The 72,089-nt window shown below is 51.7% G+C and overlaps 1 protein-coding gene across 1 annotated transcript; it reads left to right on the top strand.

Annotated features, from left to right (window-relative positions):
* Positions 1-28,459: 28,459 nt before the first annotated feature.
* On the top strand, positions 28,460-57,729 carry LOC136620067 (riboflavin-binding protein-like). Its single transcript, XM_066594795.1, has 7 exons — positions 28,460-28,628; positions 29,754-29,905; positions 33,060-33,159; positions 35,183-35,311; positions 35,589-35,697; positions 50,531-50,764; positions 57,032-57,729. The coding sequence occupies exons 2-6, from the start codon at positions 29,767-29,769 to the stop codon at positions 50,756-50,758; spliced, it is 705 nt and encodes a 234-aa protein (XP_066450892.1). The 5' UTR covers positions 28,460-28,628; positions 29,754-29,766; the 3' UTR covers positions 50,759-50,764; positions 57,032-57,729.
* Positions 57,730-72,089: the final 14,360 nt, after the last annotated feature.

The following is a 72,089-nucleotide window of genomic DNA, read 5'->3' as shown; positions in this document are numbered from 1 at the left end:
TTATGAGGGGCATATTGTATCCATCACTATTATGGGGGGCACATTGTATCGGTCACTATTATGGGGGGCACATTGTATCGGTGACTATTATGGGGGCACACTGTATCAGTCACTATTATGGGGGAACATTGTATCAGTCACTATTATGGGGTCACATTGTATCCATCACTATTATGGGGGGCACATTGCATATATCACTATTATGGGGGTGCATTATATCCATCACTATTACGGGGGGCACATTGTATCCATCACTATTATTGGGGGCACATTGTATCCTTCACTATTATCGAGGGCACATTGTATCCGACACTATTATGGGTGGCACATTGTATCCATCACTATTATGGGGGGCACATTGTATCCGACAGTATTATGGGGGGCACATTGTATCAGTCACTATTATGGGGGGCACATTGCATCCCTCACTATTATGGGGGGCACAATGTATCCATCACTATTATGGGGGGCACATTGTATCAGTCACTATTATGGGGGGCACATTGTATCCATCACTATTATGGGGGGCACAATGTATCAGTCACTATTATGGGGGGCACATTTTATCCGTCACTATTATGGGGGCACATTGTATTGGTCACTATTATGGGGGGCACACTGTATCTGTCACTATTATGGGGGGACATTGCATCCATCACTCTTATGGGGGGGACACATTGTATCCGTCACTATTATGGGGGAACATTGTATCAGTCACTATTATGGGGGTCACATTGTATCCCTCACTATTATGGGGGACACATTGTATCCATCACTATTATGGTAACACATTGTATCAGTCACTATTATGGGGGGCACATTGTATCAGTAACTATTATGGAGGGCACATTGTATCCATCACTATTATGGGGGTCACATTGTATCCATCACTATTATGGGTGGCACATTGTATCCATCACTATTATGGGGGGCACATTGTATCCGACAATATTATGGGGGGCACATTTTATCCGTCACCATTATTTGGGGGCATATTGTATCCAACACTATTATGGAGGTCACATTATATCCGTCACTATTATGGGGGGCGCTTTGTATCAGTCACTATTATGGGGGTCACATTGTATCCATCACTATTATGGGGGGCACATTGTTTCCGTCAATATTATGGGGGGCACATTGTATCCGACACTATTATGGGGGGAACATTGTATCAGTCACTATTATGGGGGGAACATTGTATCCGACACTATTATGGGGGGAACATTGTATCCGACACTATTATGGGGGGAACATTGTATCGGTCACTATTATGGGGAGAACATTGTATTTGTCACTATTATGGGGGGCACACTGTATCCGTCACTATTATGGGGGGCACATTGTATCAGTCACTATTATAGGGGGCACATTGTATACGACACTATTATGGGGGGAACATTGTATCAGTCACTATTATATGGGGCACATTGTATCAGTCACTATTATGGGGGGCACTTTGTATTCATCACTATTATGGGGGTGCACACTGTATCCGTCACTATTATGGGGGTACATTACATCCATCACTATTATGGGGGGGCACATTGTATCCATCACTATTATGGGGGCACACTGTATCCGTCACCATTATGGGGGCACATTGCATCCCTCACTATTATGGGGGGCACAGTGTATCTGTCACTATTATGGGGGGCACATTGTATCGGTCACTACTATGGGGGGCACATTGTATCCGTCACTATTATGGGGGGGCACATTATATCCGTCACTTTTATGGGGGCACATTGTATCCGTCACTATTATGGGGGGCACATTGTATCAGTCACTATTATTGGGGGGGCACATTGTATCTGTCATTTTTATGGGGGGCACATTGTATCCGTCACTATTATGGGGGAACATTGTATCAGGCACTATTATGGGGGGCATATTGCATCCCTCACTATTATGGGGGGCACATTGTATGGGACACTATTATGGGGGAAACATTTTATGAGTCATTATTATGGGGGCACATTGTATCAGTCACTATTATGGGGGACACATTGTATCGGTCACTATTATGGGGGGCACATTGTATCCGTCACTATTATGGGGGGCTCATTATATCCATCACTATTATGGGGGACACATTGTATCAGTCACTATTATGGGGGTCACATTGTATCCATCACTATTATGGGGGCACATTGTATCCATCACTATTATGGGGGGCATATTGTATCCATCACTATTATAGGGGGCATATTGTATCCGATACTATTATGGGGGGCACATTGTGTCAGTCACTATTATGGAGGGCACATTGTATCCGTCACTATTATGGGGGGCACACTGTATCCGTCACTATTATATGGGGCACATTTTATCCGTCACTATTATGGGGGGCACATTTTATCCATCACTATTATGGGGGGCACATTGTATCCGTCACTATTATTGGGGGCACATTGTATCCATCACTATTATGGGGGGCACATTGTATCCGTCAATATTATGGTGGGCACATTGTATCCGTCACTATTATGGGGCGCACATTGTATCCAACACTATTATTGGGGGCACATTGCATCCATCACTATTATGGGGGGCACATTGTATCAGTCACTATAATGGGGGAACATTGTATCCTTCACCATTATGGAGGGCACATTGTATCCGACACTATTATGGGTGGCACAATGTATCCTACACTATTATGGGGGGCACACTGTATCTGTCACTATTATGGGGGCACATTGTATCCATCACTATTATGGGGGGCACATTGTATCGGTCACTATTATGGGGGACACATTGTATCAGTCAGTATTATGGGGGTCACATTTTATCCATCACTATTATGGGGGACACATTGTATCCATCACTATTATGGGGGGCACATTGTATCCATCACTATTATGGGGGATACATTGTATCCATCACTATTATGGGGGTCATATTGTATCCATCACTATTATGGGGGACACATTGTATCCATCACTATTATGGGGGGCACATTGCATCCATCACTATTATGGGGGTACATTATATCCATCAATATTATGGGGGGGACATTGTATCCATCACTATAATGGAGGGCACATTGTATCGGTCACTATTATGCGGGACACATTGTATCAGTCAGTATTATGGGGGTCACATTGTATCCATCACTATTATGGGGGGCACATTGTATCCATCACTATTATGGGGGACACATTGTATCCATCACTATTATGGGGGACACATTGTATCCATCACTATTATGGGGAGCACATTGTATCCGTCAGTATTATGGGGGGCGCATTGTATCCATTACTATTATGGAGGGCACATTGTATCCATCACTATTATGGGGGGGGGGGGGGCACATTGTATCCATCACTATTATGGGGGGCACATTGTATCCGTCAGTATTATGGGGGGCGCATTTTATCCGTCACTATTATGGGGGCACATTGTATCCATCACTATTATGGGGGGCACATTGTATCCATCACTATTATGGGGGGCACATTGTATCCGTCAGTATTATGGGGGGCGCATTTTATCCGTCACTATTATGGGGGGCACATTGTATCCATCACTATTATGGGGGGCACATTGTATCCATCACTATTATGGGGGACACATTGTATCCATCACTATTATGGGGAGCACATTGTATCCGTCAGTATTATGGGGGGCGCATTGTATCCATCACTATTATGGAGGGCACATTGTATCCATCACTATTATGGGGGGGGGGGGCACATTGTATCCATCACTATTATGGGGGGCACATTGTATCCGTCAGTATTATGGGGGGCGCATTTTATCCGTCACTATTATGGTATATATGGTATATGGTATATATTGTATCCAACACTATTATAGGGGTCACATTATATCCGTCACTATTATGGGGGACACATTGTATCCATCACTATTATGGGGAGCACATTGTATCAGTCACTATTATGGGGGTCACATTGTATCCATCACTATTATGGGGGCACATTGTATACGTCAATATTATGGGGGGCACATTGTATCCGTCACTATTATGGGTGGCACATTGTATCCGTCACTATTATGGGGGGAATTGTATCCATCACTATTATGGGGGGCACATTGTATCCGACAGTATTATGGGGGGCACAATGTATCCATCACTATTATGGGGGGCACATTGTATCAGTCACTATTATGGGGGGCACATTGTATCAGTCACTATTATGGGGGGCACATTTTATCCGTCACTATTATGGGGGCACATTGTATCCATCACTATTATGGGGGGCACATTGTATCTGTCACTGTTATGGGGGGCACATTGCATCCATCACTATTATGGGGGGCACATTGTATCGGTGACTATTATGTGGGGCACACTGTATCCGTCACTATTACGGGGGGCACATTGCATCTATCACTATTATGGGGGGGACACATTGTATCCGTCACTATTATGGGGGAACATTTTATCAGTCACTATTATGGGGGTCACATTGTATCCCTCACTATTATGGGGGACACATTGAATCCATCACTATTATGGTAACACATTGTATCCGTCACTATTATAGGGGGCACATTGTATCCGTCACTATTATGGGGGACACGTTATCGGTCACTATTACGGGGGGCACATTGCATCCATCACTATTATGGGGGGGACACATTGTATCCATCACTATTATAGGGAGCACATTGTATCCGTCACTATTATAGGGGGCACATTGTATCCGTCACTATTATAGGGGGCGCAATGTATCAGTCACTATTATGGAGGGCACATTGTATCCGTCAATATTATGGGGGGCACATTGTATCCGTCACTATTATGGGGGGCACATCGTATCCATCACTATTATGGGGGGCACATTGTATCCGTCACTATTATGGGGGGCACATTGTATCCGTCAATATTATGGTGGGCACATTGTATCCGTCACTATTATGGGGGGCACATTGTATCCAACACTATTGTGGGGGGCACATTGTATTCATCACTTTTATGGGGGGCACATTGTATCGGTCACTATTATGGGGGACACATTGTATCAGTCAGTATTATGGGGGTCACATTGTATTCATCACTTTTATGGGGGGCATATTGCATCCATCACTATTATGGGGGTACATTACATCCATCAATATTATGGGGGGCACATTGTATCGGTCACTATTATGGGGAGCACATTGTATCAGTCACTATTATGGGGGCACATTGTATCCATCACTATTATGGGGGTCACATTGTATCCCTCACTATTATGGGGGTCACATTGTATCTGTCATTTTTATAGGGGGCACTTTGTATCAGTCACTATTATGGGGGCACATTGTATCCATTACTATTATGGTGGCACATTGTATCCATCACTATTATGGGGGTCACATTGTATCCATCACTATTATGGGGGTCACATTGTATCCCTCACTATTATGGGGGGCACATTTTATCCGTCACTATTATGGGGGCACATTGTATCCATCACTATTATGGGGGGCACATTGTATCGGTCACTATTATGGGGGTCACATTGTATCCATCACTATTATGGGGGACACATTGTATCCATCACTATTATGGGGGACACATGTTATCAGTCACTATTATGGGGGTCACATTGTATCCCTCACTATTATTGGGGACACATTGTATCCATCACTATTATAGGGGGCACAATGTATCAGTCACTATTATGGAGGGCACATTGTATCCGATACTATTATGGGGGGCACATTGTATCAGTCACTATTATGGGGAGCACATTTTATCCGTCACTATTATGGGTGGCACACTGTATCCATCACTATTTTGGGGGGCACATTGTATCCATCACTATTTTGGGGGGCACATTGTATGGGTCACTATTATGGGGGGCACATTGTATCCGTCACTATTATGGGTGGCACACTGTATCCATCACTATTATGGGGGTCACATTGTATCCATCACTATTTTGGGGGGCACATTGTATCCATCACTATTATGGGGGGCACATTGTATCGGTCACTATTATGGGGGGCACATTGTATCAGTCACTATTATGGAGGGCACATTGTATCCATCACTATTATGGGGAGCACATTTTATCCGTCACTATTATGGGTGGCACATTGTATCAGTCACTATTATGGGTGGCACATTGTATCCATCACTATTATGGGGAGCACATTGTATCCATCACTATTATGGGGGGCACATTGTATCCATCACTATTATTGGGGCGCATTGTATCGGTCACTATTAAGGGGGTCACATTGTATCCCTCACTATTATGGGGGACACATTGTATCCATCACTATTATGGGGGACACATTGTATCCATCACTATTATTGGGGCGCATTGTTTCCATCACTATTATTGGGGCGCATTGTATCGGTCACTATTAAGGGGGGGCACATTGTATCCGTCACTATTATGGAGGGCACATTGTATCCATCACTATTATGGGGGGCACATTGTACCCATCACTATTATGGGGGACACATGTTATCAGTCACTATTATGGGGGTCACATTGTATCCCTCACTATTATGGGGGACACATTGTATTAGTCACTATTATTGGGGTCACATTGTATCCATCACTATTATGGGGGACACATATTATCAGTCACTATTATGGGGGTCACATTGTATCCCTCACTATTATGGGGGACACATTGTATCCATCACTATTATAGGGGGCACATTGTATCCAACACTATTATTGGGGTGACATTATATCCGTCACTATTATGGGGGGCACATTGTATCCGAAACTATTATGGGGGGCACATTGTATCAGTCACTATTATGGGGAGCACATTTTATCCGTCACTATTATGGGGGACACATTGTATCAGTCACTATTATGGGGGGCACATTGTATCCATCACTATTATGGGGGTCACATTGTATCCATCACTATTATGGGGGACACGTTATCGGTCACTATTACAGGGGGCACATTGCATCCATCACTATTATGGGGGGCACATTGTATCAGTCACTATTATGGGGTCACATTGTATCCATCACTATTATGGGGGACACGTTATCGGTCACTATTATGGGGGTCACATTGTATCCATCACTATTATGGTAACACATTGTATCAGTCACTATTATAGGGGGCACATTGTATCCGTCACTATTATAGGGGGCACATTGTATCCATCACTATTATGGTAACACATTGTATCAGTCACTATTATGGGGGGCACATTGTATCCGTCACTATTATAGGGGGCACATTGTATCCATCACTATTATGGGGGCATATTGTATCAGTCACTATTATGGGGGGGATTGTATCAGTCACTATTATGGGGGGAACATTGTATCAGTCACTATTATGGAGGGCACATTGTATCCGTCACTATTATGGGGGGGATTGTATCAGTCACTATTATAGGGGGCACATTGTATCAGTCACTATTATGGGGGGGATTGTATCAGTCACTATTACAGGGAGCACATTGTATCCATCACTATTATGGGGGGAACATTGTATCCGACACTATTATGGGGGGCACATTGTATCAGTCAGTATTATGGGGGCACATTGTATCCTTCACTATTATAGGCGGCACATTGTATCAGTCACTATTATGGGGGCACATTGTATCGGTCACTATTATGGGGGGCACATTGTATCAGTCAGTATTATGGGGGCACATTGTATCCTTCACTATTATGGGGGGCACATTGTATCAGTCAGTATTATGGGGGCACATTGTATCCTTCACTATTATGGGGGGCACATTGTATCCGACACTATTATGGGGGCACATTGTATCCTTCACTATTATAGGGGGCACATTGTATCAGTCACTATTATGGGGGCACATTGTATCCTTCACTATTATGGGGGGCATATTGTATCCATCACTATTATGGGGGACACATTGTATCCATCACCATTATGGGGGGAACATTGTATCGGTCACTATTATGGGGGGAACATTGTATCAGTCACTATTATGGAGGGCACATTGTATCGGTCACTATTATGGAGGGCACATTGTATCCGGCACTATTATGGGGGGAACATTGTATCGGTCACTATTATGGGGGGAACATTGTATCAGTCACTATTATGGAGGGCACATTGTATCGGTCACTATTATGGAGGGCACATTGTATCCGGCACTATTATGGGGGGAACATTGTATCGGTCACTATTATGGAGGGAACATTGTATCAGTCACTATTATAGGGGGCACATTGTATCCATCACTATTATGGGGGGAACATTGTATCCGGCACTATTATGGGGGGAACATTGTATCCGACACTATTATGGGGGGAACATTGTATCAGTCACTATTATAGGGGGCACATTGTATCCATCACTATTATGGGGGCACATTGTATACGACACTATTATGGGGGGAACATTGTATCAGTCACTATTATAGGGGGCACATTGTATACGACGCTATTATAGGGGGCACATTGTATACGACACTATTATGGGGGGCACTTTGGATTCATCACTATTATGGGGGTGCACACTGTATCCGTCACTATTATGGGGGCACATTGTATCCCTCACTATTATGGGGGCACATTGCATCCCTCACTATTATGGGGGGCACATTGTATCCATCACTATTATGGAGGGCACAATGTATCCGTCACTATTATGGGGGCACATTGCATTCCTCACTATTATGGGGGCACATTGCATCCCTCACTATTATGGGGGGCACATTGTATCGGTCACTACTATGGGGGGCACATTGTATCCGTCACTATTATGGGGGGGCACATTATATCCGTCACTTTTATGGGGGCACATTTTATCCATCACTATTATGGGGGGCATATTGTATCCATCACTATTATGGGGGGCACATTGTATCCATCACTAATATGGGGGCACATTGTATCCGTCACTATTATGGGGGAACATTGTATCAGGCACTATTATGGGGGGCATATTGCATCCCTCACTATTATGGGGGGCACATTGTATGGGTCACTATTATGGGGGACACATTGTATGAGTCATTATTATGGGGGTACATTGTATCAGTCACTATTATGGGGGACACAATGTATCGGTCACTATTATGGGGGGCACATTGTATCAGTCACTATTATGGGGGGCACATTGTATCCGTTACTATTATGGGGGGCACATTGTATCCGTCACTATTATGGGGGGCACATTGTATCAGTCACTATTATGGGGGGCACATTATATCCATCACTATTATGGGGGACACATTGTATCAGTCACTATTATGGGGGTCACATTGTATCCATCACTATTATGGGGGACACATTGTATCCATCACTATTATGGGGGCACATTGTATCAGTCACTATTATGGGGGGCCCATTATATCCATCACTATTATGGGGGACACATTGTATCAGTCACTATTATGGGGGTCACATTGTATCCATCACTATTATGGGGGACACATTGTATCCATCACTATTATGGGGGCACATTGTATCCGTCACTATTATGGGGGGCATATTGTATCCATCACTATTATAGGGGGCACACTGTATCCGTCACTATTATGGGGGGCACACTGTATCCGTCACTATTATGGGGGGCACATTTTATCCGTCACTATTTTGGGGGGCACATTGTATCCGTCACTATTATGGGGGGCACATTTTATCCGTCACTATTATGGGGGGCACATTTTATCCGTCAATATTATGGTGGGCACATTGTATCCGTCAATATTATGGGGGGCACATTGTATCCGTCACTATTATGGGGGGCACATTGTATCTGTAATTTTTATAGGGGGCGCTTTGTATCAGTCACTATTATGGGGGTCACATTGTATCCATCACTATTATGGGGGGCACATTGTATCCATCACTATTATGGGGGGCACATTGTATCCATCACTATTATGGGGAGCACCTTGTATCAGTCACTATTATGGAGGGCACATTGTATCCATCACTATTAAGGGGGGCACATTGTATCCATTACTATTATTGGGGCGCATTGTATCGGTCACTATTAAGGGGGTCACATTGTATCCCTCACTATTATGGGGGGCACATTGTATCCATCACTATTATGGGGGACACATGTTATCAGTCACTATTATGGGGGTCACATTGTATCCCTCACTATTATGGGGGACACATTGTATTAGTCACTATTATGGGGGACACATTGTATCCATCACTATTGTGGAGGGCACATTGTATCCGATACTATTATGGGGGGAACATTGTATTCATCACTATTATGGGGGGCACATTGTATCCGTCACTATTATGGGGGACACATTGTATCCCTCACTATTATGGGGGACACATTGTATCCATCACTATTATGGGGGACACATTGTATCCATCACTATTATGGGGGACACATGTTATCACTCACTATTATGGGGGTCACATTGTATCCCTCACTATTATGGGGGTCACATTGTATTCATTACTATTTTGGGGGACACATTGTATCCATCACTATTATAGGGGGCACAATGTATCAGTCACTATTATGGGGGACACATTGTATCCATCACTATTATGGAGGGCACATTGTATCCGATACTATTATGGGGGGAACATTGTATTCATCACTATTATGGGGGGCACATTGTATCCGTCAATATTATGGGGGGCACATTGTATCCGTCACTATTATGGGGGGCACATTGTATCCGTCACTATTATGGGGGGCACATTGTATCCGTCAATATTATGGTGGGCACATTGTATCAGTCACTATTATGGGGGGCACATTGTATCCGATACTATTATGGGGGGCACATTGTATCCATCAATATTATTGGGGCGCATTGCATCGGTCACTATTATAGGGGCACATTGTATCCGACACTATTATGGGGGGAACATTGTATCCATCACTATTATGGGTGGCACATTGTATCAGTCACTATTATGGGGGCACATTGTATCAGTCACTATTATGGGTGGCACATTGTATCCGTCACTATTATGGGGGCACATTGTATCCATCACTATTATGGGGGCACATTGCATCCGTCACTATTATGGGGGGCACATTGTATCCATCACTATTATGGGGGTCACATTGTATCCATCACTATTATGGGGGGCACATTGTATCAGTCACTATTATGGGGCCACATTGTATCAGTCACTATTATGGGGGGCACATTGTATCCATCACTATTATGGGGGGCACATTGTATCGGTCACTATTATGGGGGACACATTGTATCCATCACTATTATGGGGGACACATGTTATCAGTCACTATTATGGGGGGCACATTGTATCGGTCACTATTATGGGGGACACATTGTATCCATCACTATTATGGGGGGCACATTGTATTCATCACTTTTATGGGGGACACATTGTATCCATCACTATTATGGGGGGGACATTGTATCCATCACTATAATGGGGGCACATTGTATCAGTCAATATTATGGGGGGCACATTGTATCCATCACTATTATGGGGGTCACATTGTATCAGTCACTATTATGGGTGTCACATTGTATCTGTCATTTTTATGGAGGGCACATTGTATCCATCACTATTATGGGGGGCACTTTGTATCCATCACTATTATGGAGGGCACATTGTATCAGTCACTATTATGGGGGTCACATTGTATCCGATACTATTATGGGTGGCACATTGTATTCATCACTTTTATGGGGGGCACATTGTATCAGTCACTATTATGGGGGGCACATTGTATCCATCACTATAATGGGGGCACATTGTATCAGTCACTATTATGGGGGACACATTGTATTAGTCACTATTATGGGGGGCACATTGTATCCGACACTATTATGGGTGGCACATTGTATCAGTCACTATTATGGGGGGCACATTGTATCCGACACTATTATGGGGGGCACATTGTATCAGTCACTATTATGGGGGGCACATTGTATCCATCACTATTATGGGTGGCACATTGTATCCATCACTATTATGGGGGGCACATTGTATCAGTCACTATTATGGGGGGCACATTGTATCGGTCACTATTATGGGGGACACATTGTATCAGTCACTATTATGGAGGGCACATTGTATCCATCACTATTATGGGGAGCACATTGTATCAGTCACTATTATGGAGGGCACATTGTATCCATCACTATTATGGAGGGCACATTGTATCAGTCACTATTATGGGGGGCACATTGCATCCAACACTATTATGGGGGGGGCACATTGTATCCATCACTATTATGGGGGGCACATTGTATCGGTCACTATTATGGGGGACACATTGTATCAGTCACTATTTTGGGGGGCACATTGTATTCATCACTTTTATGGGGGGCACATTGCATCCATCACTATTATGGGGGCACATTGAATCCATCACTATAATGGGTGCACATTGTATCCATCACTATTATGGGGGGCACATTGTATCCTTCACTATTATGGAGGGCACATTGTATCCGTCACTATTATGGGGGCACATTGTATCCGTCACTATTATGGGGGCACACTGTATCGGTCACTATTATGGGGGTCACATTGTATCTGTCATTTTTATAGGGGGCACATTGTATCCATCACTATTATGGGGTGCACATTGTATCAGTCACTATTATGGGGGGCACACTGTATCCATCACTATTATGGGGCGGTCACATTGTATCGGTCACTATTATGGGGGTCACATTGTATCTGTCATTTTTATAGGGGGCACATTGTATCCATTACTATTATGGGGGGCACATTTTATCTGTTACTATTATGGGGGGCACATTATATCCGTCACTATTATGGGGGGCATATTTTATCCGTCACTATTATGGGGGGCACATTGTATCAGTCACTATTATGGGGGGCACATTGTATCCGTCACTATTATGGGGGGAACATTTTATCCATCACTATTATGGGGGTCACATTGTATCCATCACTATTATGGGTGGCACATTGTATCCATCACTATTATGGGGGCACATTGTATCCATCACTATTATGGGGGGAACATTGTATCTGTCACTAATATGGGGGGAACATTGTATCCAACACTATTGTGGGGGCACATTGTATCCATCACTATTATGGAGGGCACATTGTATCCGATACTATTATTGTGGGCACATTGTATCCATCACTTTTATGGAGGGCACATTGTATCCATCACTATTATGGGGGGCACATTGTATCGGTCACTATTATGGGTGGCACATTGTATCCATCACTATTATGGGGGGCACATTGTATCCATGACTATTATGGGGGGCACATTGTATCCATCACTTTTATGGAGGGCACATTGTATCAGTCACTATTATGGAGGGCACATTGTATCCGATACTATTATGGGGGGCACATTGTATCCATGACTATTATGGGGGGCACATTGTATCCATCACTTTTATGGAGGGCACATTGTATCAGTCACTATTATGGAGGGCACATTGTATCAGTCACTATTATGGGGGTCACATTGTATCCGATACTATTATGGGGGGCACATTGTATCAGTCACTATTATGGGGGGCACATTGTATCCATCACTTTTATGGAGGGCACATTGTATCAGTCACTATTATGGAGGGCACATTGTATCAGTCACTATTATGGGGGGCACATTGTATCCGATACTATTATGGGGGGCACATTGTATCCATCACTATTATGGAGGGCACATTGTATCCGACACTATTATTGGGGGCACATTGTATCCATCACTATCATGGGGGGCACACTGTATCCGTCACTATTATGGGGACACATGGCATCCCTCACTATTATGGGGGGCACAGTGTATCTGTCACTATTTTGGGGGGCACATTGTATTCATCACTTTTATGGGGGGCACATTGCATCCATCACTATTATGGGGGCACATTGTATCCATCACTATAATGGGTGCACATTGTATCCATCACTATTATGGGGGGCACATTGTATCCTTCACTATTATGGAGGGCACATTGTATCCGTCACTATTATGGGGGCACATTGTATCCGTCACTATTATGGGGGCACACTGTATCGGTCACTATTATGGGGGTCACATTGTATCTGTCATTTTTATAGGGGGCACATTGAATCCATCACTATTATGGGGTGCACATTGTATCAGTCACTATTATGGGGGGCACACTGTATCCATCACTATTATGGGGCGGTCACATTGTATCGGTCACTATTATGGGGGTCACATTGTATCTGTCATTTTTATAGGGGGCACATTGTATCCATCACTATCATGGGGGGCACACTGTATCCGTCACTATTATGGGGACACATGGCATCCCTCACTATTATGGGGGGCACAGTGTATCTGTCACTATTTTGGAGGGCACATTGTATCCATCACTATCATGGGGGGCACACTGTATCTGTCACTATTATGGGGACACATGGCATCCCTCACTATTATGGGGGGCACAGTGTATCTGTCACTATTATGGGGGGAACATTTTACCCGTCACTATTTTGGTGGGCACATTGTATCAGTCACTATTATGGGGGACACATTGTATCCATCACTATTATGGGGGGCACATTGTATCAGTCTGTATTATGGGGGTTGCATTGTATCCATCACTATTATGGGGGGCACATTGTATCGGTCACTATTATGGGGGACACATTGTATCAATCACTATTATGGGGGCACATTGTATCCGTCACTATTATGGGGGGCACATTGTATCCGTCACTATTATGGGGGGCACATTGTATCGGTCACTATTATGGGGGACACATTGTATCAGTCTGTATTATGGCGGTCACATTGTATCCATCACTATTATGGGGGACACATTGTATCAGTCTGTATTATGGCGGTCACATTGTATCCGTCACTATTATGGGGTGAATATTGTATCCAACACTATTATGGGGGTACATTGCATACATCACTATTATGGGGGGCACATTGTATCAGTCACTATTATGGGGAGCACATTGTATCCATCACTATTATGGGGGGCACATTGTATCCATCACTATTATGGGGGACACATTGTATCCATCACTATTATGGGGGAGACATTGTATCCATCACTATTATGGGGGGCATATTGTATCCATCACTATTATGGGGGACACATTGAATCCATCACTATTATGCGGGGCACATTGTATCCATCACTATTATGGGGGGCACATTGTATCCGTCACTATTATGGGGGACACATTGTATCAATCACTATTATGGGGGCACATTGAATCCGTCACTATTATGGGGGACACATTGTATCAATCACTATTATGGGGGCACATTGTATCCGTCACTATTATGGGGGGCACATTGTATCCGTCACTATTATGGGGGACACATTGTATCAATCACTATTATGGGGGCACATTGTATCCGTTACTATTATGGGGGGCACATTGTATCGGTCACTATTATGGGGGACACATTGTATCAGTCTGTATTATGGCGGTCACATTGTATCCATCACTATTTTGGGGGGCACATTGTATCCATCACTATTATGGGGGGCACATTGTATCCATCACTATTATGGGGTGAATATTGTATCCAACACTATTATGGGGGTACATTGCATACATCACTATTATGGGGGGCACATTGTATCAGTCACTATTATGGGGAGCACATTGTATCCATCACTATTATGGGGGGCACATTGTATCCATCACTATTATGGGGGAGACATTGTATCCATCACTATTATGGGGGGCATATTGTATCCATCACTATTATGGGGGACACATTGTATCCATCACTATTATGCGGGGCACATTGTATTCATCACTTTTATGGGGGACACATTGTATCCATCACTATTATGGAGGGCACATTGTATCCGTCACTATTATGGGGGGCACATTGTATCCATCACTATTATGGGTGGCACATTGTATCCGTAACTATTATGGGGGGCACATTGTATCAGTCACTATTATGGGTGGCACATTGTATCCGTCACTATTATGGGGGCACATTGTATCCATCACTATTATGGGGGCACATTGCATCCGTCACTATTATGGGGGGCACATTGTATCCATCACTATTATGGGGGTCACATTGTATCCATCACTATTATGGGGGGCACATTGTATCAGTCACTATTATGGGGCCACATTGTATCAGTCACTATTATGGGGGGCACATTGTATCCATCACTATTATGGGGGGCACATTGTATCGGTCACTATTATGGGGGACACATTGTATCCATCACTATTATGGGGGACACATGTTATCAGTCACTATTATGGGGGGCACATTGTATCGGTCACTATTATGGGGGACACATTGTATCCATCACTATTATGGGGGGCACATTGTATTCATCACTTTTATGGGGGACACATTGTATCCATCACTATTATGGGGGGGACATTGTATCCATCACTATAATGGGGGCACATTGTATCAGTCAATATTATGGGGGGCACATTGTATCCATCACTATTATGGGGGTCACATTGTATCAGTCACTATTATGGGTGTCACATTGTATCTGTCATTTTTATGGAGGGCACATTGTATCCATCACTATTATGGGGGGCACTTTGTATCCATCACTATTATGGAGGGCACATTGTATCAGTCACTATTATGGGGGTCACATTGTATCCGATACTATTATGGGTGGCACATTGTATTCATCACTTTTATGGGGGGCACATTGTATCAGTCACTATTATGGGGGGCACATTGTATCCATCACTATAATGGGGGCACATTGTATCAGTCACTATTATGGGGGACACATTGTATTAGTCACTATTATGGGGGGCACATTGTATCCGACACTATTATGGGTGGCACATTGTATCAGTCACTATTATGGGGGGCACATTGTATCCGACACTATTATGGGGGGCACATTGTATCAGTCACTATTATGGGGGGCACATTGTATCCATCACTATTATGGGTGGCACATTGTATCCATCACTATTATGGGGGGCACATTGTATCAGTCACTATTATGGGGGGCACATTGTATCGGTCACTATTATGGGGGACACATTGTATCAGTCACTATTATGGAGGGCACATTGTATCCATCACTATTATGGGGAGCACATTGTATCAGTCACTATTATGGAGGGCACATTGTATCCATCACTATTATGGAGGGCACATTGTATCAGTCACTATTATGGGGGGCACATTGCATCCAACACTATTATGGGGGGGGCACATTGTATCCATCACTATTATGGGGGGCACATTGTATCGGTCACTATTATGGGGGACACATTGTATCAGTCACTATTTTGGGGGGCACATTGTATTCATCACTTTTATGGGGGGCACATTGCATCCATCACTATTATGGGGGCACATTGAATCCATCACTATAATGGGTGCACATTGTATCCATCACTATTATGGGGGGCACATTGTATCCTTCACTATTATGGAGGGCACATTGTATCCGTCACTATTATGGGGGCACATTGTATCCGTCACTATTATGGGGGCACACTGTATCGGTCACTATTATGGGGGTCACATTGTATCTGTCATTTTTATAGGGGGCACATTGTATCCATCACTATTATGGGGTGCACATTGTATCAGTCACTATTATGGGGGGCACACTGTATCCATCACTATTATGGGGCGGTCACATTGTATCGGTCACTATTATGGGGGTCACATTGTATCTGTCATTTTTATAGGGGGCACATTGTATCCATTACTATTATGGGGGGCACATTTTATCTGTTACTATTATGGGGGGCACATTATATCCGTCACTATTATGGGGGGCATATTTTATCCGTCACTATTATGGGGGGCACATTGTATCAGTCACTATTATGGGGGGCACATTGTATCCGTCACTATTATGGGGGGAACATTTTATCCATCACTATTATGGGGGTCACATTGTATCCATCACTATTATGGGTGGCACATTGTATCCATCACTATTATGGGGGGAACATTGTATCTGTCACTAATATGGGGGGAACATTGTATCCAACACTATTGTGGGGGCACATTGTATCCATCACTATTATGGAGGGCACATTGTATCCGATACTATTATTGTGGGCACATTGTATCCATCACTTTTATGGAGGGCACATTGTATCCATCACTATTATGGGGGGCACATTGTATCGGTCACTATTATGGGTGGCACATTGTATCCATCACTATTATGGGGGGCACATTGTATCCATGACTATTATGGGGGGCACATTGTATCCATCACTTTTATGGAGGGCACATTGTATCAGTCACTATTATGGAGGGCACATTGTATCCGATACTATTATGGGGGGCACATTGTATCCATGACTATTATGGGGGGCACATTGTATCCATCACTTTTATGGAGGGCACATTGTATCAGTCACTATTATGGAGGGCACATTGTATCAGTCACTATTATGGGGGTCACATTGTATCCGATACTATTATGGGGGGCACATTGTATCAGTCACTATTATGGGGGGCACATTGTATCCATCACTTTTATGGAGGGCACATTGTATCAGTCACTATTATGGAGGGCACATTGTATCAGTCACTATTATGGGGGGCACATTGTATCCGATACTATTATGGGGGGCACATTGTATCCATCACTATTATGGAGGGCACATTGTATCCGACACTATTATTGGGGGCACATTGTATCCATCACTATCATGGGGGGCACACTGTATCCGTCACTATTATGGGGACACATGGCATCCCTCACTATTATGGGGGGCACAGTGTATCTGTCACTATTTTGGGGGGCACATTGTATTCATCACTTTTATGGGGGGCACATTGCATCCATCACTATTATGGGGGCACATTGTATCCATCACTATAATGGGTGCACATTGTATCCATCACTATTATGGGGGGCACATTGTATCCTTCACTATTATGGAGGGCACATTGTATCCGTCACTATTATGGGGGCACATTGTATCCGTCACTATTATGGGGGCACACTGTATCGGTCACTATTATGGGGGTCACATTGTATCTGTCATTTTTATAGGGGGCACATTGAATCCATCACTATTATGGGGTGCACATTGTATCAGTCACTATTATGGGGGGCACACTGTATCCATCACTATTATGGGGCGGTCACATTGTATCGGTCACTATTATGGGGGTCACATTGTATCTGTCATTTTTATAGGGGGCACATTGTATCCATCACTATCATGGGGGGCACACTGTATCCGTCACTATTATGGGGACACATGGCATCCCTCACTATTATGGGGGGCACAGTGTATCTGTCACTATTTTGGAGGGCACATTGTATCCATCACTATCATGGGGGGCACACTGTATCTGTCACTATTATGGGGACACATGGCATCCCTCACTATTATGGGGGGCACAGTGTATCTGTCACTATTATGGGGGGAACATTTTACCCGTCACTATTTTGGTGGGCACATTGTATCAGTCACTATTATGGGGGACACATTGTATCCATCACTATTATGGGGGGCACATTGTATCAGTCTGTATTATGGGGGTTGCATTGTATCCATCACTATTATGGGGGGCACATTGTATCGGTCACTATTATGGGGGACACATTGTATCAATCACTATTATGGGGGCACATTGTATCCGTCACTATTATGGGGGGCACATTGTATCCGTCACTATTATGGGGGGCACATTGTATCGGTCACTATTATGGGGGACACATTGTATCAGTCTGTATTATGGCGGTCACATTGTATCCATCACTATTATGGGGGACACATTGTATCAGTCTGTATTATGGCGGTCACATTGTATCCGTCACTATTATGGGGTGAATATTGTATCCAACACTATTATGGGGGTACATTGCATACATCACTATTATGGGGGGCACATTGTATCAGTCACTATTATGGGGAGCACATTGTATCCATCACTATTATGGGGGGCACATTGTATCCATCACTATTATGGGGGACACATTGTATCCATCACTATTATGGGGGAGACATTGTATCCATCACTATTATGGGGGGCATATTGTATCCATCACTATTATGGGGGACACATTGAATCCATCACTATTATGCGGGGCACATTGTATCCATCACTATTATGGGGGGCACATTGTATCCGTCACTATTATGGGGGACACATTGTATCAATCACTATTATGGGGGCACATTGAATCCGTCACTATTATGGGGGACACATTGTATCAATCACTATTATGGGGGCACATTGTATCCGTCACTATTATGGGGGGCACATTGTATCCGTCACTATTATGGGGGACACATTGTATCAATCACTATTATGGGGGCACATTGTATCCGTTACTATTATGGGGGGCACATTGTATCGGTCACTATTATGGGGGACACATTGTATCAGTCTGTATTATGGCGGTCACATTGTATCCATCACTATTTTGGGGGGCACATTGTATCCATCACTATTATGGGGGGCACATTGTATCCATCACTATTATGGGGTGAATATTGTATCCAACACTATTATGGGGGTACATTGCATACATCACTATTATGGGGGGCACATTGTATCAGTCACTATTATGGGGAGCACATTGTATCCATCACTATTATGGGGGGCACATTGTATCCATCACTATTATGGGGGAGACATTGTATCCATCACTATTATGGGGGGCATATTGTATCCATCACTATTATGGGGGACACATTGTATCCATCACTATTATGCGGGGCACATTGTATTCATCACTTTTATGGGGGACACATTGTATCCATCACTATTATGGAGGGCACATTGTATCCGTCACTATTATGGGGGGCACATTGTATCCATCACTATTATGGGTGGCACATTGTATCCGTAACTATTATGGGGGGCACATTGTATCCGTCACTATTATGGGGGACACATTGTATCCATCACTATTATGCGGGGCACATTGTATTCATCACTTTTATGGGGGACACATTGTATCCATCACTATTATGGGGGAGACATTGTATCAGTCACTATTATGCGGGGCACATTGTATCCTTCACTATTATGGGGGGCACATTGTATCCATCACTATTATGCGGGGCACATTGTATTCATCACTTTTATGGGGGACACATTGTATCCATCACTATTATGGGGGAGACATTGTATCAGTCACTATTATGCGGGGCACATTGTATCAGTCACTATTATGGAGGGCACATTGTATCCGATACTATTATGGGGGGCACATTGTATCCATGACTATTATGGGGGGCACATTGTATCAGTCACTATTATGGGGGGCACATTGTATCAGTCACTATTATGGAGGGCACATTGTATCCATCACTATTATGGGGGACACATTGTATCCATCACTATTATGGGGGGCACATTGTATCAGTCACTATTATGGAGGGCACATTGTATCCATCACTTTTATGGAGGGCACATTGTATCAGTCACTATTATGGAGGGCACATTGTATCAGTCACTATTATGGGGGGCACATTGTATCAGTCACTATTATGGGGGGCACATTGTATCCATCACTATTATGGAGGGCACATTGTATCAGTCACTATTATGGGGGTCACATTGTATCCGATACTATTATGGGGGGCACATTGTATCAGTCACTATTATGGGGGGCACATTGTATCCATCACTTTTATGGAGGGCACATTGTATCAGTCACTATTATGGAGGGCACATTGTATCCGATACTATTATGGGGGGCACATTGTATCCATCACTATTATGGAGGGCACATTGTATCCGACACTATTATTGGGGGCACATTGTATCCATCACTATCATGGGGGGCACACTGTATCCGTCACTATTATGGGGACACATGGCATCCCTCACTATTATGGGGGGCACAGTGTATCTGTCACTATTTTGGGGGGCACATTGTATTCATCACTTTTATGGGGGGCACATTGCATCCATCACTATTATGGGGGCACATTGTATCCATCACTATTATGGGGGGCACATTGTATCCATCACTATAATGGGTGCACATTGTATCCATCACTATTATGGGGGGCACATTGTATCCTTCACTATTATGGAGGGCACATTGTATCCGTCACTATTATGGGGGCACATTGTATCCGTCACTATTATGGGGGCACACTGTATCGGTCACTATTATGGGGGTCACATTGTATCTGTCATTTTTATAGGGGGCACATTGTATCCATCACTATTATGGGGTGCACATTGTATCAGTCACTATTATGGGGGGCACACTGTATCCATCACTATTATGGGGCGGTCACATTGTATCGGTCACTATTATGGGGGTCACATTGTATCTGTCATTTTTATAGGGGGCACATTGTATCCATCACTATCATGGGGGGCACACTGTATCCGTCACTATTATGGGGACACATGGCATCCCTCACTATTATGGGGGGCACAGTGTATCTGTCACTATTTTGGAGGGCACATTGTATCCATCACTATCATGGGGGGCACACTGTATCTGTCACTATTATGGGGACACATGGCATCCCTCACTATTATGGGGGGAACATTTTACCCGTCACTATTTTGGTGGGCACATTGTATCCATCACTATTATGGGGGGGCATATTGCATCCCTCACTATTATGGGGGACACATTGTATCCATCACTATTATGGGGGGCACATTGTATCAGTCTGTATTATGGGGGTTGCATTGTATCCATCACTATTATGGGGGGCACATTGTATCGGTCACTATTATGGGGGACACATTGTATCAATCACTATTATGGGGGCACATTGTATCCGTCACTATTATGGGGGGCACATTGTATCGGTCACTATTATGGGGGACACATTGTATCAGTCTGTATTATGGCGGTCACATTGTATCCATCACTATTATGGGGGACACATTGTATCAGTCTGTATTATGGCGGTCACATTGTATCCGTCACTATTATGGGGTGAATATTGTATCCAACACTATTATGGGGGTACATTGCATACATCACTATTATGGGGGGCACATTGTATCAGTCACTATTATGGGGAGCACATTGTATCCATCACTATTATGGGGGGCACATTGTATCGGTCACTATTATGGGGGACACATTGTATCAATCACTATTATGGGGGCACATTGTATCCGTCACTATTATGGGGGGCACATTGTATCGGTCACTATTATGGGGGACACATTGTATCAGTCTGTATTATGGCGGTCACATTGTATCCATCACTATTATGGGGGACACATTGTATCAGTCTGTATTATGGCGGTCACATTGTATCCGTCACTATTATGGGGTGAATATTGTATCCAACACTATTATGGGGGTACATTGCATACATCACTATTATGGGGGGCACATTGTATCAGTCACTATTATGGGGAGCACATTGTATCCATCACTATTATGGGGGGCACATTGTATCCATCACTATTATGGGGGACACATTGTATCCATCACTATTATGGGGGAGACATTGTATCCATCACTATTATGGGGGGCATATTGTATCCATCACTATTATGGGGGACACATTGAATCCATCACTATTATGCGGGGCACATTGTATCCATCACTATTATGGGGGGCACATTGTATCCGTCACTATTATGGGGGACACATTGTATCAATCACTATTATGGGGGCACATTGAATCCGTCACTATTATGGGGGACACATTGTATCAATCACTATTATGGGGGCACATTGTATCCGTCACTATTATGGGGGGCACATTGTATCCGTCACTATTATGGGGGACACATTGTATCAATCACTATTATGGGGGCACATTGTATCCGTCACTATTATGGGGGGCACATTGTATCGGTCACTATTATGGGGGACACATTGTATCAGTCTGTATTATGGCGGTCACATTGTATCCATCACTATTTTGGGGGGCACATTGTATCCATCACTATTATGGGGGGCACATTGTATCCATCACTATTATGGGGTGAATATTGTATCCAACACTATTATGGGGGTACATTGCATACATCACTATTATGGGGGGCACATTGTATCAGTCACTATTATGGGGAGCACATTGTATCCATCACTATTATGGGGGGCACATTGTATCCATCACTATTATGGGGGAGACATTGTATCCATCACTATTATGGGGGGCATATTGTATCCATCACTATTATGGGGGACACATTGTATCCATCACTATTATGCGGGGCACATTGTATTCATCACTTTTATGGGGGACACATTGTATCCATCACTATTATGGAGGGCACATTGTATCCGTCACTATTATGGGGGGCACATTGTATCCATCACTATTATGGGTGGCACATTGTATCCGTAACTATTATGGGGGGCACATTGTATCCGTCACTATTATGGGGGGCACATTATATCGGTCACTATTATGGAGGGCACATTGTATCCATCACTATTATGGGGGGCACATTGTATTCATCACTTTTATGGGGGGCACATTGTATCCATCACTATTATGGCGGTAACATTGTATCCCTCACTATTATGGGGGCACATTGTATCCATCACTATTATGGGGCGGTCACATTGTATCGGTCACTATTATGGGGGTCACATTGTATCTGTCATTTTTATAGGGGGCACATTGTATCCATCACTATTATGGGGGTCACATTGTATCCATCACTATTATGGGGGGAACATTTGTATCCGTCACTATTATGGGGGGAACATTTTATCCATCACTATTATGGGTGGCACATTGTATCGGTCACTATTATGGGGGGAACATTGTATCCGATACTATTATGGGGGGCACATTGTATCCGACACTATTATGGGGGGCACAGTGTATCTGTCACTATTATGGGGGGCATATTATATCCGTCACTATTTTGGAGGGCACATTGCATTGGTCACTATTATGGGGGGCACATTGTATCCGTCACTATTATGGGGGGAACATTTTACCCGTCACTATTATGGGGGGCACATTGTATCGGTCACTATTATGGGGGACACATTGTATCAGTCTGTATTATGGGGGTCACATTGTATCCATCACTATTATGGGGGACACATTGTATCCATCACTATTATGGGCGGCACATTGTATCCATCACTATTATCGGGGGCACATTGTATCCATCACTATTATGGGGGGCACATTGTATCGGTCACTATTATGGGGGACACATTGTATCAGTCTGTATTATGGGGGTCACATTGTATCCATCACTATTATGGGGGGCACATTGTATCCATCACTATTATGGGGGGCACATTGTATCCATCACTATTATGGGGTGAATATTGTATCCAACACTATTATGGGGGTACATTGCATGCATCACTATTATGGGGGGCACATTGTATCAGTCACTATTATGGGGGCACATTGTATCGGTCACTATTATGGGGAGCACATTGTATCCATCACTATTATGGGGGGCACATTGTATCCGTCACTATTATGGGTGGCACATTGTATCCATCACTATTATGGGGGGCACATTGTATCCATCACTATTATGGGGGGCACATTGTATCCATCACTATTATGGGGGACACATTGTATCCGTCACTATTATGGAGGGCACATTGTATCCATCACTATTATGGGGGGCACATTGTATCAGTCACTATTATGGGGGGCACATTGTATCAGTCACTATTATGGGGGGCACATTTTACCCGTCACTATTATGGGGGGCACATTGTATCCGTGACTATTATGGGGGGCACATTGTATCGGTCACTATTATGGGGGGCACATTGTATCCATCACTATTATGGGGGGCACATTGTATCCGTCACTATTATGGAGGGCACATTGTATCCATCACTATTATGGGGGGCACACTGTATCTGTCACTTTTATGGGGGACACATTGTATCCATCACTATTATGGGTGGCACATTGTATCAGTCACTATTATGGGGGGCACATTGTATCAGTCACTATTATGGGGGGCACATTTTACCCGTCACTATTATGGGGGGCACATTGTATCGGTCACTATTATGGGGGGCACATTGTATCTATCACTATTATGGGGGGCACATTGTATCCATCACTATTATGGGTGGCACACTGTATCAGTCACTATTATGGGGGTACATTGTATTGGTCACTATTATGGAGGGCACATTGTATCTATCACTATTATGGGGGGCACATTGTATCCGATACTATTATGGGTGGCACACTGTATCAGTCACTATTATGGGGGTACATTGTATCAGTCACTATTATGGGGGGCACATTGTATCTATCACTATTATGGGGGACACATTTTATCAGTCACTATTATGGCGGTAACATTGTATCCCTCACTATTACTGGGGGCACACTGTCGGTCAGTATTATGGGGGGCACATTGTGTCGGTTAGTTTTACGGGGGGCACACTGTGTCGGTCAGTATTACGGGGGGCACATTGTATCGGTCAGTATTATAGGGGGCACATTGTATCGGTCACTATTATGGGGGGCACATTGTATCGGTCACTATTACGGGGGGCACATTGTATCGGTCAGTATTATAGGGGGCACATTGTATCGGTCACTATTATGGGGGGCACATTGTATCCATCACTATTATGGGTGGCACATTGTATCCATCACTATTATGGGGGGCACATTGTATCGGTCACTATTATGGGGGGCACATTGTATCAGTCACTATTATGGGGGACACATTGTATCCATCACTATTATGGAGGGCATATTGTATCCAACACTATTATGGGGGGCACATTGTATCCATCACTATTATGGGGGGCACATTGTATCCGACAGTATTATGGGGGGAACATTGTATCAGTCACTATTATGGAGGGCACATTGCATCCATCACTATTATGGAGGGCACATTGCATCCATCACTATTATGGGGGACACATTGTATCCATCACTATTATGGAGGGCACATTGTATCCGACAGTATTATGGAGGGCACATTGTATCCGACAGTATTATGGGGGGAACATTGTATCAGTCACTATTATGGGGGGCACATTGTATCCATCACTATTATGGAGGGCACATTGTATCCGACAGTATTATGGGGGGAACATTGTATCCGATACTATTATGGGGGACACATTGTATCAGTCACTATTATGGGGGGCACATTGTATCGGTCACTATTATGAGGGGCACATTGTATTGGTCACTATTATGGAGGGCACATTGTATCCGTCACTATTATGGGGGGCACATTGTATCCGACACTATTATGGGGTGCACATTGTATCCATCACTATTATGGGGGTACATTGTATCTATCACTATTATGGGGGGCACATTATATCAGTCACTATTATGGGGGGCACATTGTATCAGTCACTATTATGGGGTGCACATTTTATCCATCACTATTATGGGGTGCACATTGTATCTATCACTATTATGGGGGGCACATTATATCAGTCACTATTATGGGGGGCACATTGTATCGGTCACTATTATGGGGGGCACATTGTATTGGTCACTATTATGGAGGGCACATTGTATCTATCACTATTATGGGGTGCACATTGTATCCATCACTATTATGGGGTGCACATTGTATCCATCACTATTATGGGGGACACATTGTATCCGTCACTATTATGGGGGGCACATTGTATCGGTCACTATTATGGGGGGCACATTGTATCCATCACTATTATGGGGGGCACATTGTATTGGTCACTATTATGGAGGGCACATTGTATCTATCACTATTATGGGGGGCACATTGTATCCATCACTATTATGGGGTGCACATTGTATCCATCACTATTATGGGGGACACATTGTATCCATCACTATTATGGGGGGCACATTTTATCAGTCACTATTATGGCGGTAACATTGTATCCCTCACTATTACTGGGGGCACACTGTCGGTCAGTATTACGGGGGGCACATTGTATCGGTTAGTTTTACGGGGGGCACATTGTACCCATCACTATTACGGGGGCACACTGTGTCGGTCAGTATTATGGGGGCACACTGTGTCGGTCAGTATTACGAGGGGCACACTGTGTCGGTCAGTATTACGGGGGGCACATTGTATCGGTCAGTATTATAGGGGGCACATTGTATCAGTCAGTATTATGGGGCGCACATTGTTTCGGTCACTATTATGGGGGGCACATTGTATCGGTCAGTATTACGGGGGGCACATTGTGTCGGTCAGTATTACGAGGGGCACACTGTCGGTCACTATTATGGCGGCACATTGTATTGGTCAGTATTACGGGGGCACATTGTACCCATCACTATTACGGGGGGCACACTGTGTCGGTCAGTATTATGGGGGGCACATTGTATCGGTCAGTATAATGGGGGGCACATTGTATGGGTCAGTATTACGGGGGGCACATTGTATCGGTTAGTTTTACGGGGGGCACATTGTACCCATCACTATTACGGGGGCACACTGTGTCGGTCAGTATTACGGGGGCACACTGTGTCGGTCAGTATTATGGGGGGCACATTGTATCGGTCAGTATAACGGGGGGCACATTGTATCGGTCAGTATAACGGGGGGCACATTGTATGGGTCAGTATTACGGGGGCACGCTCTGTTATTGGGGGTGCTGTCGATGGCACAGCTCAGCTGATGCAGAATCTAATTTTGGTAATTAATGGTATTGAGGTTCTGCAGCAGCTGTGGTGTACGGAGTAATGTAGCATTCGTATCAACCAGTGCTCGGATAGCGCCTGGCGTGATCTTTGGTCCTGGGGGCAGGGTGGGATAGGTCAGAGTCCCCCACCACGGCGGTCCGCATCTTGTGTAATGTGACCCGTGACTCAATGTGTGAAGAAGGAAAGCAAACAGATAGGAAGCATATAAATAGTGCGGACCGCCGCGGATCCGAGAGTCCAAGGCAAGGTAAGAGGGGCCACAACTCCGGGGGACAGGTAGAGTGGGCTTGTCATAGGGGGGGCTGGGGTCCGACGGAGGGAATGACTCCCCCACATGGCGACAGACGGGCGTGGGGAAGCTGCTTGTAATACACGTTCCTAGATGCCTTTTTACGGAGGCCGCCGGCGCCGTACAGACGTCATGTGACCATGTCCACAATCAGCTGGCGGAGGCTGAAACAGACGGGCGGCCATGGAAGTCACAGCCCAAAACAGGACGAAATGACAGCAGTGATCTCCCTGTGGGGATTGTCGCGCGTTACTGCTGCGTGTAGGAAGCGCCGGACGCATCTTCCGTAATATGGTGGAGTTAGTTACAATAAGGACGCTCCGCGGCGGTCAGTAATTGCGCCTCATGTGCTGATCGCAAGTATTCTGCGGGCTACAACCATCGCTAGTTGCGCCACCGGCGAGGAAGGAGCGTCTGGCCACATGTAAATATCTATTGGTGTCCGTGGGGGGCGGCGCGCTCACACCGCACTGTTCGCTTCGCTCTGGGATTCCATCAGGGGGTTGGGACCCAAAAATAGCGGAACAGAAGCGAGCGGCACCAATTATTGCTGAGTCTTTATGTGAGGATGTGTCCTACGGAGGGGTCAGGCATACTCGATGAGCGGGGGTCTGCCGCTTGGGACCAGCCAATCAGGTTCCTCCACAACACACAGGGGCACGCGTTGGCAGCACGGACCCCTCTGTAGCAGCTGCACATCCCATCCCTGTCCGTAGCAGCGCCGGCCGCCATTCAGCGGTTGGAGTTAACTGCTTCCACTTTGTACCCCTGTGTGTTGGGGGGCTGACCGCTGGCGCCAAATCAGCTGAGGGGCCGCGGTCCCGAGAGGTGGATCCCAGGCGATCAGCTATGGGTGATCCATCATCAATAGTATTTCCCTGGAAAGCCCCTTTAACTAGTTAACATTTAAATGGACGGAGCAGTAGAGCCGAGGAGCGATGACATCATCACAGTGACATAAGCAGAAGACGCTCAGCTGTCAGTGTAGAACGCCCCGGCACACCGCGTGTCCTGCAACTAGTGCGTAATACGCCGATAATATCTTCCTGCACCGTCTACAAGTAACCATGTTCTTCCCTGCAGACACAGGACAAACATGAAGACCCCCATCATCCTCGTGACCCTCAGCTTCATTTCAGCTGTTTCTTGTCACCACAAATGTCTGCAAGGAAGGCATCACAAAGTGGCCCCGGGGCCCGAGCTCCATATGCAGGAGTGCACCCTTTACTCTGAATGTAAGTGCAAACACAATTTACTGCCACAGTGTGCAAATAATCCCGCCATACTGTGCTGAAGTAATACCGCCATAGTATACTGCTCAAGTACTACCAGCGTCACGGACTCAACCCCCCCCCCCACCCCTTGGTCAAAAACACTCTGCGCCCCACAGGAGCCTGTCATCATCCTGCAGTATCATCTCAGCAGATATAACATAGTATCATGGTATGTGAAACCGAACCCCTCCCCCCTCCCCGCCCATCCAGTCCCGCCTGCTCCACCCCCCTCCTTCATCCAGCGTAGCTCCAGAGGAAGGAGCCCCCTCCCCCCATGAGGTAGAAGACAATTTTCCTTTATTGACTCCAATCTGGTAATCGGAATAATCCCCGAATCGCCGACCCTCCTGAGTAACATTGTAACACTCAAGACGGACGGAAAGAACCTCTTATATCGTATCACCAGCACCGCGTCCTCAGGAGAGAGTCCATAGTCTCACTGCTCTTACAGTAAAGAACCCCTTCTGTGTTGTAGAAACCTTCTATCCTCTAGATGTAGAGAGCGCCCCCTTGTTACAGTCCTGGGTATAACAGATGATAGGAGAGATCTCTGTACTGACCCCTGATATATCTATACATAGTTATTAGAGCGCCCCCTTGTTACAGTCCTGGGTATAATAAATGGTGCATGAGATCTCTGTACTGACCCCTGATATATCTATACATAGTTATTAGAGCGCCCCCTTGTTACAGTCCTGAGTATAATAGATGATGGGAGAGGTCTCTGTACTGACCTCTGATATATCTATACATAGTTATTAGAGTGCCCCCTTGTTACAGTCCTGGGTATAATAGATGATGGAGAGATCTCTGTAGTGACCCCTGATATATTATACATAGTTATTAGAGCACCCCCTTGTTACAGTCCTGAGTATATAGATGATGGGAGAGATCTCTGTACTGACCCCTGATATATTATACATAGTTATTAGAGCGCCCCCTTGTTACAGTCCTGCGTATAATAGATGATGGAGAGATCTCTGTACTGACCCCTGATATATCTATACATAGTTATTAGAGCGCCCCCTTGTTACAGTCCTGGGTATAATAGATGATGGGAGAGATCTCTGTACTGACCCCTGATATATTATACATAGTTATGAGAGCGCCTCCTTGTTACAGTCCTGGGTATAATAGATGATGGGAGAGATCTCTGTACTGATCCCTGATATATCTATACATAGTTATTAGAGCGCCCCCTTGTTACAGTCCTGGGTATAATAGATGATGGGAGAGATCACTGTACTGACCCCTGATATATCTATACATAGTTATTAGAGCGCCCCCTTGTTACAGTCCTGGGTATAATAGATGATGGAGAGATCTCTGTACTGACCCCTGATATATCTATACATAGTTATTAGAGCGCCCCCTTGTTACAGTCCTGCATATAATAGATGATGGAAGAGATCTCTGTACTGACCCCTGATATATCTATACATAGTTATTAGAGTGCCCCCTTGTTACAGTCCTGGGTATAATAGATGATGGGAGAGATCTCTGTACTGACCCCTGATATATTATACATAGTTATTAGAGCGCCCCCTTGTTACAGTGCTGGGTATAATAGATGATGGGAGAGATCTCTGTACTGAGCCCTGATATATCTATACATAGTTATTAGAGTGCCCCCTTGTTACAGTCCTGGGTATAATAGATGATGGGAGAGATCTCTGTACTGACCCCTGATATATTATACATAGTTATTAGAGCGCCCCCTTGTTACAGTCCTTGGTATAATAGATGATGGGTGAGATCTCTGTACTGACCCCTGATATATCTATACATAGTTATTAGAGCGCCCCCTTGTTACAGTGCTGGGTATAATAGATGATGGGAGAGATCTCTGTACTGAGCCCTGATATATCTATACATAGTTATTAGAGCACCCCCTTGTTACAGTCCTGGGTATAATAGATGATGGGAGAGATCTCTGTACTGAGCCCTGATATATCTATACATAGTTATTAGAGCACCCCCTTGTTACAGTCCTGGGTATAATAGATGGTGCATGAGATCTCTGTACTGACCCCTGATATAATATACATAGTTATTAGAGCGCCCCCTTGTTACAGTCCTGGGTATAATAGATGATGGGAGAGATCTCTGTACTGACCCCTGATATATTATACATAGTTATTAGAGCGCCCCCTTGTTACAGTCCTGGGTATAATAGATGATGGGAGAGATCTCTGTGCTGACCCCTGATATATCTATACATAGTTATTAGAGCGCCACCTTGTTACAGTCCTGGGTATAATAGATGATGGCAGAGATCTCTGTGCTGACCCCTGATATATCTATACATAGTTATTAGAGCGCCACCTTGTTACAGTCCTGGGTATAATAGATGATGGCAGAGATCTCTGTGCTACCCCTGATATATCTATACATAGTTATTAGAGCGCCACCTTGTTACAGTCCTGGGTATAATAGATGATGGCAGAGATCTCTGTGCTGTCCCCTGATATACGTATTCATAGTTATTAGAGCGCCCCCTTGTTACAGTCCTGGGTATAATAGATGACGGAGAGATCTCTGTACTGACCCCTGATATATTATACATAGTTATTAGTGCGCCCCCTTGCTGCAGTCCTGGGTATAAATAGATTATAATAGAGATCTCTGTACTGACCCCTGTACATAAGGAAACGGACATAGACTGCAAGGATGGAGCCTTTAAGGCTAAGAAGGGGCTGCAACCTCCAGTCTGGGGGTAAATTTGAATAAAAAGGGGCATTACCTTTAAGGGTATAAAGTGAGTAGAGTGGGGGGGGGGGGGCAGACGCATTCTGCAGAGGGACATCAGTACATGCAGTCTGAGGAGAATCTAACGCTCCTCTATGTGAATACAGATTGTATTCCTCGGTTCCTCTGCAGTATCTATGACTTCATGAAAATTTCCATGCGAACGACAAACAGCGGCACCAAACTATCTGGTACCGGAAGCCGGGTATATCAACTAGTGTGTGTGTATATATATATATATATATGTATATATATATATATATATATATATATATATATACACTTCTTCTAGGGGAAGGATGTTACTGAAAATGAGTGTTTATGCCACCATACTGTGCCACAGTCCAATATCTTCTCTGTCTCTCAGCTTCCTGCTGTCACGCTAACATAACTGAGCAGCTTGCGTTGTCTCCGCTCACTCAGGTGGACAATTATTACTGGAACCGATGTGGCAACCTCAGCAAGACGTAAGTGACCATCAAATGGAGATCTATGGTGTCCAGCCTGCGGTGCCCCTGCTGGTCACTATAAATATCTTATCAGCCATTCTGGCAGCAGTGACTCTTTTGTGCAAAACACACAATATGAAGGACCTGAGTGATTCGAAATCTGCTGCCTAGTGGTGGCTGTATATATCTGTATGTAGTGAGCTCCCCCTAGTGGTGGCTGTATATATCTGTATGTAGTGAGTTCCCCCTAGTGGTGGCTGTATATATCTGTATGTAGTGAGCTCCCCCTAGTGGCGGCTGTATATATCTGTATGTAGTGAGCTCCCCCTAGTGGCGGCTGTATATATCTGTATATAGTGAGCTTCCCCTAGTGGTGGCTCTATATATCTGTATGTAGGGAGCTCCCACTAGTGGTGGCTGTATATATCTGTATGTAGTGAGCTCCCCCTAGTGGTGGCGATATATATCTGTATGCAGTGAGCTCCCCCTAGTGGTGGCTGTATATATCTGTATGTAGTGAGATCCCACTAGTGGCGGCTGTATATATCTGTATGTAGTGAGCTCCCCCTAGTGTTGGCTGTATATATCTGTATGCAGTGAGCTCCCCCTAGTGGTGGCTGTATATATCTGTATGCAGTGAGCTCCCCCTAGTGGTGGCTGTATATATCTGTATGTAGTGAGCTCCCCCTAGTGGTGGCGGTATATATCTGTATGCAGTGAGCTCCCCCTAGTGGTGGCTGTATATATCTGTATGTAGTGAGCTCCCCCTAGAGGTGGCTGTATATATCTGTATGTAGTGAGCTCTCCCTAGTGATGGCTGTACATATATTTGTATGTAGTGAGCTCCCACTAGTGGTGGATATATATATTTGTATGTAGTGAGCTCCCCCTAGTGGTGGCTGTATATATCTGTATGCAGTGAGCTCCCCCTAGTGGTGACTGTATATATCTGTATGTAGTGAGCTCCCCCTAGTGGTGGCTGTATACATCTGTATGTAGGTAGCTCCCCCTAGTGGTGGCTGTGTATAACTGTATGTAGTGAGCTCCCCCTAGTGGTGGCTGTATATATCTGTATGTAGTGAGCTCCCCCTAGTGGCGGCTGTATATATATGTATGTAGTGAGCTCCCACTAGTGGTGGATGTATATATCTGTATGTAGTGAGCTCCCCCTAGTGGCGGCTGTATATTAATGTATGTAGTGAGCTCCTCCTAGTGGTGGCTGTATATATCTGTATGTAGTGAGTTCCCCCTAGTGGTGGCTGTATATAACTGTATGTAGGGAGCTCCCCCTAGTGGTGGCTGTATATATCTGTATGTTGGGAGCTCCCCCTAGTGGTGGCTGTATATATATCTGTATGTAGTGAGCTCCCCCTACTAGTGGCTGTATATATCAGTATGTAGTGAGCTCCTCCTAGTGGTGGCTGTATATATCTGTATGTTGGGAGCTCCCCCTAGTGGTGGCTGTATATATCTGTATGTAGAGAGCTCCCCCCAGTGGTGGCTGTATATATCAGTATGTAGTGAGCTCCTCCTAGTGGTGTCTGTATATATCTGTATGTTCGGAGCTCCCCCTAGTGGTGGCTGTATATATATCTGTATGTAGTGAGCTCCCCCTACTAGTGGCTGTATATATCAGTATGTAGTGAGCTCCTCCTAGTGGTGTCTGTATATATCTGTATGTAGTGAGTTCCCCCTAGTGGTGGCTGTATATAACTGTATGTAGGGAGCTCCCCCTAGTGGTGGCTGTATATATCTGTATGTTGGGAGCTCCCCCTAGTGGTGGCTGTATATATCTGTATGTAGTGAGCTCCCCCTAGTGGCGGCTGTATATATATGTATGTAGGGATCTCCCATAGTGGTGGCTGTATATACCTGTATGTAGTGAGCTGCCTCTAGTAGTGTATATATATGTTTTCATACAGAGAGCTCCCTTTCCCCACTGACAGCAAGCAGAGGAATTTAATATGCTGATTGTGTGGTTGTTATATGATGCGGCTGGACGCCGGCCCTTTAAGAATAACTTTCGGATTCCTCGTTTCAGGTGTGAGGATTACACAAAGAGAATGGAGTGTTTCTACCAGTGCTCCCCGCTCGCCGCTCACTGGGCTCACCCCAACATCTCTGTTGCCCTCCAGAGTGTGCCCCTGTGCCAGTCCTTCTGTGATGGTTGGTAAGTGTGGTCTTCATGTACTCCACAAGGAAGCCCCCACTAGGACCCTCCATGTTCTGGTGCCAGTATATGGGGAATGCCTTGCTGGCTGTGACTGCTGGGGGCACAATCCTCATGTAGGGGGGTGGGCATCTACTGAATATATGAGTGTATCGTGCATCTCCCGCGCTATATGTGTGTGATCTGCAGAATTGGGACAGAGGTGAGGATCCGGACCCCCCGCGGGTCATCGCTGAGTCTTTGCATTGATCTGTGATGTCATCTCTGTCGCCATCAGGTTTGAGGCGTGCCGCTCGGATCTGGTGTGCGCACGTAACTTTATCACTGACTGGATTATAGATGAGGATGGCAACCACTGCAGGAACGACTGTATCCCATACGACCAGGTAACGCAAGGGGCACTCCGAGGCGTCCAGGTAACTGCCGATGACATCACACCGCAGATGATGACATCACTGTGTAAGCTGCTGTATATAGAGAGCTCCACGTGAGCCCCAACTGACATCACAGGGTACCATCTATGACGACATAACTGCAGATCATTTCCTGTGATGTCACAACTTTACACATAGCTCCGCCCATTATTATTTTAAGGCCGTGTTCACACACTCGGGATTTGCAATAAGCAGATTCCACGAGTATTTTGGAGCTCAGGTTGACATTTGGATTGTGTCGTGGATCCATAGAACATGTGACATTTGCTGGTTTGCAACACCTCTACGGCGGTCAGTTGGCAGCATTCTCACATGATCAGGTACTTGTGTGGTGCCCCCAACAGTCATCAAGACACGAGGCCCCCTGAGGAGCTTGCTGGGTAGAGATGGCACTTGTCGTGGTGGCTCCACCAGACATCCCCCCCCCCCCTACCCCCGGAAGGACGCACGCAGCCTCGGCCCGAGTACTGCTAGGCCTCTTCCAGGCAATGTTGGGACAGCAGTTACCTGCATGCGTGTGGTGGACATGAAGTTGTCACGCGTGACGCCACCGTTCCTTCACACCGTAGATTAGCCGGCGGATGAATAAGGAGAGTCCAACACACTGAATACCTCAACCAGTGGGAACGGGCAGCGGCTGCAGAAGATGCAGCACAATGCAATTAACTCATGCAGGAAAGATAAGCTGCTAGCGCCAGGGCAGGGAGGAGAACGCAGGAGGAGACCCGGCAGTCCCAGTCATCTGCAGCGCTCCGCTCCTGGGCAGGGAGGAAAACGCAGGAGGAGACCCGGCCGGCAGTCCCAGTCATCTGCAGCACTCCGCTCCTGGGCAGGGAGGAAAACGCAGGAGGAGACCCGGCCGGCAGTCCCAGTCATCTGCAGCACTCCGCTCCTGGGCAGGGAGGAAAACGCAGGAGGAGACCCGGCCGGCAGTCCCAGTCATCTGCAGCGCTCCGCTCCTGGGCAGGGAGGAAAACGCAGGAGGAGACCCGGACGGCAGTCCCAGTCATCTGCAGCGCTCCGCTCCTGGGCAGGGAGGAAAACGCAGGAGGAGACCCGGACGGCAGTCCCAGTCATCTGCAGCGCTCCGCTCCTGGGCAGGGAGGAAAACGCAGGAGGAGACCCGGACGGCAGTCCCAGTCATCTGCAGCACTCCGCTCCTGGGCAGGGAGGAGAACGCAGGAGGAGACTCGGCCGGCAGTCCCAGTCATCTGCAGCGCTCCGCTCCTGGGCAGGGAGGAGAACGCAGGAGGAGACCCGGCCTGCAGTCCCAGTCATATGCAGCGCTCCGCTCCTGGGCAGGGAGGAGAACGCAGGAGGAGACCCGGCAGTCCCAGTCATCTGCAGCGCTCCGCTCCTGGGCAGGGAGGAGAACGCAGGAGGAGACCCGGCCGGCAGTCCCAGTCATCTGCAGCGCTCCGCTCCTGGGTAGGGAGGAGAATGCAGGAGGAGACCCGGCCGGCAGTCCCAGTCATCTGCAGCGCTCCACTCCTGGGCAAGGAGGAGAACGCAGGAGGAGACCCGGCCGGCAGTCCCAGTCATCTGCAGCGCTCCGCTCCTGGGCAGGTAGGAGAACGCAGGAGGAGACCCGGCCGGCAGTCCCAGTCATCTGCAGCGCTCCGCTCCTGGGCAGGGAGGAGAACGCAGGAGGAGACCCGGCCGGCAGTCCCAGTCATCTGCAGCGCTCCACTCCTGGGTAGGGAGGAGAACGCAGGAGGAAACCCGGCCGGCAGTCCCAGTCATCTGCAGCGCTCCACTCCTGGGCAAGGAGGAGAACGCAGGAGGAGACCCGGCCGGCAGTCCCAGTCATCTGCAGCGCTCCGCTCCTGGGCAGGTAGGAGAACGCAGGAGGAGACCCGGCCGGCAGTCCCAGTCATCTGCAGCGCTCCGCTCCTGGGCAGGGAGGAGAACGCAGGAGGAGACCCGACCGGCAGTCCCAGTCATCTGCAGCGCTCCGCTCCTGGGCAGGGAGGAGAACGCAGGAGGAGACCCGGCCGGCAGTCCCAGTCATCTGCAGCGCTCCGCTCCTGGGCAGGGAGGAGAACGCAGGAGGAGACCCGGCCGGCAGTCCCAGTCATCTGCAGCGCTTCGCTCCTGGGCAGGGAGGAGAACGCAGGAGGAGACCCGGCCGGCAGTCCCAGTCATCTGCAGCGCTCCGCTCCTGGGCAGGGAGGAGAACGCAGGAGGAGACCCGGCCGGCAGTCCCAGTCATCTGCAGCGCTCCGCTCCTGGGCAGGGAGGAGAACGCAGGAGGAGACCCGGCCGGCAGTCCCAGTCATCTGCAGCGCTCCACTCCTGGGCAGGGAGGAGAACGCAGGAGGAGACCCGGCCGGCAGTCCCAGTCATCTGCAGCGCTCCGCTCCTGGGCAAGGAGGAGAACGCAGGAGGAGACCCGGCCGGCAGTCCCAGTCATCTGCAGCGCTCCACTCCTGGGCAAGGAGGAGAACGCAGGAGGAGACCCGGCCGGCAGTCCCAGTCATCTGCAGCGCTCCGCTCCTGGGCAGGTAGGAGAACGCAGGAGGAGACCCGGCCGGCAGTCCCAGTCATCTGCAGCGCTCCGCTCCTGGGCAGGGAGGAGAACGCAGGAGGAGACCCGACCGGCAGTCCCAGTCATCTGCAGCGCTCCGCTCCTGGGCAGGGAGGAGAACGCAGGAGGAGACCCGGCCGGCAGTCCCAGTCATCTGCAGCGCTCCGCTCCTGGGCAGGGAGGAGAACGCAGGAGGAGACCCGGCCGGCAGTCCCAGTCATCTGCAGCGCTTCGCTCCTGGGCAGGGAGGAGAACGCAGGAGGAGACCCGGCCGGCAGTCCCAGTCATCTGCAGCGCTCCGCTCCTGGGCAGGGAGGAGAACGCAGGAGGAGACCCGGCCGGCAGTCCCAGTCATCTGCAGCGCTCCGCTCCTGGGCAGGGAGGAGAACGCAGGAGGAGACCCGGCCGGCAGTCCCAGTCATCTGCAGCGCTCCACTCCTGGGCAGGGAGGAGAACGCAGGAGGAGACCCGGCCGGCAGTCCCAGTCATCTGCAGCGCTCCGCTCCTGGGCAAGGAGGAGAACGCAGGAGGAGACCCGGCCGGCAGTCCCAGTCATCTGCAGCGCTCCACTCCTGGGCAAGGAGGAGAACGCAGGAGGAGACCCGGCCGGCAGTCCCAGTCATCTGCAGCGCTCCGCTCCTGGGCAGGTAGGAGAACGCAGGAGGAGACCCGGCCGGCAGTCCCAGTCATCTGCAGCGCTCCGCTCCTGGGCAGGGAGGAGAACGCAGGAGGAGACCCGACCGGCAGTCCCAGTCATCTGCAGCGCTCCGCTCCTGGGCAGGGAGGAGAACGCAGGAGGAGACCCGGCCGGCAGTCCCAGTCATCTGCAGCGCTCCGCTCCTGGGCAGGGAGGAGAACGCAGGAGGAGACCCGGCCGGCAGTCCCAGTCATCTGCAGCGCTTCGCTCCTGGGCAGGGAGGAGAACGCAGGAGGAGACCCGGCCGGCAGTCCCAGTCATCTGCAGCGCTCCGCTCCTGGGCAGGGAGGAGAACGCAGGAGGAGACCCGGCCGGCAGTCCCAGTCATCTGCAGCGCTCCGCTCCTGGGCAGGGAGGAGAACGCAGGAGGAGACCCGGCCGGCAGTCCCAGTCATCTGCAGCGCTCCACTCCTGGGCAGGGAGGAGAACGCAGGAGGAGACCCGGCCGGCAGTCCCAGTCATCTGCAGCGCTCCGCTCCTGGGCAAGGAGCACTCCGCCGACTCTCTGGTAGACAGCTCTGCACGGTGGACTTCACTCTCTGCTCAGAGGCGGCTCCTGGCATAGAGGACTCAGGGGCACCATCAGTGAGGGTACCCCCATGTGGTAACCACCTAGCTCTCCAGCACTCATATTTATAGGGTGCAGACATCATGTGACCAGACAGATATCGATACGTTCCCAGACATATCCCAGCCACATTCAGACATTAACCTCTTCCATGCTGCAGCTGTGCCATACACATAACAAGAGACTAGACAGTTTGCACAGCGCATCCACGCTGAAGACATGACAATTATGGAGGGGCCAGATATAGCTGTTTTGGGCCACTACACCTGATACATACGTGGCGTATAGACATGAGCGTGGGGGAGGGGGGAAGCAGGTCTTGGCGTGAGGAGGTTACCATCTTACCAGCCTGTCGTTACAGTGTAGCAGATCCCTCATCACCATGTCACTTGTGTCCCTCCCCTCGAGCAGGCGGGACGGTCCGTAGCGATACATCCTGCAGACTATTACACCGCTGCAAATCTGAGGATCTTAAAAGAACACAACAGAGGATACAAAGTAACTACATCTACCAGCCGGTAATAAAACATCCAGTATTACATAAGCAAGAAAAGAGAAGCGGTCCGACCCGTTTACACGCAAACTAACAAAAAAGCATAACGCATAATTCCACAGACTCTGTGTGCTGCAAAAAAACCACACAGTAGTTATATTTAAACACGCACCACATAGCTATATACCCCATATCCCTATACTCATATACCCCATACCCATATACCCCATACCCATATACCCCATATCCATATACCCCATATCCGCCATACCCATATCCCAATATACCCCTTACCCATATACCCCATATCCCTATACTCATATACCCCATACCCATATACCCCTATACCCCATATCCCTATACTCATATACCCCATACCCATATACCCCATATCCCTATACCCCATATCCGCCATACCCATATCCCAATATACCCCTTAGTATGATAGTGACATCCCCCAGCGGCCCCCAGTATAATAGTGACATCCCACAGCGGCCCCAGTATAATAGTGACATCCCACAGCGGCCCCAGTATAAGAGTGACATCCCACAGCGGCCCCAGTATAATAGTGACATCCCACAGCGGCCCCCAGTATAATAGTAACATCCCACGCGGCCCCAGTATAATAGTGACATCCCACAGCGGCCCCAGTATAATAGTGACATCCCACAGCGGCCCCCAGTATAATAGTGACATCCCACGCGGCCCCAGTATAATAGTGACATCCCACAGCGGCCCCCCGTATAATAGTGACATCCCACAGCGGCCCCCAGTATAATAGTGACATCCCACGCGGCCCCAGTATAATAGTGACATCCCACAGCGGCCCCCAGTATAATAGTGACATCCCACAGCGGCCCCCAGTATAATAGTGACATCCCACAGCGGCCCCCAGTATAATAGTGACATCCCACTGCGGCCCCCAGTATAATAGTGACATCCCACAGCGGCCCCAGTATAATAGTGACATCCCACAGTGGCCCCCAGCAGTAATAGTGATATCCCCCTGCGGCCCCCAGTATAATGGTGACACCCCACAGCGGCCCCCAGTATAATAGTGACATCCCACAGCGGCCCCCAGCAGTAATGGTGATATCCCCCTGCGGCCCCCAGTATAATGGTGACACCCCACAGCGGCCCCAGTATAATAGTGACATCCCACAGCGGCCCCCAGTATAATAGTGACATCCCACTGCGGCCCCCAGTATAATAGTGACATCCCACAGCGGCCCCAGTATAATAGTGACATCCCACAGCGGCCCCAGTATAATAGTGACATCCCACAGCGGCCCCCAGTATAATAGTGACATCCCACAGCGGCCATAGTATAATAGTGACATCCCACAGCGGCCCCAGTATAATAGTGACATCCCACAGCGGCCCCCAGTATAATAGTGACACCCCACAGCGGCCCCCAGTATAATAGTGACATCCCACAGCGGCCCCCAGTATAATAGTGACATCCCACAGCGGCCCCCAGTATAATAGTGACACCCCACAGCGGCCCTCAGTATAATAGTGACATCCCACAGCGGCCCCCAGTATAAGGGCGCCCACCCACTGGCGTTTGCGTTTTCCGCGGGAAAAAAACGCAGCCTTTTCGCCGCGTTTCCCGCGATTTTTCCGCGCGTTTTTCGCGGCGTTTTCGCGGCTTTTCCATTAATTTCCATTGACTTTCATGGGTGCATTAGGAGAAAAATGAGGACACATATGCAACTGACAGTTCCTATGTTAAAAACGCAAACGCAACGCAAAAAAAAAGCCAGTGGACAGGAACACATGTTATCTCTATGCCTGTGCAGGAAAAACGCAAAACGCAGGTAAAAAAACGCCAGTGGGTGCTCGCCCTAATAGTGACACCCCACAGCGGCCCCCAGTATAATAGTGACATCCCCCAGCGGCCCCCAGTATAATAGTGACATCCCCCAGCTGCCCCAAGTATAATAGTGACATCCCCCACGGCCCCCAGTATAATAGTGACATCCTACAGCGGCCCCCAGTATAATAGTGACATCCCACAGTGGCCCCCAGTATAATAGTGACATCCCACAGCGGCCCCCAGTATAATAGTGACATCCCCCAGCGGCCCCCAGTATAATAGTGACACCCTACAGCGGCCCCCAGTATAATAGTGACATCCCACAGCGACCCCAGTATAATAGTGACACCCCACAGCGGCTCCCAGTATAATAGTGACATCCCACAGCGGCTCCCAGTATAATAGTGACATCCCACAGCGGCCCCCAGTATAAGAGTGACATCCCACAGCGGCCCCCAGTATAATAGTGACATCCCACAGCGACCCCAGTATAATAGTGACATCCCACAGCGGCCCCCAGTATAATAGTGACATCCCACAGCGGCCCCCAGTATAATAGTGACATCCCACAGCGGCCCCCAGTATAATAGTGACATCCCACAGCGGCCCCCAGTATAATAGTGACATCCCACAGCGGCCCCCTGTATAATAGTGACATCCCCCAGCGGCCCTCAGTATAATAATGACATCCCACAGCGGCCCCGGTATAATAATGACATCCCACAGCGGCCCCCCAGTATAATAGTGACATCCCACAGAGACCTCCAGTATAATAGTGACATCCCACAGCGACCCCAGTATAATAGTGACACCCCACAGCGGCTCCCAGTATAATAGTGACATCCCACAGCGGCTCCCAGTATAATAGTGACATCCCACAGCGGCCCCCAGTATAAGAGTGACATCCCACAGCGGCCCCCAGTATAATAGTGACATCCCACAGCGACCCCAGTATAATAGTGACATCCCACAGCGGCCCCCAGTATAATAGTGACATCCCACAGCGGCCCCCAGTATAATAGTGACATCCCACAGCGGCCCCCAGTATAATAGTGACATCCCACAGCGGCCCCCAGTATAATAGTGACATCCCACAGCGGCCCTCAGTATAATAGTGACATCCCACAGCGGCCCCAGTATAATAGTGACATCCCACAGCGGCCCCCGTATAATAGTGACATCCCACAGCGGCTCCAGTATAATAGTGACATCCCCCAGCGGCCCTCAGTATAATAATGACATCCCACAGCGGCCCCCGGTATAATAGTGACATCCCACAGAGACCTCCAGTATAATAGTGACATCCCACAGCGACCCCAGTATAATAGTGACACCCCACAGCGGCTCCCAGTATAATAGTGACATCCCACAGCGGCTCCCAGTATAATAGTGACATCCCACAGCGGCCCCCAGTATAAGAGTGACATCCCACAGCGGCCCCCAGTATAATAGTGACATCCCACAGCGACCCCAGTATAATAGTGACATCCCACAGCGGCCCCCAGTATAATAGTGACATCCCACAGCGGCCCCCTGTATAATAGTGACATCCCCCAGCGGCCCTCAGTATAATAATGACATCCCACAGCGGCCCCGGTATAATAATGACATCCCACAGCGGCCCCCCAGTATAATAGTGACATCCCACAGAGACCTCCAGTATAATAGTGACATCCCACAGCGACCCCAGTATAATAGTGACACCCCACAGCGGCTCCCAGTATAATAGTGACATCCCACAGCGGCTCCCAGTATAATAGTGACATCCCACAGCGGCCCCCAGTATAAGAGTGACATCCCACAGCGGCCCCCAGTATAATAGTGACATCCCACAGCGACCCCAGTATAATAGTGACATCCCACAGCGGCCCCCAGTATAATAGTGACATCCCACAGCGGCCCCCAGTATAATAGTGACATCCCACAGCGGCCCCCAGTATAATAGTGACATCCCACAGCGGCCCCCAGTATAATAGTGACATCCCACAGCGGCCCTCAGTATAATAGTGACATCCCACAGCGGCCCCAGTATAATAGTGACATCCCACAGCGGCCCCCGTATAATAGTGACATCCCACAGCGGCTCCCAGTATAATAGTGACATCCCACAGCGGCCCCCAGTATAATAGTGACATCTCACAGCGGCCCCCGGTATAATAGTGACATCCCACAGAGACCTCCAGTATAATAGTGACATCCCACAGCGACCCCAGTATAATAGTGACACCCCACAGCGGCTCCCAGTATAATAGTGACATCCCACAGCGGCTCCCAGTATAATAGTGACATCCCACAGCGGCCCCCAGTATAAGAGTGACATCCCACAGCGGCCCCCAGTATAATAGTGACATCCCACAGCGACCCCAGTATAATAGTGACATCCCACAGCGGCCCCCAGTATAATAGTGACATCCCACAGCGGCCCCCAGTATAATAGTGACATCCCACAGCGGCCCCCAGTATAATAGTGACATCCCACAGCGGCCCCCAGTATAATAGTGACATCCCACAGCGGCCCTCAGTATAATAGTGACATCCCACAGCGGCCCCAGTATAATAGTGACATCCCACAGCGGCCCCCGTATAATAGTGACATCCCACAGCGGCCCCCGTATAATAGTGACATCCCACAGCGGCCCCCAGTATAATAGTGACATCCCACAGCGCCCCCTGTATAATAGTGACATCCCACAGCGCCCCCTGTATAATAGTGACATCCCACAGCGGCCCCCAGTATAATAGTGACATCCCACAGCGGACCCCAGTATAATAGTGACATCCCACAGCGGCCCCCAGTATAATAGTGACATCCCACAGCGGCCCCCAGTATAATAGTGACATCCCACAGCGGCCCCCAGTATAATAGTGACATCCCACAGCGGCCCCCAGTATAATAGTGACATCCCACAGCGGCCCCCAGTATAATAGTAACATCCCACAGCGGCCCCCAGTATAATAGTGACATCCCACAGCGGCCCCCAGTATAATAGTGGCATTCCACAGCGGCCCCCGGTATAATAGTGACATCCCACAGCGGCCCCCAGTATAATAGTGACATCCCACAGCGGCCCCCAGTATAATAGTGACATCCCACAGCGGCCCCAGTATAATAGTGACATCCCACAGCGGCCCCCGTATAATAGTGACATCCCACAGCGGCCCCCGTATAATAGTGACATCCCACAGCGGCCCCCCGTATAATAGTGACATCGCACAGCGGCCCCCATTATAATAGTGACATCCCACAGCGGCCCCCAGTATAATAGTGACATCCCACAGCGGCCCCCAGTATAATAGTGACATCCCACAGCGGCCCCCAGTATAATAGTGACATCCCACAGCGGCCCCCAGTATAATAGTGACATCCCCACTGCGGCCCCCAGTATAATAGTGACATCCCACAGCGGCCCCCAGTATAATAGTGACATCCCACAGCGGCCCCCAGTATAATAGTGACATCCCCACTGCGGCCCCCAGTATAATAGTGACATCCCACAGCGGCCCCAGTATAAGAGTGACATCCCACAGCGGCCCCCAGTATAATAGTGACATCCCACAGCGGCCCCCAGTATAATAGTGACATCCCACAGCGGCCCCCAGTATAATAGTGACATCCCACAGCGGCCCCAGTATAATAGTGACATCCCACAGCGGCCCCCAGTATAATAGTGACATCCCACAGCGCCCCCAGTATAATAGTGACATCCCACAGCGGCCCCCAGTATAATAGTGACATCCCCACAGCGGCCCCCAGTATAAGAGTGACATCCCACAGCGACCCCAGTATAATAGTGACATCCCACAGCGGCCCCCAGTATAATAGTGACATCCCACAGCGGCCCCCAGTATAATAGTGACATCCCACAGCGGCCCCCAGTATAATAGTGACATCCCACAGCGGCCCCCAGTATAATAGTGACATCCCACAGCGGCCCTCAGTATAATAGTGACATCCCACAGCGGCCCCAGTATAATAGTGACATCCCACAGCGGCCCCCAGTATAATAGTGACATCGCACAGCGGCCCCCAGTATAATAGTGACATCCCACAGCGGCCCCCGTATAATAGTGACATCCCACAGCGGCCCCCAGTATAATAGTGACATCCCACAGCGGCCCCCAGTATAATAGTGACATCCCACAGCGGCCCCCAGTATAATAGTGGCATCCCACAACGGCCCCTAGCAGTGACAGTGCCCCCCTGAGGCCCACATACTTACCCCTCCACCTCGTGGAAGCGCCGCTGCTCCTCTGCCCGCGGCACCGCCAGCAGCGATGATCCCGGCACACACAGTGTGTTGCCGGACGCCTCCTCTCTCTTGCGGAACCTAACAGAAGACTTCAGGGGACGGGGGAGGAGGATCCCGGCTGCATACCCAGGTCACAGTGTGCGCCAGGATCAGCTCCGCTAGCAGGGGAGCCGTGGCCATGCCGGTTTTCACTAACGTGGTGAGCAGCCGACGGCAGCGTGTGCCAGCAGGAAGGGCTCTGCGTTCCGCCTCTGGCACACGTGCCGTAGGTTGGCCCCACTGCCCTATACCCATATACCCCATACCTATATACCCATATACTCCATAAATACCTATGTGCCCCATAACCTTTATCTATATACCCCATACCCATATACCCCACACCTATATACCGCATACCCGTATACTCCATACCCATATACCCCATAACCTTTATCTATATACCCATATACCCCATACCCGTATACTCCATACCCATATACCCCATAACCTTTATCTATATACCCATATACCCCATACCCATATACCGCACCCCTGTATACCCCATTTCCATATACCCCACACCTATATACCCCATACCCATATACCGCACACCTATATACCCCACACCTATATACCCCATACCCATATACCCTACACCTATATACCCCATACCCATATACCCCACACCTATATACCCCATACCCGTATACCCCATACCCATATACCCCACACCTATATACCCCATACCCGTATACTCCATACCTATATACCCCATACCCAATTACCGCACACCTATATACCCCATACCCGTATACTCCATACCTATATACCCCATTTCCATATACCCTGGTCCACTGCCAGCACCTACCAATGTGTGAAATACAATACAGAGATTTAGCACCTTTAATAAGAGGAGGGTGCGGCGGGCGCTCACAGGAGTGTCACACGTATTCCACAGTCTGCTTGTTTCTTGAATCCACATTGGCGCTGTTTTGTGGTGGTTCGTCCTCTGTGCGACCCCTCAGACACAGACCGCTTCCTCTTCCGGAGCGGGTGCAGGCCGGGCAGTGACCCAGTGAGTGGGCACCACGACTGCCCCATTACCCATCATGACTTCCTCTGGAAACACGAAGGATTGTGCTGCATGAGTCACGGAAAAAGTGACCGTCCCCCCGGAATATTCCACCAGCCCGGAGCGCTCCGGCCGACGCGACATCTGACTGCTTCACTCCTCAACCCTTAGTAGCAGCTGCAACCGCGCATGTCACGACTCTGCCGACCCCCTTCTACAGACTTCTGAAAATTGCGCGGGGTCATCTGCATCTGCTTAAATTACCCAAAGATGAACGGACATCTGGGCAACAACCACCATGACCGGACCGCAGCGGCGGTCAGCGACAACCGCCATGACCGGACCGCAGCGGCAGTGAGCGACAACCGCCATGACCGGACCGCAGCGGCGGTCAGCGACAACCGCCATGACCGGACCGCAGCGGTGGTCAGCGACAACCGCCATGACCGGACCGCAGCTGTGGTCAGCGACAACCGCCATGACCGGACCGCAGCGGCAGTGAGCGACAACCGCCATGACCGGACCGCAGCGGCGGTCAGCGACAACCACCATGACCGGACCGCAGCGGCGGTGAGCGACAACCGCCATGACCGGACCGCAGCTGTGGTCAGCGACGACCGCCATGACCGGACCGCAGCGGCGGTCAGCGACAACCGCCATGACCGGACCGCAGCGGCGGTCAGCGACAACCGCCATGACCGGACCGCAGCGGCGGTCAGCGACAACCGCCATGACCGGACCGCAGCGGCGGTCAGCGACAACCACCATGACCGGACCGCAGCTGTGGTCAGAGACGACCGCCATGACCGGACCGCAGCTGTGGTCAGCGACAACCACCATGACCGGACCGCAGCTGTGGTCAGCGACGACCGCCATGACCGGACCGCAGCGGCGGTCAGCGACAACCACCATGACCGGACCGCAGCGGCGGTCAGCGACAACCACCATGACCGGACCGCAGCTGTGGTCAGAGACGACCGCCATGACCGGACCGCAGCTGTGGTTCAGCGACAACCACCATGACCGGACCGCAGCTGTGGTCAGAGACGACCGCCATGACCGGACCGCAGCTGTGGTTCAGCAACAACCACCATGACCGGACCGCAGCGGCGGTCAGCGACAACCGCCATGACCGGACCGCAGCGGTCAGCGACGACCTCCATGACCGGACCGCAGCGGCGGTCAGCGACGACCGCCATGACCGGACCGCAGCGGCGGTCAGCGACGACCGCCATGACCGGACCGCAGCGGCGGTCAGCGACGACCGCCATGACCGGACCGCAGCGGCGGTCAGCGACGACCGCCATGACCGGACCGCAGCGGCGGTCAGCGACGACCGCCATGACCGGACCGCAGCGGTGGTCAGCGACATATTCTGCAGGCTATTACACCACTGCAGCACATCGCTCCTTCCCCTCTACCACCTGATGCATAGTGATACATCCTGCAGACTATTACACCCCTGACCTTCTCATTAGTATCTCTGATTGTCCCAGATCTGCTCTCCTGCCCGGCGGGAGGCATTGGCACGCTGGCTCTGCCCTCCAGGACGGGCATCCATTCCTGGCAGGTGCCCTGCTGTCCACGTGTCGCAGCCTCCGTCGCTACATTCTATTTACAAAGGCAGTGACGCAATAAAGCAGCGTGCCGATTGGCCCCCGTTAGTCAAGTGGGTTTGGCGCCATTTGTTCCATCCTAAGGCCGTTCTTACATGACTGGCAGCGAGTCCCGCCTGAGATTCTGGGCGCAGCCTGCATTCTGCGGTCTGGACGCCGTTTACGTGCGCCATGCGATAATCATGAGTCGCACGAAAGTAGGAGCTGCTTCAGAGAGAAGACACGCCGTGTCCATTAATACACTGGAAGCAAAGGGTTAACAGTGCGCCCTGGAAATGTACAGAACTCACGCAATTTTCTCGCCGGTGTAAATACGGCCAGAGACGGATCCGTGCGGCCCCCCGGGGCGCTTCCTGTCCCACAACGGGGTAGGAAAGAGGAACCTAAAAGTGCCGACATGAACGAACCCTAAAACAGAAGGTCCAGAGATACGGGGGTCCCGCTGCATGGCCCGGGGGGTAATAAGAAGCGGATTGCTGTATCCCACAGTGCAGTACAGATCAGACGGCGCACCCCGCAGTTCGAAAGCCCCCAACACACCTCTGAGCCCCCCTGCTATTCCCTCTGTCTTATCAGCTCCATAGAGACCACAAACCATACTACGAGATGGGCATGAAGAGGTTAATCAGCTGGGCGATGACTATTATGGGGTCACCCAGCTTTCCCAGACTCCTGAATGGCAAGTCTTCCTATGAGACCCCCAGGCTGTTGCCCACTGATGCCCCCTGTGTGCATCATGTGGCGGCCGCTCCCCAGTCTGTTCTTGCCCTTTGTGGGCTGCATCCACGTGGTCTCCCGGGGGGCTCGAATGGCGTCCAGTATGATGGCGATACTGAACATTGGGGTATCTGCTGGCACATGCTGGGGTTTGTAGTCCCCCCCTCATTCAGATCACACAAGGTCTAGTTTATGCGAGGCCCCGCCCATCATGGGGTGCTGCCCCCCTTTAGCACACCCGGTGGTCTCATTCCTGCAACCTCCTTCATAAATGTAGAAGCCCCTCATCAGCTGAGGGTTTGTTACAATGGCGCTGAACATGACAGCAGTACAAAGCTCTCTCCTGCCCTGATACAATGTAACAGACCCTCAGCTGTGTGAGCAGAACAGGTCAGGGCGGGTCTAATTCTCTGGAGAGAAATAGTGTGCCTTCCCTGACAGCAAGCAGAGGTGCCGAGGAATGGCAGGGAGTCTATTATGCTGCTCCTTGATGCTCACACAGCCATCCCTCATCTGTAAGGCGCTTGCGCAAAAACACACCCATTAGCGTAACGTATTTGCGCCATGAACGTTGTTTGCGCTGGCAGGGACCTTTCTCGTGGCGCAGCCCTCACCCCCGCCGTGGTCTGGAAGGCTGATCAGCCCACTTACTGTCTCAGCCTAAGGCCTCATTCACACGGGCGATTTATCGCAGCTAGTGTGCGCCAATAAAGCGTTAGCCGAAAATCGCTACCATGTGACGCATCGATTCAGACGCACGCATTCACACGGGCGATTTAACATTGTGTGAAAAAAATTCTTCACGCGCCAAGAAATCATCCACAACGGTTGCCAATTTTTCTTGCAGTGTCAAAATATAAGCCATGATCCAGCTTTGGATGAAAAATGCTGGAGGCTCCCATAGAGTCCCGTGGGAGCTGCAGAAAAAGGGAGGGGGAGGGAGTTTACCGGCACTGTTTAAGCTATTCTTCATTATTGCGATTTTGGTGTGCGTGGGGCGCAGTGCCCACCTCCACTAACCACCGCTTGTCCTCTGTGATGCAGATGTACGTGAACGGCACGGAACTGTGTGAGAGCGCGTGGGGCGGCACATTTGTGGTCAGCGCCTCTCCGTGCCGCTGCCTGGACCTGAGCCCGACGGATGCGAGTGTGATCAAATATATACTGGAGGACGAACAGTCACAGGAGAGCGGAGAGGAGGCGGCCTGCAAACCACGGCAGCTGCAAGGGGCCCCAGGAAAGACAGGGCCCGACCAAGAAGAGGACGAGTGAGCAGAGGTAACGTGTGATGGTCCTTCTGCTTCTAGAGATTCTAGGAGTTTTGGTGCCTCTGGCCCTCGCCGTTGCCTCCGGCCCTCCCAACCTCTGGTCCCATGTCGCATCCAGCCCAGCAGCTCCCGGCTCAACGCCGCCTCCAGCCCCACGCCACCTACGGCCTCAAGTCGCCTTCAACCCAAGACTGCCTCCGACCACCCCCCACCCCCCGTCTCCGGCCCAACGCGGTCTCCGCCCCTCACCGCCTCCAGACCCACGTTGCCTCTGGCCCTCATTACCTCCGGCCCCACGTCGCCTCAGGCCCTCTCCGCCTCTTTCATCGCCTCCCTCCCTCCCTTCGGCCCCATGCCGTGTCCGGCCCAACGCCACCTCCGATCATACGTCACCTCCTACCATCCCTGCCTCCGGCCCAATGCCACCTCCGATCATACGTCACCTCCTACCATCCCTGCCTCCGGCCCAATGCCACCTCCGATCATACGTCACCTCCTACCATCCCTGCCTCCGGCCCAATGCCACCTCCGATCATACGTCACCTCCTACCATCCCTGCCTCCGGCCCAATGCCACCTGCGACCCTCACTGTCTCCTGACTCACATTGCCTCCGGCCCAGCGCAGCTCCCCACTCGACGCCGCCTCCAGCCCCATGTTGCCTTCAGCCCAACATTTCCTCCGACCTTCCCAGTCTCCGGCCCAATGCCGCCTCCGAACCTCCCCGCTCCGGCCCAATGTCACCTTTGAGCCTCCCCACCTCCGGCCCAACGTCGCCTCCGGCCTAATATCGCCTTTGACCCTCTCTGCTCTGGCCCAACGTCACCTCTGGCCCAATATCGATTCCGACCCTCCCTGTCTCAGACCATCCCCGCCTTCAGCCCCACGCCGCCTCTGATCCTACGTCACCTCCAACCCTCCCTGCCTCCAACTCAACAATGCCTTCGGACACACGACACCTCCAGCCCTATGTCGCCTCCTACCCTACCTGCCCCCAGCCCTTGTCGCCTCCGACCCTCCCCACCTCCGGCCCAAAGCCGCCTCCGGCCTAACGCCACATGCGACCCTCGCCGCCTCCAGACCCACGTTTCCTAGGGCCCAACGCCACCTCCGACTCCATGTCACATTCAGCTCAACGCAGCTCCCTCCTCAATGCCTCCTCCGACCCTCACCGCCTCCGGCCCCATGTTGCATCCAGCTCAGCGCAGCTCCCGGCTCAACGCCCAATAGCGCCTCCGAGCCTCCCCGCCTTCGGCCTAATATCGCCTCCGACCCTCTCTGCTCTGGCCCAATGTCACCTCCTACCCTACCTGCCCCCAGCCCTCATCGCCTCCAACCCTCCCCGCTTCCGGCCTAATGTCACCTCCGGCACAACACAGCCTCTGGCCCTCCCAGCCTTCAGCTCTCATCGCCTCTGGCGCAGCGTTGTCTCTGAGCCTTCTCGCCTTCGGTCCAACATTGCCTCCGACCCAACACCGACACTGACCTTCGCTGCCTACAGCCCCACAACGCCTCTGGTCCCAATGCCGCCTCCAACCTTACCCATCTCCGGCCCAATGCCACCTCCGGACCAACATCGCCTCTAAGCCTCCAGCCTCCGGCCCAACGTCACCTCTGACCCTCCATGACTCTGGCCCAATGTTGCCTCCGACCCTCGTTGCCTCTGGCCCTATTCGCCTCTGGCCCAACTCTCCTCTGATCCTCCACGCTTCCAACCCTTTCTTCCTCCAGCCATTATCGCCTCTGGCCCAACGTCGCCTCCAACCCTACATGCCTCCCCTACAGCCCCATGTCGCCTTTAGGCAACACCGCCTCCAACCCTCCATCTCCGGCCCAACGCCACCTCCAACCCTCCCTGCCTATGGCCCAACGTCGCCTCCAGCTCAATGGCACCTCTAACCCTCCCCAGCCCCGTCCCAACGTCGCCTCTAACCCTGCCCCCCAGCCTCCAGCCCAATGTTGCCTCCGACCCTCCCCGCCTCTGGGCCAACATCACCTCCAACCGTCCCCGCCTTCAGCCCCATGCTGCCTCTTATCCTACATCACCTCCGACCCTCCCTGCCAGCGGCTCAACAATGCCTTCAGACACACAACGTCTCGGGCCCAACGTCGCCTCTGAGCCTCCCCGCCTCCGGCCCAACGTCACCTCTGACCCTCCCCACCTCCAGCCCAACATCGCCTTCGGCCCAACCCTGCCGGTGGCCCTGCCCCGCCTCTGGCCCTCCCCGCCTTCAGCTCTCGTCACCTCTTGCCCAGCGTCGTCTCTGAGCCTCCCCGCCTTCGGTCCAACACCGCCTCCGACCCTCCCGGTCTCCGGCTCAATGCCGCCTCCGACCCTTCATGCCTCTGGCCCACGTCGCCCCCAACCCTCCATGCCTCCAGGCCCAACATCGCCTCCGACCCTCGTTGCCTCTGGCCCAACTCGCCTCTGACCCTCCCCACTTCCAGCCCTCGCTGTTTCCGACCCTCTCCGCCTCTGGCCCAACATTGCCTCCGACCTTCGTTGCCTCTGGCCCTCCCCACCTCCGGCCCAACATCACCTCCGGCCCAACACCGCCCCTGGCCCTCCCCGCCTTCAGCTCTCATCGCCTCTGGCCCAGTGTCGTCTCTGAGCCTCCCCACCTTCAGTCCAACGCCGCCTCCAACCCTCCCGATCTCCAGCTCAATGCCGCCTCCGACCCTTCATGCCTCTGGCCCAACGTCGCCTCCAACCCTCCATGCCTCCAGGCCCAACATTGCCTCCGACCCTCGTCGCCTCTGGTCCAACTCGCCTCTGACCCTCCCTGCCTCTGGCTCAACAATGCCTTTAGACACACAACACCTCCCGCCCAACGCCGCCTCTGGCCCTCTCCGCCTTCAGCTCTCGTCACCTCTTGCCAAGCGTCTTCTCTGAGCCTCCCTGCCTTCGGTCCACACCACCTCCGACCCTCCCAGTCTCCGGGTCCAACATCGCCTCCGACCCTCGTCGCCTCTGGCCCAACTCGCCTCTGACCCTCCCCACCTCCAGCCCTCGCTGTTTCCGACCCTCGTCGCCTCTGGCCCAACTTTGCCTCCGGCCCAATGCTGCCATCAGTCTTTGCTGTTTCTGACCCTCTCTGTCTCCGATCTTCGCCACCTCTGGCCCAATGTTGCCTCCAGCCCTACCTGCCTCCGGCCCTCGCCGCCTCTGGCCCAACGATGCCCCCGACCTTCGTCGCCTCTGGCCCTCACTACCTCCAGCCCAACATCGCCTCCGGCCCTCCTTGCATGTGGCCTAACACCGCCTCTGGCCCTCCCCGCCTTCAGCTCTCATCGCCTCTGGCCCAGCGTTGTCTCTGAGCCTCCCCGTCTTCGGTCCAACGTCGTCTCCGACCCTCGCCGCCTATGGCCCCACAACGCCTTCGGCCCAATGCCGCCTCCGAGCCTTCAATGTCGCTTCCAACCCTCCACGCCTCCGGCCCAACATCGTCTCCGACCCTTGTCACCTCTGGCCCAACTCGCCTATGACCCTCCCTGCCTCCAGCCCTCGCTGTTTCCGACCCTTCCTGCCTCTGACCCTCCCCGCCTCTGGCCGAACGTCGCCTCCGAACCCCCCCGTCGCTCCCAACCCTCGTTGCCTCTGGCCTAACGCCGCCTCTGGCCGTTCCTGCCTCTGGCCCAACGTCACCTCTGACCCTCCCCGCCTCTGGCCCAATGTCACCTCCGGACCAACGCTGCCTCTGGCCCAACCTTGCCTCCGGCCCAATGCTGCCATCGGTCTTTGCCGTTTCTGACCCTCCCTGCCTTCGGTCTTCGCCACATCTGGCCCAATGTCGCCTCCAACCCTACCTGGCCTCCGGCCCTTTGCCGCCTATGGCCCCACAACGCCTTCGGCCCAATGCCGCCTCCGACCCTCCCCGTCTCCGGCCCAATGCCGCCTCTGAACCTTCACGCCTCTGGCCCAACATCGCTTACAACCCTCCACGCCTCCGGCCCAACATTGCCTCCGACCCTCGTCACCTCTGGCCCAACTCATCTATGACCCTCCATGCCTCCAGCCCTCACTGTTTTCAACCCTTCCTACCTCCGACCCTCCCCACCTCTGGCCCAACGTCGCCTCCGAACCCCCCCCCCCCCGCTGCCCCCAACCATCGTTGCCTCTGGCCTAACGCCGCCTCTGCCCATCCCTGCCTCTGGCCCAATGTCACCTCCGACCCTCCCCACCTCTGACCCTCGTTGCCTCTCGCCCAACCTTGCCTCTGGCCCAATGCTGCCATCGGTCTTTGCCGTTTCTGACCCTCCCTGCCTCCGGTCTTCGCCACCTCTGGCCCAATGTCGCCTCCAACCCTACCTGCCTCCGGCCCTCGCCACCTCCGGCCCAACGTTGCCTCCGATCCTCGTCGCCTCTGGCCCTCCCCACCTCCAGCCTAACATCGCCTCCAGCTCTCGCTGTTTCCAACCCTTCCTGCCTCCTACTGTCTCTGACCCAACGTAACCTCCGACCCTCCCCGCCTCTGACCCTCGTCAATTCTGGCCCAACTTCACCTCCAGCCCAACGCCGCCTCCGGCCCTCCCTGCCTCTGGCCCAACCTTGCCTCCGGCCCAATGCTGCCATCGGTCCTTGCTGTTTCTGACCCTCCCTGCCTCTGGTCTTTGCCACCTCTGGCCCAATATCGCCTCCAACCCTACCTGCCTCTGACCCTTGCCGCCTCTGGCCCAACGTTGCCTCCAACCCTCGTCGCCTCTGGCCCAACGTCGCCTCCATCCATCCTCGCCTCCAGCCCTTGCCGTTTCTGACCCTGCCCACCTCCGGCCTAATGCCGCCTTCAGCCCAACTTCACCTCCAACCCTATCAGCCTCCGGCTTTCGCCTTCTCCGACCCTCCCTACCTTCGACCCAACACTGCATCTGACCCTTCCCACCTCCGGCCCTCCCCGCCTCTGACCCGTCGCATCTCGCCCAGCACAGCAGCTTCCGGCTCAACGCCACCTCCAGCCCCATGCCACCTACGGCCTCATGTCGCCTTCAACTCAACAGCGCCTCCGACCCTCCACGCCTCGGGTCCAACGCAACCTCCGACCCTCGCTGCCTCCGGCCCGACGCCGCCTTTGGACACACGTTGCCTCCAGCCTCCGTCGACTCCGGCCCAACGCCACATCCGGCCCCACGTTGCCTTTGGCCCTCTCCACCTCTTGTTGCCTTTGGCCCAACGTCGCCTCCGGCCCTACGCCACCTCTGATCCTATGTCACCTCTGACCCTCCCTGCCTCTGGCCCAACGCCACCTTTGATCCTCGCCGTCTTTGGCCTGATGCCACCTCCGACCCTCGCAGCCTCCGGACCCACGTCACCTCCAGCCCAACAACACCTTCAGACCCACGTCGCCTCCGGCTCAACGTCGCCCCTCGCCCAATGCCGCCTACGACCCTACCTGCCCCCGGCCCTCATCACCTCCGACCCTCCCCGCCTCTGGCCCAATGTCGCCTCTGACCGTCCTTGTCTCTGGCCCTCCCCACCTCCGACCGTCATTGCCTACGGCCCCAGAACGTCTCTGGACCCACGTTGCCTCCGGCCCAACGCCACCTCTGGCCCCATGCCACCTACGGCCTCTGTCTCTCTCTGCCTTTTGTTGCCTCCGGCTCAACGCCGCCTCCAACCCTCTCCGGCTTTAGCCCCACGCTGCTCCCGGCCCAACACCGCCATTGATCCTACGTCACCTCCGACCCTCTCTGGCCCAAAGCCGCCTCTGACCCATGTTGCCTCCTGTCCCATCACGCTTTGGCCCTCCCTGCCTCTCATCGCCTCCAGTCCAACGTCGACTCCAACACTCCCTGCCTTCATCCCCACGCTGCCTCCCATCCTACGTCATCTCCGGCGCTCCCTGACTTCAGACCCACATCGCCTCCGGCCCAACGTCTCCTCCAACCCTCCCCCCCTCTGACCCACCCCGTCTCTGGCCCAACGTCACCTACAATTGTACTTGCCCCCTCATCACCTCTGACCCTTGCTGCCGGCCCAACGTCGCCTCTGGCCCAACGTTGCCACCGACCCTGCTCGCCTTCGTCCCAACGCCGACTTTGATCCTACGTCACCTCCGACCCAATGTCGCCTCCGGCCCAGCGTCACCTGTGGCCCTCCTCACCTCCGGCCCAATGCCATGGGTAGTTGGATAGATCGTCCTGAGCCCGAGGCTGAAGTCAGTGATACCCTGTTGGTGGGATGTAACGGCTCGGCTGGGCAGATGACCGGCACAAGATGGAGGGTGGGTATGGGGGGGGGGGGGGGAGATAACAATGTCTGAATGTGTGTTCTTCTCTCCGAAGAATCAGCCGCACGAGGCGCCGCCGGAACAAACAGAAAGACCGAGCAAGATGGCGGCAAATACACGAAAAAAAAACTGAAATCCATTAACCTTCCCACCCTGAATGCCAGAGCAACAGACGAGCTGGACGTCTTCATCCATCATCCCCACTGCTGCCTAATAGAACAGAGGGTGCCCCCTACTGTCTGCTCTGTGAACTGTCATCTCACCACACCCAGCCCTCCTGATGTTTGTTACAATGTATCAGTCTGGAGTGCAGAATGTTTAGATCACAGAGGATGTAGACTGAATACAATGTAACAAATCTTCAGCTGTGTGTAATGCGCTGTTAAGATGGGATAAGAGTTGTCTAAACGCTCTGCAGGAGCGCTGATGTCGTTGGCGTCCCTGCAGAGCGTTTACACAGACGTCACCGCTGGACCGCGGGCTTTTCATTCAGCGCTGGACTTTCGATGTGACTCGCTGAGCGGGGAGTGTTTACATGATGGTTTTTATGTCAACTGAAAGTTACCGACAATGAGAAGCGAAGGAAGAGTCCGACTGCGGGCTGATCTATAACATCTGGATATAACAAAACTGTTCCTGTTCCATGACAGCCAGCAGAGATCCTGATGAGAATTAGCATAAAGGTGCACAAGCACTGACACCGATGTAGTAACGCCGGCGCCTCTGAATAAACGGACCGCACTACTACCTTCAGCCGAGGAATCTTTCTTCTCTTATGAGGAATGTAGATTTGCACAGTTTTCGGTTCTCCAGTAAATTGATGTGATGTAAATTGCATCTCCTGAGACCACGCCCACTTGTATAATTAAGGCGACAGCATAAGAGGTGCGGTATAAAACGGGATCTTTATTCCTCCACAGCCCACATACCACGTTTCAACTCCAAGGAGTCTTTTTCAAGTATATATCAATAACCCTGCACATATATATACAGGTTAGACATAGTGTGTGCACAAACCAGAGCATGCCATTCATGTAGGCGTCACCAGTCATCATAGATTGCACCTGGACCCGGTATTGTCATGGCGTTCGGCCCCTTGCGTCCTAACATCCTTACTGCACATGTGGGGTATCCCATGGTGCACCGCGTCATCACGTGGTCCCTGCGAACCATCGCGATACTATGGCCTGGATGGTCGTCAGCACATGCGCATATGCATGCGATCCAATGTGTTCCATGCCCATAGTAACCACTAGTATACAGCAGTGACACCGAGAAGCCGCGCATGCGTACAACAGATCAAACACAACTTTCATAGAATGCTACTCACCACAGTAACTAGTAAGATGTTCAGCACCACATCATGGTACGGTCCTGAGCATCCAACATATTTAGGGATTAGAATCATAGAATCCTAGAATGGTAGAGTTGGAAGGGACCTCCAGGGCCATCGGGTCCAACCCCCTGCTCAGTGCAGGATCACTAAATCATCCCAGACAGATGTCTGTCCAGCCTCTGAAGACTTCCATTGAAGAACTCCCCACCTCCTGTGGCAACCTGTCCCACTCATTGATCCCCTCACTGTCTAATATCTAATCTGTGTCTCCTCCCTTTCAGTTTCATCCCATTGCTTCTAGTCTTTCCTTGTGCAGATGAGAATAGGGCTGATCCCTCTGCACTGTGACAGCCCTTCAGATATTTGTAGGCAGCTATTAAGTCTCCTCTCAGCCTTCTTTTCTCCTAAACATTCCCAGATCCTTTAACCGTTCCTCATAGGACATGATTTGCAGACCGCTCACCATCTTGGTAACTGTTACGTGTGCTGCTGAGATCTGTAGTTCTAAGCTTCCTAGCAGCACAGCCCTCACAGGGTTAATTGATTGAGCTGGCTGGGTGTGGTACTTCCTGCTGGCCAATCTCCTGGGTCTGTGCTCACATATAAACCCTGCTCCTGGTCAGTCTCTGCCTGGTGTTCAGGGTGAGCAGTCATGAATCCTTGTTTGTCGCAGCTTGCTGTGTGATCTGTGTCTTGCTGGCTCATGTCTGCTTGTTGGTTTATATTCAGTCAGTTTTGTGTTAGCTTGCTGTATGACCTGCTATCTGTGTCCTGTCCTGTTGCAGCGTTCTGTGTGAACTCTGTCCGGTTCTGCTGGACTCCTGGTTAGTGTAGGGACTAGAAGTATAACCAGGAGCCGTGAAGTGGCCCGCTAGCTTTCATGTTTTGTACAAAATGTCAACTAATACCTGGTATTTATATTCAGCTATTATCTGCTATTAGTGGTTGCATTGTGGCTGCTGTATGCTGTGTATTCTGGCTCTGTGTATCCTGTTGTTCTGTCCCTGTCATGTGGCATGTGAATGTGTCCTGTTCTGGTGCGTGGCTCCTAGGATCAGCTAGGGCCCAGATCCGAAGACCGCTGGGCTGCCCTTTTTGGGGCAATGTCCCCGTTTAGGTAGGGCCATGCCATTCCTCCCCTGTAGCACAGGGTGAGTTTGCCAGAAACCTGTGTGCGTACCCAATCCGTTTTGGTCAAAATCGCAACAGTAACTCTTCTCTGAACTTGCTCCAGTTTGTCTATGTCTGTTATAAAGTGGGGTGCCCAGAACTGCACCCAGTATTCCAGATGAGGTCTGACTAAGGAAGAGTAGAGGGGATAATGACCTCACATGATCTAGACTCTATGCTTCTCTTAATACATCCCAGAATTGTGTTTGCCTTTTTGGCTGCTGCATCACATTGTTGACTCATGTTCAGTCTATGATCTATTAGTATACCCAAGTCTTTTTCACATGTGCTGCTGCTTAGCCCAATTCCTCCCATTCTGTATGTGCGTTCTTCATTTTTCTTGCCCAGATGCAGGACTTTGCATTTCTCCTTGTTAAATACCATTCTGTTAGTCGCCGACCACTGTGCAAGCTTTTCTAGATCTTTTTGAATCCTCTCTCTTCCCTAGTGTTAGCTATCCCTCCTAGCTTTGTGTCGTCAGCACATTTGATCAGTTTCCCACAATTCCCTCCTCCAGATCATTTATAACAATGTTGCCCACCACTGGGCCCAGGACAGAGCCTTGTGGTCCCCACTTCATACATTCTTCCACTTGGATGTGCAGCCATTTATGACCACTCTTTGAGTACGATCACTCAGCCAGTTGTGAATCCACCTTAGGGTTCCCACACACTTGCGTTTGCGTTTATTGTTAACGCGATTGTCAATGGAACTTTCTGTTAAAAACGCAAGTGTGTGGGAGACCTAAGGCCTCCTTCCCACGGACGGATTTCCGCCGCATTGCTCAGAGCTCACGGAATTCGGCACCGTGAAATCTTCCGTCCTCACCCGTGGCATGCTCTATTTGCCGCGGGTGTACGCGCGGACGGCTTCCATTGCAGTCAATGGAAGTTGTCATTCACACTATCTTCCGCAGGCAAGATTGGGGGTCTCTGGTGTTGCGTCGTGACGGGCTCCGCCGTGGAATTCCGCGGCGGAGCCCGTCACGGCCGTGTGCAGCCGGCCTAACAGTTGCCTTGTCAATCCCAGATTTGGTCATGTTTTCAATAAGTCTGGTATGAGATACTTTGTCAAATGCTTTACTGAAGCCAAGCTATACTATATCCACCGCATTTCCCTGATCAACCCAGTCGGTGATTCTGTCATAGAAGGACATTAGATTCGTCTGGCATGACTTGTTTGGTACAAACCCATGCTGGCTCTGGTTAATTACTCCATTCTCATCCAAGTACTTGCATACATGCTGGTTAATAATCTGTTCAGAGATCTTTCCTAGTATAGAAGTCAGGCTCACAGGCCTGTAGTTTCTTGGATCCACCTTCTTCCCTGTTTGGAAGATAGGGACAACATTTGCCCTTTTCCAATCTTCTGGGACTTCTCCTGTTCTCCAGGAATTTTCACAGATTATGTGAGTGGTTCAGCAATTACCTCCGCTGCTTCCTTTAGTATCCTAGGATGTAATTCATCTGGACCTTGAGACTTGGGTTCATGTAAGTTAGCTAAGTGTTCCCTCACCATCTCTCTGATTACAGATAGCCTGCATTCCTTTATTCCCCCAATAGCACAGGGAAGATCAGCTGATGTTCCATCTACTTTCTGGGAGAAAACAGATACAAAATAGGAATTTAAAAGATTATCAAAAAAATTGTTATTCTTTCAGATACGATAAACACCATCTATCTGCGATGATATAGTTACTGTATATGTACCATACTAAATCATATATTATATGAGTGGATGAAGAAGGGAGCTGACGACACGACAAGACCCGGCCACATCTGGAATGTGAACAAAGAAAGATAAAAACAATGTACATAATATGATCTATACTTTGATGTAAACACAGCAGATCCCATACAGCACAAGAATCACATTGTATTCATGATTTAACCCCTGGGCTTAGGAGTATCGAGCAAGTAAATCCAGCGAAGGGCGCCCCCAGGGGGCGGGGGACATTGTGTTAAGAAATCAGAGGATGCCTTGCAGAAGTATAAGGAGGGCATAGAAGCAGTGAAGAGGACAAAATGGTTCCGTGACTTAGAGGACTATGACAAAGGCCGTGTATAGAATTGGCAGACATCCAAAGCAAGCCATGAAATAAGAGGAACCAGACGTGATAGAAGAGTGCCGAGGAAACCATATAACAAAGGACCTGTGAAATTCGGATTTACATCTGCAAGATCCGAATCAATGGATGATGCCAGTCGGGATTCCAACAGATCAGTGAATTTTTTAGGCCATGGCACAACAGATCGGGAAAAGAAAAAAGATAGGGAGAATTGGGCCCCTACGAAGGGGTGGCATCAAACATCATAGGACCCAGAAAAGAATCAACGAGCAGGACTACCCGGCCGGGGAAGAGGATTCTGGTAGTGGTGAAATGAGCCTAGTGGCGAACATCTCTTCTAGACCACTTACCGAGGTAGAGACCAAGGTGTTGTCGAAGGGATTGTCTTATTGCCCTCATGTCGATTGGTTCAATATTGATATGGGCCTTTGAAGCTTTTATAGATGTTTGGGATTATTTTTCCCAACAGGGGCCGGGCGATATTTCTACGCCTGCCTCTGATGCACAGATCACCCATGATGAGGTGGTTACCCTCAGTAGTGTGGGTCTGCGGAACAGAAGCAGATCTCCACCACCAATGACTGATCATGGGATTAAAACCTATATTGAGTTGGCCAATCGTGACATTAGTAGATTACGTGGCCAGGTTGATTCGTGCCCCCCATGACATCATTTGAATTACAGTGAATGCCAGGCTCTGCATGCTCTGGCACGGGACGGATCCATCACCATTAAGCCAGCCGATAAAGGCAGTGGTGGTGATGGAGTCGTCCAAATATGAGGCGAAATCTTGCGACAACTTGGTGACACCCAGGCGTATGAGCCGCTGCCCAGTGATCCCACCGTACGGTACCAGGCGTCTCTATGATCGATCCTGGTTGATGCACTAGCTGAGAGTAATATTGATCAGGCCCTTTATGATTTGCTCTATGTTGATGGACCTATCGTACCAACTATATATGTGCTGCCCAAGATACATAAATCCACCGCGACGCCCGACCGTGTCCGTTGTGGGTCCATGTTCACGAATGCTTGAATATTTTTGGATAAAGTTTTGAACAGAGTCTCCGCCATGGGCAGCTCATATATTAGGGCCACAGGAGGCTTCTGGTCCAAGCTGGCACTATCATTCCCGCATCTCTTGATGTGACCGCCCTATGCACTTCCATTACCCACAAAGGGGTTTGGAAGCAGTTCGATATAAAATGTTTAGATCCGATGTTTCTGTTCAATCTCAATTTGTTAAACTTTTTTGTCTTGTCAGGCAAACATTGCAGACAGTGCCAGGGGAGCGCCATGGGTGCCAATGTGGCGCCTACATATGCCAATATTTATATGGGCATTTCTGAAGCACATCATGTGCACACAGGTGGTCTCCTGGCAGCGTTCTACTGATATCTTCCTGATCTGGAGAGGTACGGGGACTGATGTGCTTCCATGCAGAATTGAGTAATGTGCGGCCTAAGTTCGCGGTAAAATATTCACGTGATTGTGTGGAATTTCTAGATGTGTTGGTGACGGCGGGTGATGGCTCGGTGACGGCGGGTGATGTGTTGGTGACGGCTTGGTGACGGCGGGTGATGGCTTGGTGATGGCTTGGTGACGGCGGGTGATGGCTCGGTGACGGCGGGTGATGGCTCGGTGACGGCGGGTGATGGCTCGGTGACGGCGGGTGATGTGTTGGTGACGGCTTGGTGACGGCGGGTGATGGCTTGGTGATGGCTTGGTGACGGCGGGTGATGGCTCGGTGACGGCGGGTGATGGCTCGGTGACGGCGGGTGATGGCTCGGTGACGGCGGGTGATGTGTTGGTGACGGCTTGGTGACGGCGGGTGATGGCTTGGTGATGGCTCGGTGACGGCGGGTGATGGCTCGGTGACGGCGGGTGATGGCTCGGTGACGGCGGGTGATGGCTCGGTGACGGCGGGTGATGTGTTGGTGACGGCTTGGTGACGGCGGGTGATGGCTTGGTGATGGCTCGGTGACGGCGGGTGATGGCTCGGTGACGGCGGGTGATGGCTCGGTGACGGCGGGTGATGGCTCGGTGACGGCGGGTGATGTGTTGGTGACGGCTTGGTGACGGCGGGTGATGGCTTGGTGACGGCGGGTGATGGCTCGGTGACGGTGGGTGATGGCTCGGTGACGGCGGGTGATGGCTCGGTGACGGCGGGTGATGGCTTGGTGACGGATGTAAACAGACCGCTTCCACCCATGTGCAGCTTTAAACTCTCTACCATGGAGTCCGTTCTCGCTGGTGAGCCGGGTCACCGATGACGGTCCACTGGATATACCGCCCACACAGATAGGGGGATCCGCAGGATTGGACTGTTGGCTAGATTAGCAGATGGGAATACTCTATTAATGTGAGGAAGGGTAACCCCAAACCGATACCCTTGGAATCCATGTACAGCCCTAGAGGAAGAGCAGAAAAAACATTGGCCACTGGAGAGTCTATCGGGGGGCATTGAGGAGTTTGCAAGCCCACCAATGATGGCATATCGGCGTGCTCCAAGTTTAAGGGACAAGCTTGTTCATTCCCTATTTAACAAGCCAACGGCACAGAAACAGATCACATTCCCATCCGGTAGGGCGGGCAACTACCCTTGTTTAAGGGGCTTGTGCCGCGGGAATTTGGTGAAGGGGGACAAGTTCCATCATGCCCAGACGGGGGCTGTATTTAAGATTGGTGGTCGCTATACCTGTATACATCTTAGAACGTGCCCCTGTGGGCCACAATATGGGGGGGAGTGACAATGAAGCACAAAAGCACCATGCGGACTAAGAACTGGGATCTGCCGATTCCTCATCACTTCCATGATAGGGGTCCCTCAATCAGTCAGCTTAAGGTCAGCGTGATCGATGGGGTGCCCCCCCGTGACGAGAGGGGGGATAGAGCGAAAGCTCTTAAAAAGAGAGCGCTCCACTGGATTTACGTGCTCGATACTCTTAAGCCCAAAGGGTTAAATCCCGAGTACAATGTGAGGCGACCCTTGTGCTGCTGCCCACCTCTTTGTCACTTCACGCCCCTTCTATGGAGACTCCTCAAAGGAGAAAGAAAGTTGTGAACAAACTTTGCACATTTAACGCAAATTCTGTGCAGCAGGAAGTTGTCGGAGAATGATGGGGTGACTGAACCCCGGCCTTTACACCAGCCACGGGGGCCGGAGGGGGGAGGCATCAAAAATGCTGCAAAACGCAGAACACGGAGTCTGTGAGAACGCACCCAATGTATCACCACACTACTGATGGAATCCCCGCCCCGTGCCCATCTCCACCCCGCCATACCGTGCCCATCTCCACCTCGCCATACCGGGCACATCTCCACCCCCCCCCCCATACCGGGCACATCTCCACCCCCCCCCCCCATACCGGGCACATCTCCACCCCCCCCCCCCCATACCGGGCACATCTCCACCCCCCCCCCCCCATACCGGGCACATCTCCACCCCCACCCCCCCATACCGTGCACATCTCCACCCCCCCCCCCCCCCATACCGGGCACATCTCCACCCCCCCCCCCATACCGGGCACATCTCCACCCCCCCCCATACCGGGCACATCTCCACCCCCCCCCCCATACCGGGCACATCTCCACCCCCCCCCCCCATACCGGGCACATCTCCACCCCCACCCCCCCATACCGGGCACATCTCCACCCCCACCCCCCCATACCGGGCACATCTCCACCCCCCCATACCGTGCACATCTCAACCCCACCGTACCGTGCACATCTCCACCTCCCCATACCGTGCACATCTCCACCCCACCATACCGGGCACATCTCCACCCCGCCATACCGGGCACATCTCCACCCCCACCCCCCCATACCGGGCACATCTCCACCCCCCCATACCGTGCACATCTCAACCCCACCGTACCGTGCACATCTCCACCCCCCCATACCGTGCACATCTCAACCCCACCGTACCGCGCACATCTCCACCTCCCCATACCGGGCACATCTCCACCCCGCCATACCGTGCACATCTCCACCCCGCCATACTGTGCACATCTCCACCTCCCCATACCGTGCACATCTCCACCTCCCCATACCGGGCACATCTCCACCTCCCCATACCGGGCACATCTCCACCTCCCCATACCGGGCACATCTCCACCTCCCCATACCGGGCACATCTCCACCTCCCCATACCGGGCACATCTCCACCTCCCCATACCGGGCACATCTCCACCTCCCCATACCGGGCACATCTCCACCTCCCTATACCGTGCACATCTCCACCCCCCCATACCGTGCACATCTCCACCCCCCCATACCGTGCACATCTCAACCCCACCGTACCGCGCACATCTCCACCTCCCCATACCGGGCACATCTCCACCTCCCATACCGTACACATCTCCACCTCCCCATACCGTGCACATCTCCACCCCGCCATACCGGGCACATCTCCACCCCCCCATACCGTGCACATCTCCACCCCACCATACCTGCACATCTCCACCCCCCCATACCGTGCACATCTCCACCCCCCCCCCCCCATACCGGGCACATCTCCACCTCCCCATACCGGGCACATCTCCACCTCCCCATACCGGGCACATCTCCACCTCCCCATACCGTGCACATCTCCACCTCCCCATACCGTGCACATCTCCACCCCCCCATACCGGGCACATCTCCACCCCGCCATACCGGGCACATCTCCACCCCGCCATACCGTGCACATCTCCACCCCCCCATACCTGCACATCTCCACCCCCCCATACCGTGCACATCTCCACCCCACCATACCGTGCACATCTCCACCCCGCCATACCGTGCACATCTCCACCCCGCCATACCGGGCACATCTCCACCCCGCCATACCGGGCACATCTCCACCCCGCCATACCGGGCACATCTCCACCCCGCCATACCGGGCACATCTCCACCCCGCCATACCGTGCACATCTCCACCCCGCCATACCGTGCACATCTCCACCCCGCCATACCGTGCACATCTCCACCCCGCCATACCGGGCACATCTCCACCCCCCCCATACCGTGCACATCTCCACCCCCCCCATACCGTGCACATCTCCACCCCCCCATACCGTGCCCATCTCCACCCCCCCATACCGTGCACATCTCCACCCCGCCATACCGTGCACATCTCCACCCCGCCATACCGGGCACATCTCCACCCCGCCATACCGTGCACATCTCCACCCCGCCATACCGTGCACATCTCCACCCCGCCATACCGTGCACATCTCCACCCCCCCATACCGTGCACATCTCCACCCCCCCATACCGTGCACATCTCCACCCCCCCATACCGTGCACATCTCCACCCCCCCATACCGTGCACATCTCCACCCCCCCATACCGTGCACATCTCCACCTCCCCATACCGTGCACATCTCCACCCCCCCATACCGTGCACATCTCCACCCCCCCATACCGTGCACATCTCCACCCCCCCATACCGTGCACATCTCCACCCCCCCATACCGTGCACATCTCCACCCCCCCATACCGTGCACATCTCCACCCCCCCATACCGTGCACATCTCCACCCCCCCATACCGTGCACATCTCCACCCCCCATACCGGGCACATCTCCACCCCGCCATACCGGGCACATCTCCACCCCGCCATACCGGGCACATCTCCACCTCCCCATACCGTGCACATCTCCACCTCCCCATACCGGGCACATCTCCACCTCCCCATACCGGGCGCATCTCCACCTCCCCATACCGTGCACATCTCCACCCCCCCATACCGTGCACATCTCCACCCCGCCATACCGTGCACATCTCCACCCCCCCATACCGTGCACATCTCCACCCCACCATACCGGGCACATCTCCACCCCCCCATACCGTGCACATCTCCACCCCCCATACCGTGCACATCTCCACCCCGCCATACCGGGCACATCTCCACCCCGCCATACCGGGCACATCTCCACCTCCCCATACCGTGCACATCTCCACCTCCCCATACCGGGCACATCTCCACCCCCCATACCGTGCACATCTCCACCTCCCCATACCGTGCACATCTCCACCCCACCATACCGTGCACATCTCCACCCCACCATACCGTGCACATCTCCACCTCCCCATACCGGGCACATCTCCACCCCCCCATACCGGGCACATCTCCACCTCCCCATACCGTGCACATCTTCCCTCCCCATACCGTGCACATCTCCACCTCCCCATACCGGGCACATCTCCACCCCCCCATACCGTGCACATCTCCACCTCACCATACCGGGCACATCTCCACCTCCCCATACCGTGCACATCTCCACCTCCCCATACCGGGCACATCTCCACCCCACCATACCGTGCACATCTCCACCCCCCCATACCGTGCACATCTCCACCCCACCATACCGTGCACATCTCCACCCCCCCATACCGTGCACATCTCCACCCCCCCCATACCGTGCACATCTTCCCTCCCCATACCGTGCACATCTCCACCTCCCCATACCGGGCACATCTCCACCCCCCCATACCGTGCACATCTTCCCTCCCCATACCGGGCACATCTCCACCCCCCCATACCGTGCACATCTCCACCCCCCCATACCGTGCACATCTCCACCCCCCCCATACCGTGCACATCTCCACCCCCCCATACCGTGCACATCTCCACCCCCCCCCATACCGTGCACATCTCCACCCCGCCATACCGTGCACATCTCCACCCCACCATACCGGGCACATCTCCACCCCCCCATACCGTGCACATCTCCACCCCCCCCATACCGTGCACATCTCCACCCCGCCATACCGTGCACATCTCCACCTCCCCATACCGTGCACATCTCCACCTCCCCATACCGGGCACATCTCCACCCCCCCATACCGTGCACATCTCCACCTCCCCATACCGTGCACATCTCCACCCCCCCATACCGTGCACATCTCCACCTCACCATACCGTGCACATCTCCACCTCACCATACCGTGCACATCTCCACCTCACCATACCGGGCACATCTCCACCTCCCCATACCGTGCACATCTCCACCCCACCATACCGTGCACATCTCCACCCCCCCATACCGTGCACATCTCCACCTCACCATACCGTGCACATCTCCACCCCACCATACCGTGCACATCTCCACCCCGCCATACTGTGCACATCTCCACCTCACCATACCGTGCACATCTCCACCCCCCATACCGTGCACATCTCCACCCCCCCGTACCGTGCACATCTCCACCCCACCATACCGTGCACATCTCCAGCCCTTTACCTCCTGTATCCCCCCATTATCTGTAGTCTGTAAGCCCCGCCCCTCTGTCTCCATCAGCTGATCACTACATATACCGGGTTTAGTATCTGTCTTGTACGCGCTGTGGGATATGCTGTTGTGATGGGGGGCATCAGTTAGGGTGGGCGGGGCTGCGGAGGGTTCGGCCCGCCCCCACTCACGGTAGACGGTGTTCGGTGGCGCCTCCTGGTGTTATGAGTGCAGACCCTGATCTGAGTTATGGGCTGATGCACAATGTCCCCCGCAGACCTCCCTCCCCGCCTCTCAGTACTGGAGCCGGCATGGCATCACAGCCCTCAGGCAGGAAAGTGCCAGAATCAAAGATGGTGGCTGCGGCGTTCGTAGAGGGGACGTACACCTAGCGTGCTGACGTAGCAGGTTCCGTGTACACGGCGCTGTGGGAGGAGTGATCGCAGAGTGGAGGTCACGTGTCCCGCTGTCAGCTGATCAGTCAGCGCTCGCTCCTCCGGCTTAGTGTCACCTCCAGCCGCTCCTCCTGCTCGTCCGCCATGAACGGCCACCTGTTGCTCTACTCCGGGGTCACCGTCGCCTTCTGGGCCACCCTGCTGCTCGTAGGTAGGTGAGGGCGGTGCTGGGTGTCCCCGGGGCCCGGCGGAGGTGTGTGCGGCCCCCGAGAGCCGTGCGGGTGTGTATATCCTCTATACGGGGTGGGTATATATATATATCCCCCCCCCCCCCTCCGGTTCTCAGCAGACGGTTTCCTCGCCGTCGCCTCATATCCGCCGCGCCGTTGTGGATCTTCGGCCCTCGCGGACGGCTCGGAGAGCTTCTATGTGTGCGCCGCGCCACCTGTATGATGGCGTCCAGCTCGTTGTCACGGTCTCCGGGGGCGGGGCCATCTCCACACGAAGAGGCCTGCGCAAAGGCTAAGACGCGGGTAGGTGGTGGGCTCTGGAGCTCCGCCCCCTCGCGGCCGCCATGTTTACTCGGCATTGGTTGTGTGGCGGCGCTCTTGCGTCGGTCCGCGTCGCCCTGTTGTCCTCGCTGCTCGCCTCCCGCCCCCCGACATGTTGGTCGTATTGGGCGCCATATCCCATATCTGCTCGGCGACGTCCGAGCGGCCGCCATGCTTTACCTTGCAGCGCTGCAGCCGGTAGTCGTTTCCAATGTCAAACGCTTCACATGAAGATCGCAGGTTGTGGCGGTACGACGGTGGCCGACCTCACAGCATGGCGGACGGGAAGGAGGGCGCGGCGACCTCACAGCATGGCGGACGGGAAGGAGGGCGCGGCGACCTCACAGCATGGCGGACGGGAAGGAGGGCGCGGCGACCTCACAGCATGGCGGACGGGAAGGAGGGTGCGGCGACCTCACAGCATGGCGGACGGGAAGGAGGGTGCGGCGACCTCACAGCATGGCGGACGGGAAGGAGGGCGCGGCGACCTCACAGCATGGCGGACGGGAAGGAGGGCGCGGCGACCTCACAGCATGGCGGACGGGAAGGAGGGCGCGGCGACCTCACAGCATGGCGGACGGGAAGGAGGGTGCGGCGACCTCACAGCATGGCGGACGGGAAGGAGGGTGCGGCGACCTCACAGCATGGCGGACGGGAAGGAGGGCGCGGCGACCTCACAGCATGGCGGACGGGAAGGAGGGTGCGGCCGGCGCTGCTGATTCTGCATTTTCCCGTTTTCACGCGGGATACAAAATCACGTGGTTTCCGGCGCTCGCCTCCTGTCCGCGGTGTCTGCGCGGTCTGCCCCGCCGCCTCGCCGATCGCACAAACAGCTGATTAGTATTGCAGCCAGAAAGTATCACAGGCCACAAAATAGTCGGCGCCCGGAGGCCCCGCCCCTTCCTCCCGCGGGGGCTTCCGTTGGGGGCACAGGATGTGGTATGAGTCATGTGACCGCGCTCTCCTCTCCCCGCAGGCACCTGCTACACCATCTTCGATCTGGGCTTCCGCTTTGATGTCGCCTGGTAAGTGACTGGGGGTCCGTGGTGGGGGGGGGTCTGTGAGGCGGGGGGGGGGGGGGGGGGTCTGTGAGGGGGGGGGTCCGTGGTGGTGGGGGGTCCGTGAGGGGGGGGGGGGTCTGTGAGGGGGGCCCTGAGCCCGCGCTGCGTCCGCCGTCCTTTCCAGGGTAGCGCCATTGATGGGCCGCCGCTCTGACCCCCGCATGTCCTGGCGCTGCCAGTGGCTGATCCACCATCGCCCCCTGCAGGCCCGCTGCCTGACCCGACCCAAACCCCGAGCATCATGGGAGCAACTCCTGGCATCCTCGGGTGGTTCTTCCTGGCAGACGGTGGTGCGGGGGGGGGGTGACTTTGTGGGAAGGTCAGTCGCCCCCGGCGCCCCTCCCCCGTGTTTGGAGTGTCAGCTCCTCGGTGTTTACACACAACAGAGCAGCACCTCCCAGAATGCATTGCTGGATCATCTGGTGCGACGCAGCGATATCAGCCCCCCCCCCCCCCCCCCCCCCCCGCTCCTCGGACGAACAAGGAAACTCCGCAATCACCCGTAGACGAGCCGCGCCCGCCGGGCATTCACCACCTTCTGGGCGTCTTATGAGATGGTCCGTCGCCCCCGCTATCAGCGCTATTGTAGAGGTCGCCTGCGCGTCGAACGTACTTGGAAGTAATGGCCGCCATGATTTGTGCCGGCGCCCTGCCAGTCATTAATGTAATGTGAATGGTGATTGGCCTGGTCGGAGGGGGGCTGCAGCTGGGGTGGGGCGCGGGCGCCGCAGCGCGGTCCAGGGTTGGGGGCGCGGCGCGGTCCAGGGTTGGGGGCGCCGCGGTGCGGTCCAGGGTTGGGGGCGCCGCGGCGCGGTCCAGGGTTGGGGGCGCCGCGGCGCGGTCCAGGGTTGGGGGCCCTGACACAAATATCGGTAGTTGACCCTATAGACCGTGGCTGAACATACCATGGACTGCCATACGGTACGGGGTTCGCGGCTCGCGGTATTGGACGCTCGTCCTCTGTTTATAGCCGGAGGGGGCGAGCGTTACTGATGGAACATATGATGACACGGACAGAAGTCTCTGGTTATCTGATGATGTCATCGGGTCTCCTCTCTCTCCTATGGGCGCTGCATTAGACGCTGACCCCGTGTCCGTCTCCTCTCTCTCCTATGGGCGCTGCGTTAGACGCTGACCCCATGTCCGTCTCCTCTCTCTCCTATGGGCGCTGCGTTAGACGCTGACCCCATGTCCGTCTCCTCTCTCTCCTATGGGCGCTGCGTTAGACGCTGACCCCATGTCCGTCTCCTCTCTCTCCTATGGGCGCTGCGTTAGACGCTGACCCCATGTCCGTCTCCTCTCTCTCCTATGGGCGC

Source organism: Eleutherodactylus coqui, chromosome 3 (assembly GCF_035609145.1).
Source record: "Eleutherodactylus coqui strain aEleCoq1 chromosome 3, aEleCoq1.hap1, whole genome shotgun sequence".
Classification (NCBI taxonomy): Eukaryota; Metazoa; Chordata; class Amphibia; order Anura; family Eleutherodactylidae; genus Eleutherodactylus; species Eleutherodactylus coqui.
The sequence above is the reverse complement of the archived record's forward strand: the minus strand, read 5'-3'. Positions and strand labels throughout refer to the sequence as shown.

What these genes read in the sequence shown, in the direction of transcription:
- LOC136620067 (XM_066594795.1), top strand. Translation starts at nt 29,767, where the DNA reads ATGAAGACCCCCATCATCCTCGTGACCCTCAGCTTCATTTCAGCTGTT. An exon ending in GTGCACCCTTTACTCTGAAT is followed by an intron (nt 29,906 to 33,059) that starts GTAAGTGCAAAC and finishes TCTGTCTCTCAG; the next exon opens with CTTCCTGCTGTCACGCTAAC. An exon ending in CAGTCCTTCTGTGATGGTTG is followed by an intron (nt 35,312 to 35,588) that starts GTAAGTGTGGTC and finishes TGTCGCCATCAG; the next exon opens with GTTTGAGGCGTGCCGCTCGG.